This window comes from Silene latifolia, chromosome X, assembly GCF_048544455.1.
Source record: "Silene latifolia isolate original U9 population chromosome X, ASM4854445v1, whole genome shotgun sequence".
NCBI classification, from domain to species: Eukaryota; Viridiplantae; Streptophyta; class Magnoliopsida; order Caryophyllales; family Caryophyllaceae; genus Silene; species Silene latifolia.
The window spans coordinates 285,106,439-285,178,527 of record NC_133537.1 but is presented as its reverse complement, the minus strand read 5'-3'; the positions used below and the strand labels follow the sequence as shown (position 1 = coordinate 285,178,527).

The following is a 72,089-nucleotide window of genomic DNA, read 5'->3' as shown; positions in this document are numbered from 1 at the left end:
AGATCAACCTGCAAAATACTTTTCTGGCAAGATAATACATCTGTGTAAAATCTTGCTAAAACCATTGGCGCCCACCGTGGGGGCATCTAGCATAAAAATAACCAAAATCCAATCTCAAACAAACCAAATACTTTTACAAAAATGACTGGAGACAATGTTGAACAACAGTTAGCTGCCGCCAAGCCACAACTACTGGAAATGGAACAGCTGAAACAGAAAATAACTTAGGCTGAAGCTGAAGTCTAGAAGTTGAAGGAGTCAGAGTCCAATCTGAAACCAAAGCTAGAGAATAAAGCCTCGGGCTCAAAATTAAAGATCCAGCCTGGAACTCCATTTTCCTCAATAATCAGGAATATCGATTTCTTTAACTTTGGTACTCCAACCCCATCAAAAACCAAGGCAGGAGATCTTGATTCTGACTCAAAAGAGATCCCAAATGAAGAAACTGGTCCAAATCAAACTTCACGAGAAATTCGAGAAGATCCATGGAGTACCTACCAGCATCAAGGAGGCCAACCCTGAAAGCTATGTTGACTCTCCCTTTGTGGACGAGATAGCCAAGGTAAACCTGCCAAACAAATTTGTAGTTCCATCAATGAGGACCTATGATGGAACTGCAGATCCATAAAACCATGTAGCCTACTACAAGCAGAGGATGTTGTTAGCCTCTATACCTAGTGAACTACGACCAGTATGCATGTGCAAAGACTTTGGAACAACCCTGACCGGGCCTGTTCTATAATGGTACATAAACCTGCTAAATGAAAGTATCATATCCTTTGCAAACCTGATAAATTCATTCAACCACCAGTTTGTCAGCAGCAGAGAGCTCGATGAAAGATCCAGTGATTTGTACCGAATTAAGCAAAAGCCCGACGAAACAATTAAAGCATTCTTGACCAGGTTCAATCAAGGGAAAGTTTCAATCCCTAGATGTGACATTGGAACAGCTGTAGAAGCATTCAGGCAAGGATTACTACTGGATAGTGATTTCTACGATGAGCAATGAACCCTTGCCACACTTTTGAAGACGTTCATGCAAAGGCACTTGGCTATATCCGGTTAGAAGAGGATAAAAGCATCAAAGCAGAAACAACAAACAGTGTTGCAGGCTACGGAAGGTCTAACAAAAAAAAGCTCCAACCATAGAGGAAGCACCTCCAAGCCATCTCCCTATACAATACCTGAGAGATCAGAAGTCAACTATGCTCATGAGCAATGAGGTAACTCCTATACTTATCCACCTGTTCAGGAATATAACTTCTCCGTTGATACTGTAGGCCTCATCAAGAGGCTTGACAACATGGGAGATGTCGTCAAATAGCCCAAAAATAACGGACAACCCCAACTCCAGGAAAGATACAACCAGATGGTGTGAATTCCACATGGACATAGGGCACACCACAGAGGAATGCCTGGGCCTACGCAGACAAGTGGCTTACCTCCTAATGAAAGGATACTTGAAAGATTTAATGCCATAAAAGAACAGGGATGACAATGGATCAAGAAAGGATCAGGAAAGACTAAAATGTGATCTGCCTCCAGCACCACCAATCTATGAAGTCAAATTCATCAATGGAGGTTCAGAAATTTGTGGCCTGACTAGCTCAGCTGCAAAGAAAATAGCCAGGGAGTCCAAAATGAAATCTCCTTTTAAACATAGAGATTTACCTCAAATTACTTTTGACGACACTTATATGCAGGGAATTTCAGACTTACATTATGATGGCCTGGTCATCACCATGCAAATTAGTACTGCTCGTGTCCTGAGGATTCTAGAAGATGGTGGCAGCTCAGCCAACCTAATCATGCTTGATGTCTTGAAAGCTATGAAGATTGACGAGGATCATATTATAAAAAAGTCAAATGTCCTAGTAGGATTCAGTGGTGAAACCAAGAACACTCCAGGGGAAATCTACCTGCCAATCTACGTTGAAGGAGTCTCATCAAATGAAAGATTTGGAGTCCTAGACTGCCTCTCATCCTACAACGTTGTTGGAATATGTGTCCTCCGACAATAATGCGATCACAACTGTTGATCATGATGATCACATGTTTAAATCTCATTTTAAGAATACATGTGGGATGTAATTTTTTACAGTCAACTGGTCCACACATATCAGTAATGATTGGCTGACTAGAGTTTGACATTAATGTCGTGCGACGGTGGTGATCAATTGATCCCCTTAGGTCATACCTATAGGGAAATACTCTTAATTGATTATTTTTAGCGAGAGGTCATGTCAATTTATTATCTATCACGTTTTAAGTGAACTAAAGCGGTGAACTACGATAATTCTAATTGACACGGTCGATAAACTCGATTAAAAGATAATGCATGTTTTAGTTATGGCGATTTAGCGATGCATGCGACATACAAATAAAATGCAAAGCATAAATTAAATCCTAGTATGGCATTCCTAAAAAAGAAAATCTAATTAACTATTACATATTCGGAAACAACTCCATTGGTCCCTTGAACTTCGGTTCTTGGCATGCATCTCGAGGTAACACCGTCTTTATGTATCGCCTTCTTGAGTGACACCGTCTTCAAGGAACACCGGAATAAATAAATTACATAACAAATTACATAATTTCCTATTATACATTTGTAATTAAAATAAAATAAATCTATTAAATTACAAAACAGTGATACGAGATCACAATAAATTACAACCGAATCGATATTCCCTTACATTTCGGGTAATACCAATTAAAAAAAAAAACTAAGGCCATACTAAGTAAATTACATAATTCAAAAAATTACATAAAATAAAATTATGACAATCATAAATGAAATGCAGCATTATAATATGCATGAATATGCCCAATTTTATGCTAAATCGCCTTTAAGGAGCCAATATCGTATATTAATCGGTTATTACGCATTTGCGTGATTCAACCTTTTAAAATCACAATAATTACATAAAATCATATTTATGCCCAAGTTAATTACCCTAACCATCTTAGGACTCAAAATTAGTCTCCACTAACAATTTGACTATAATTAACTTATATTTCTTAAAATTGTTCATTAGAGGACTCAAAATTACAATAAAAATGCTATAAACTTCAAATAAATCACAAAAATTTCAAATAAATTTGAAATTTGAAATTTAAACTCATGAACATTCTGGAAAAATACCATGACACTCATAATGTTCAAAAACTTAGGTTAAAAATTTCAAAAATTTATCGGGAAAAACAATGTTGCGGTTTATCGGATTTATCAATTAAAATCATAAAAACATGAGAAAAATTATACTCATCAACTTTTCAGTTTTAGATCTGAAAAAGGTAATAAAATACAACATGTGACGTTTTTCCTAAGTCATGAAGTATGTTTAGCAATTTTTCACTAATTAAGTCACTATTTATGCGTTTTTTCATCAAAAAACCATAAATCATGCATAAAGATTTCAATATAGCCTATTATTTTATACACATCTTGTAAAATTGCATGTGACAACATACTAAATTTCTATGACTAGATTCGAAATATTTCTCATATTAACCTATTTTTCATTTAAACATATCCAAAAATCACTGAAAAATTCGAAGTTTAGCTAATTTTCGTCCAAAAATGACATTTTTATCATAAAAATCACATTTTAATGCCATTATTAAATAAAATGAACAATAAAAATCCATAAATTAACCAAAAAATCCTAAATACATTTTAGGACCAGAAACTTTAACATGCATAAATTATTTCGTGATATATCATAATAACACAAATTTACAAGTTTTATATGTTAATCGTATAACTCGGAAAAACTATAACTGATTTGCATGCAAACAACCTTGTGCTCATGATACCGCTTGTTGGAAATCTATATCTCAAAACTTAACATATTCAAATATGTTTTTATTTTTAATTTAGTCATAAAATTAAAAGGTCATCTTATGCATGCAAACAATAATATAATTAAAAAAGAAATCATCATCTCACATTGATATTTTGGTTTATGGGCACACGTGAGTTCTCCTACTCACTTGTTCTTGAGCTCTCCAAATGGAAGAACAAGGATTCAAGTGTAGAATCCCTCCCAAAAGCATATACCCAAGGAAAACTCATAATAACCAATATTATTTAGATCTAGTAATAATATTAGTTTTACTATAAAATTGACACAAAATAAATTGTATTTTACTCTTGAATATTTCGGTCAAGAGGGAGTATTTTGTGGTTTATTTATCTAGAAATCTCATAAGATGTAGAGAGTATATATTTTCTTACTCTAGAAAATTATTATCTTGAATGAAAAATAAATGAGTAGTGAAGAAGAAACTCTTCTGTTTTCTTTTCTTTTGGCCGAAAAATTGGCTTGGGTAGGTTGCCCAATATTTTTCATTTTTGCTCTTCACAAGAGACTAGGCATGCAAGCCTACAACCTAGGGTTATGATTGTGTCTCCATTTAAAAATAAACAACACAATATAAACTACATACACACACCCTTATTTTCGGTTTTATGCATAAAATGGAGAAACCATTTTATTTTGTCATTTGTCAAATTTGTCACATGTAACATGTTACATGACATGTTACAATGCAATGTATTTTTATCATATTAAAAATCAACATACTCATAAAATATGTCATTTACAAAATCGACTAGTAATTCGTAATTACTTGTACCAAAAGTGTTCCCGAATTATAAACTACAACATTCTGTATTTATAATAATTTATTCATTCCGTTTCAATTGTTTCTGTAAACAATAATTTCATCTAAGTAATAAAACAATTCGATTACTTAGACCGTGTCTCATTTAATCATATTACAATAAGATACGTAAATTATACTTACAAAATTATCCGTCAATTTTAAGCAATTTAATTAACTCGTATCGGTATACGATTAATTAAATAATCAATTAAGAGTTTTCCTTGGGTATATGCTTTTGGGAGGGATTCTACACTTGAATCCTTGTTCTTCCATTTGGAGAGCTCAAGAACAAGTGAGTAGGAGAACTCACTTGTGCCCATAAACCGAAATATCAATGTGAGATGATGATTTCTTCTTTAATTATATTATTGTTTACATGCATAAAATCACCTTTTAATTTTATGACTAAATTAAAAATAAAAACATATTTGAATATGTTAAGTTTTGAGATATAGATTTCCAACAAACGCAATCCTGGGCAGGCCTTGGATCCATAATTTCAGAGCCATTCCCTTGACCTACCACCAGTGTGTCAAAATTTCAATAGAATGGGGAATAGCAACAATCAAAGGTGAACAAAAATCTGCCCAGGAATACTACACAGAATCATTAAAACCTTCCAAGGCAGGTAAGTCACTCGCCTAGCAATTACAGTATCATGTCAGGAGCACTTATGTGGCACAGACTCAAATGGAAACAGATCAGGTAATCCTGGACCCCGAGTATCCTGATAGGTATGTACTAGTAGGGTCTAATGTCCTTGATAATGTCAGGCCAGAACTGGTAAGCTTTCTTAAAAGTACATCTACATGTTTTGCCTGGTCACATTTTGATATGACTGGCATAGATGCTAATGTGATTACCCATAAAATTAATATTGACACTTCTTTCAAGCCTGTACATCAGAAGACGAGGAAATTAGCCCCTAAACGCAATGCAATCATTAATGAAGAGGTGCACAAACTCCTGGACATGGGAATGATCAGGGAAGTAATGTACCCTGAATGGCTCGCCAATGTGGTTGTGGTATAGAAGAAAAATGGCAAATGGAGAGTCTGTGTAGACTCCAAGACCTAAACAAAGCCTGCCCAAAAGACCCATTTCCACTCCCTCACCTTGATGCCATGGTAGATGCTACAGCTTGACATGAACTGCTGACATTCATGGATGCCTCAAGTGTGGGAAATAAATCTGTATACTTCCCTTAAACTTGAAGGATTATAACGATTTAATAAAGATGATCAATGGTCATAAAATAAAATACATAAACAAAAGTAAAGGATTCAGAAATAACCTTTGGTCCTAGCAAATATGGCCTAAGAACAAAATCAAAATTGATATTCGCCTATTAGTTGTACCCAAGACGATCTGAGATATGCCCTTTGATTATGCTAGAAATCAATCTAAAATTTTCTGTAAAATTTAATTGTCTTTGTGTTCTTGTGATGAGAAAGAGGAGGCAAGGTCAAGAAAAAGCATTAGGGTAGAAATAATTCTCTACCTTTCTTTTTATACAGACCGAAACTTAGAGTCAATTAGGAAAAGAAAATCTTTCCCTAATTTCGGCCAAGTGAACCGAAATAAGGAGTATTTTTCTCCTTATTTTGGTCTTTCCAAAAATATATAAAGTGTGTTAAATTGTCATCTAGTGAGGATCGAACCCATGACCTCTTGGCTTGTGTACCCTCACTATTACCACTATGACACATTCAACTTGTTGATATTAAATACAACTGATTATATTTAACTACGAATTAACAGATTAATTCGTCCAAACTAACCTTATATATATTTAATTTAAATATAACTTATTATATTTAATTTACGAATTGACAGTTAATTCGTCTCAACATAATATTATTTAATTTTATTAAATAATTATCTCATCAACAGATTGACTAACTTTTTAGTCATTTTGGGCATCAATGTGATTATATTTCTATAACCACATTTCTCAAACACATCCTATAGGTGTGACCTTTAGGGACCAGTTGATCACCGCCATCTGTATGATAATAACGTCAAACTTTCTAGCAAGCCAACCGTTATTAGGTAAACGTTAATCAACTGATTAAATATACGAAGTATACCCTTGTGAACCTATAAGAGATTTACAAATGTTATCAAACTAATTTGTGGAGGACACAAGCTCCAACATCAAGTGGATTCAACCAAATCACAATGTATCCAGCTGGTCAAGAGAACACTGCATTCATCACGGAAAGAGGCATATATTGCTGCACTACAATGCCCTTTAGCCTCAAGAATGCAGGGGCAACCTATCAACGCCTGGTGAATATGATGTTCAAATATCAAATTGGTGACATAATAGAAGTCTACATAGATAATATGGTGGTCAAATAAAAAAAAAGGCTGAAGATCATGTGAAGGACCTGGAAGTAGCATTCAAAATCCTGGAGGAATTCAACATGAAACTCAACCCCTCCAAATGCCACTTTGGAGTGTCGTCAGGCAAATTCCTAGGATACATGGTGACAAAAAAGAGGAATCGAGGCTAGCTCAGAACAAATAAAAGCCATCCTGGAACTAGAGTCACCTAAGTCAGTCAAAGATATCCAGAGATTGACAGGAAGAGTTGCAGCCCTGAACAGATTTATATCCAGGTCATCCAAAACATTCAAGTCATTCTACAACCTGCTCAAGAAGAACAAAACATTCCAATGGATGTCTGAACACGAAACAACCTTTCATGAATTAAAAACTTATCTGGCCACTCCACTATTACTGGCCAAACCAAACAAAGGAGAACCCCTGACAGTTTATCTGTCAGTCACTGAAACAGCAGTAAGTGGAGTCATGGTCAAGGAGATCGAATGCCAAGAATATCTCATCTATTATGTAAGTAAAAGCCTCTTGGATGCAGAAATAAGGTATGGATTACTTGAAAAATATGTACTTGTATTAATTGTATCCTGCACAAAACTAAGACCTTACTTTCAGAGTCACCCAATAATAGTCCGGACCAATTTACCTATCAAATCCGTCCTGAGAAAACCCGAACTATCAGGCAGAATGGCGAAATGGTCAGTTAAACTTAGTACTTATGATGTCACCTTTGAACCTAGGACGACAATAAAATCCCAGGCCTTAGTAGACTTTGTGACTGATTTCAGTTCCAACCTGGAACTAGACCTGATAAAAGAGTTCAATCTACTAGACACCCAAAAATCAGACCAGGACTGGATCCTGCACGTTGATGGAGCAACCAATATGAGAGGAACTAGCCTAGGGTTAGTACTAAAATCACCACATGGGGATATAATAGCCCAGACTGTTAGTTGTGAATTTAAAGCAACAAATTAATGAAGCTGAATATGAAGACCTGATAGCTGGACTCAAGTTATGTAAAGATCTTGGCGTGCAAAATCTCAAGATAAAAACTGACTCACTTTTAATTTCAAATCAAGTCAAAGGAACCTATGCTGCAAAGGATTTAAAAATGATTTTATATTTGGAATATGTTAAAAACCTTTGCACAAAGTTCAGTTCATTTGACATTGATCAAATACCAAGGGACTTAAATACCCAGGCTAATGCCCTAGCCAGCCTAGGATCGAATTTCAGCCCTGCCGTATTTGACAAGATACCCATTGTTCACCTGCTTGAACCGGCCATTATCAATCCTGATTAAACTTGTCCCATCATTGAGAACACAAACTCCTTGACCAAACCTTACTACGATTGGTTCTTGCAGGGGATATTACCCCAAGACATGCATGAAGTAAGAGCCCTTAGAATTAAAGCTTTCACTTAAACCATCATCAATAACACATTTTTTAAAAAGTCTCAGGCTGGACTTTACCTGCGATGCCTGGAACCACACGAGACCAAACAAGTCATTGAGGACATACATAACGGATACTGTGGAAATCACAAAGAAGGCAGGAGCCTGGCAAGCAAAGTTCTAAGGATATGCTATTTCTGGCCAACCGTAAGGGCCGATTGCCTAGCTTACAGCTCGAAATATAAAGTATGTCAGCTTCACTCCCCTTTCATTCATCAACCGTCTGAACTACAACATTCCATCTCAGCCCCTTGGTCATTCATGAAGTGAGGGATGGACATTGTAGGTGATAAGTCATAATTATATCATATTTATGCCTTCCCTTTGTTACATTTGATACGGTTTTCGTGCTGGTTTATATTAATTACATGCCTTTTATGCTAGAATATCAATACTTCCGCTATTTGATGTTTAATGCAGGAATGATGCATTTATGGAGAAAATGAATGAAATGAGCACCGCGGAGTGGGCATGAAGGAATACATGGAGCATGGCACGGGAATCTAGAAGAACAAAGGAAGCGAAGAAAAGAAGACAACAGGAAGAAAAGAGCTGAAACGGGAAGAATACTCGATCAAACATAAGCACACTCGATCAACTGGGAATGTACTCGATCGAGTGCACCTAGGCTCGATTAAGTACACATCAAGCTCAGGGTTTTCGCGCAATTTTCTTAAGTCGGTTACACTTTATTATAAATACCCAATTCGTACCCTATGTTATTTTTACTCTTAATTTACTTCTGAAACCCTAGAAAAACTCTTAGTTTAGTTTAATGTTATTGCTTTCGGATCTACAACTTGTTCTACCTTAATTTTCTACGGTATTTTGATCTTTCTTCATTAATTATTGAAATTCGTTATTCAATTGTTATTGTTCTTATTACATACTTTTAATTATGTCTTCTATTATTATTGTTGTTGTTATTCCTTCTATCTTGCGTAGCTAATTTCATAATCTAGAGTGAATGGGGATGTAGGTTGTTAGAAGGGGATTATGTTAATGAATCGATAGTTAAAATTGCTTCTTTGTTGTTGTTCATTATCACTACTACAAATACAGGCAACCACAACGGCCCTTTAACAACGCTTATTCACGAAAATCATCAAAACACATTGTAGAATTTATTCCGCGAATTTTACCAAACTTAATTACAACGGTTATGTGTTGTTAGCCGTTGTTATTTGTTTTAACAACGGGTCATACTTAAACAACCGTTGTTAATGAAAAAACTAATAACAACGGTTAAATTTTAACCGTTGTTAATGGTTTGGCGCCAAATTAGTGAAAAGTAATCACAACGGTTATATTAGAACCCGTTTTTAATACTTTTTAACAACGGTTGTAATCTCAATAACCGTTGTTATTAATATTATGAAAATCTTAAGAACAACATATTGCTTTATTCTGCTATACGCTACAAACACAAACACAAGCTAATACTGCTACTATATCATCCTCCATTCCTCCCTGATCGTCTCTCTGTCTTCATCTCCGTCACTGTTGTCACGTCTTCTCTCCCTCATCGCGCGTGTTTATCAATCAGGTATATATATGTTTCTTAGCAACGCTTATTATAACTAGATATAGGATTTTTTGGGTTATTATCTAATTTGTTGATAATTTAGCTTAATTGCTTTCCGAATTTCGTTTATTTGTTTGCCTATTATTGTATTTTCTGAATTAGTTGCCTATTATTACGAATGTAGAATAATGACTCGAACTTGGATGATTGATGCAAATATGAGTGACCGCACCTACAAGGATGGTTTAGCTGAATTTTATGAATTCGTTTCGAACAATTTGAATGGTTCTTCTAGTATTGCATGTCCTTGTGAAAGATGTGGTAATATTAGCTATATGGCTTTTCCGGACGTTAAAATACACCTAGAAAAGTGGAGATTTAGTCGATCCTATACACTTTGGATTTTTCATGGGGAATCATTAGAGGAAGAGAATAACTCTGAAGAAGATGATGTTGAGGTACACGAAAGGCTAACTGATGATCCTGAGTTTGCCGAGTTTTTTGAGTTGGAAGAGTTGGAAGTAGAGAAGTTGAATGTTGGGTCTATAGATAATGAAGAGAATGATGATGAGTCCATTGCTTTTGAAGATGTAGGTGATGACACTAGTAATTGGGATGACCTTAACAACATGTATGAGAAGTTGTGTGAGTCCAAGCACCTCTTTATCCTGGTTGTAAGTTCACAAAAATGTCGGCTGTGGTGAAGTTGTATAATATCAAGGGGGCAAATGGGGTGAGTGACACGTGTTTCACTAGTTTTTTAGCCTTAATAAAGGAGTTGCTTCCTGATGGTAATGTTCTACCTGTTAAGACATATGAGGCGAAAAAAACTAATAAGAGGAGTGGGTATGAAATATGAGAAAATACATGCATGTCCAAATGATTGCATATTGTATCGGAAATTATATCAAAACTTAACCAATTGCCCTAAATGTTTGGAGTGGCGTTATAAGGATAAGGAAGGGATCCCGGCTAAGGTGTTGTGGTATTTTCCATTGATACCAAGAGTCATAAGGATTTATGCGAATCCCGATGATGCAAAAATGTTAACTTGGCATGAAACAGGAAGAATAAATGATGGAAAGCTAAGACACCCGGCAGATGGTAAGCAATGGAAATCGTTCGACGCTAAGTATCCCGAGTTCGGCAATGAACCTAGAAACTTACGTCTAGCGCCGTCCACTGATGGAATGAACCCACACGGAAACATGAGTAGCCAACATAGTACTTGGCCGTAGTGTTGGCTATTTATAACTTACCTCCATATGTGTGCATGAAAAGAAAGTATTTGATGTTGTCGTTGTTAATTTCCGGCCCTAAACAACCTGGAAATGATATAGATGTATATTTGGAACCTCTTCTAGATGATTTGCGATTGTTGTGGGATAGTGGGATAGAAGTATTTGATGCATATAAGAACGAAACTTTCAATTTGAGAGCGATGTTATTGTGTACAATAACCGACTATCCGGCTTATGGCGACCTTTCCGGGCACACAGTTCATGGGAAAGAGGCTTGTCCATTGTGTGGGGAGGATATCGAGTCCGAATACTTGAAGTCTTCTCGTAAGTATGTGTATATGGGAAATAGGAGGTTCTTGTCTCATGACCATTGTTATCGCAAGATGGAGAAAGCATTCAATGGAAGACAAGAACTTCGTCAACCTCCTAGAATTTTGAGTGGGCATGAAGTTTATCATAAAGTAAAGCATATTGAGATAGATTATGGGAAGAAGAGCGGCTCTAAATTGTCTACTCGTGGGTATAAGAAAAGATCCATATTTTTTGATAAACTTCCATATTGGCCTGACCGGAGGTCGTGCATTGCCTCGATTTCATGCACATTGAGAAAATGTCTGTGATAATATTATCAATACCCTTCTGAATGTTCCTGGTAAAACAAAGGATAACGCCGCAACTAGGGAAGATATGAAAATGATGGGTATTAGGCTAGAGTTGGCACCACAGAAGAGAGGTAATCGTACATTTTTACCGCCACCAGCTTTTACCCTTTCACGGAATGAGAGAAAAGAGTTCTGTGCATGCTTGAATGGAATTAAAGTGCCACATGGTTATTCGTCGAACATCAAAAGCCTAGTGTCGATGCAAGACCTAAAACTCACCGGGTTAAAGTCACATGATTGTCACACTTTGATGCAACAATTACTACCTATGGCTATTCGTTCCATTTTACCCGAAAAGGTAAGATATGCTATAACTAGATTCTCTCTCTTCTTCCATCCATATGCGAGAAAGTCATCGATCCCGATGACGCGGATTCATTGCAGGACCTCGTTGTAACCTCTCTTTGTCGGTTGGAAATGTATTTTCCACCCTCTTTCTTCACTATCATGATTCATCCGACCATTCACTTGGTTAGGGAGATTTTGTACCTTGGGCCCGTGTACTTGAGATACCAGTATCCTTTCGAAAGATTGATGAAAGTCTACAAGGACTATACATCTAATCGGTATCGTCCGGAAGGTTGTATTGCTGAACGCGCTATTTTAGACGAAGCTCTTTCATATTGTTACGCTCATCTCTCCCCTGAGGAGTTGATTGGCGTTCCTAAGAATCGTCATAGTGACTGGATGACCGGAAAAGGTATTAGGGGCCGGGTTGAAAAAATTGTGACACGTGAAATGTTGCATTTAGCACACATGTATGTGCTAAACAACGAAGATGAGGTGCAACCTTATATTCAACAACACAAAGATGAGCTCAAATACGATCACCAAAACAAGACCGAGAAGTGGATTGCGAACGAGCATACGAAGACGTTTCCCGAGTGGTTTAGGAATATTGTCTTACAAAGATGTCTTGATCAAACTGGTGATGACATCTCTCCTAGGTTACTACGTCTTGGTTTAGGTCCAAATGCCAGGGTCACCTTTTACAACAGTTTTGCCATTAATGGATATACTTTTTACACCCGCGAGCAAGATGAGGTGAGCACAATGCAAAATAGTGGTGTGAGTTCCGAATTTGAGGCAATGCACTTTGCTACTTCAAAAGATAAAAAGCCTATTTGGGGAAAATGCCTTTATTATGGTGTTATTCAAGAAATATTGGTACTAGATTACATTGATTTCACACTGCCTTTGTTTCGATGTAACCGGGTTGATAACAACATCCATTGTGTCCGAAAGGATAAGATGGGATTTACGTTGGTCAATCTGGGTAAGGTTGGCAATAATAAGGATGATCCTTTCATAATGGCATCCCAAGCTAAACAAGTGTTCTATGTCACCGATCCTATGGATAAGAAGTGGTCCGTTGTACTGTCTATAAGGAAAAGAAGGAGTAGTCCATCCGATAATGATGATGATGATCAAGATGTCGTTTTTGAGGGAATGGATCGATCTACCACCGTATCTTATTTCGACGATGTTGACACTGATCATGAGGACACCGAAAGCATCTATATGCGTGATGACCATGGTGAAGGTATTTGGGTTAACGAAGAAACTATGACATCCAAGAAACGTCCCCGATCCTGAGATAGTTCATCGGACACATACGATATATGCATGCATCTTTGGTGTAAGTTGTCTTATTTTCTTGATCTTATTATTAGATGTGGATCTTGGTGTTGAAATTGCTTGAATAATGTATTGTTACAGTTTGGACCGTAATGGAATTACAATAATTTTTTAAAAAAAAGAGGTTCAACAATAACAACGGTTATATTTAAATTACCCGTTGTTAATACTTTCAACAACGGGTGTAGTACCTCTACCCGTTGTCAATTATTTTTTTGACGTATTTCATTTTGGCGCAAATTTGGTGAAAATATATTACAACGGGTATATGTTACCCGTTGTAATAAACTTTTGACAACGGTTGACTTTTATTGACCCGTTGTTATTAACATATAACAACGGTTCTTCTTTGAGCACCCGTTGTTAATAGTTTGTCTTAATAAAAAACTAATATAGAAACCCATCCAAAGATGCCATACACAAACTAACACACACAACATTATTACTCCAACCGTTGGTATCCTGTGTTAATCCTTCTCTCTTCCTCGCTTTTTACATTCTCGTCGTCCGCTTTCCGAAACCCGATTCCGTTGCCTTCCCTTATCATCCTGCTCGTTCTCTTTATCATCATCATCAACAGGTATGTTCACTTTAATTTTGTGTTTCGTCATTAGGGTTTTAAGACGATCATCTTGTTTCTTTTTTCATGCATTTGTTTGTTTTTCGTCTTCTTTGTTATCTTTATCATCCCGCATCATCTACTTTACTCCTCTTATCGGGGTTTAGGATTTTAGAAGCTCAATCTATTGTTTTAAGTTTTCATTCCTATTAGGGTTTAGGGTTTTAGATAATACTCTGCATGTACGTTGTTAAGTTGTTCATATCCAACTATATCATTCATATTTGGGTTTTAGGATTATCATGGGTGAAAAACGTTAAAGAAGTCAAAAGAATAATGAGCCTGGTGATAATAAGCCTGGTGAGAGGGGTGCTACGAAGTGCAAGAAAGTCCTTGCGGCTATAGCCGCTAAAACAACTGTTCGAAATAACATGGAGTGAGAAGGGTTTCCCTCTTTGGTCCAAATGCGGGTCTTTTCTCCAGTTGGATTGGTGCTTGCACAAGACAGTTTGTGCCTATCCATTTAGAGGATGTTAAAAGTTTGAATCCAAAATTGGCGGAGTTATACTTGGCTCGTATAAAGGAAGGCTTTATTATACCCGATGAAAGTCATGATGAGTATTTAATGCATAAGGCAGCTGATGTCCACAGGCAGTGGAAGTGTGGCGTTGCTAGGGATTGGTTGTATGTGGACAAGGCAACGGGGGAGATGCGTAAGAGCCCACCGGAAAACAAGTGTCCCACCATCAAGCGGAAGAATGGGATCTTTTCAAAAAGATGAGAACTACGAGAAGTTTCGAGTTAAATATCCTCGCCTTTTAACGATTTACCTATCATTTTTTTAATTAATGAGTCCTTTATATAATCTTTTTATTATCTCATCTACTTGCGCTTTTATATAATTATTTGAAGGCCGTTAGCAAAAGAAATCGTGCTAACATTTCATGCAAGAAGGGGAAATTCTATGGTTCTCGAGGCGGTTACAGAAAGATAGAAGAGGACCTCGTAAGTAGCATGCATTATTCCTCAGCCTGTGAGACTTTATTTTTTTAATCACACTTGGACTTGCATTGATACACATTTACGTGTATAAATGTTACCATGTTAATGTGTAGGTGGCAAAGGGAGTGAAAGAGGTGGATCGGCATGTAACTTATAAACATGGGCACACGCCTAAAGGATCCCTTGATCGTCGCATGACAAATACGATGTGGAAGTTTTGGCCAACATAGTAAGCATTATTTTATTAAGACGAGTTCATTACTAACTTTATTATTTTAGTCACAAATATAATTTGAAGTTTATTTAATATATTATAGGATAACGTATTGAAAGAGGTAGAAGAAGGGAAATTCACTCCCAGTGGTCGTAATGACGTTCTTGCTAGAGCGATCGGCCGACCCGAACATCCGAGTCGTTTGAGGGGCGTCCGTTACAGTTGGAGTAACGAAATATTATGGGAAAACTGCCCGAGATAAAGAAGAAAAGGAAGACTAAGTCTCGAGAACGCACATGGTAACATTTATTCTATTATTTTCATTTAAGTTCAATTCACATGTTATTGTTGGGATAAAAATTGCCGACACATTACATTCTTGGCAAGCGGCTTGATTAATGGCATCCGTACTACTAAAGCTGAATCTTTGGAGGTAAGCTTTCCGAAGAAGAAGTGAAGATGATGGAGGATGTCATTTCTAAAGGGGGTAATAATAAGGTACAACAGATTGGTGAAGAGGCCGCTACTACCTTGGCAATACATGAGAAGGAAGTATCGGTCAACGAGATTCGAAAGATCGGTACCTAATAATGCTTCCGAAGTTGTAACAACTAAAGCCGATCAGGTACCTAATATACTTCCTTATTTTTCTTTTGTTTTTTTTTTTGGTAAGATCGGGGGTGTGTTCACCGCCAACTTCGACATGGTGCCATTGAATTGGTTAATTTTATTAGGTAAATAATGGGTCCGAAAAGGAGATGCAACTTGATGAGAAGACGGCGATGGAAAACAAAGATACATCCCCTTCAAGTCGGTTCCTGTTTTGATAAGGTATGCATGAAGTGTTTAATTAGTTAAATTTATATGAATGCTTTGAAGTTTGTGCAAAAATCGGCTTCCGAGACAGAAAGCGTTTTTGCAAAATCTTTTGAATCTTTGAAGCGTTTTTGCAAAGATATATATAATAATGTATATGTATGTGTATATTCTTCAGGCCGTAAACAAGAGGCCAATTATTCTTGCTGACCCTAATAGAATCGAAAAGCCACATGTGCGTGTTGGCGGGGTCTCGTAGAAAACAAATCTGCGGCGAAACTGTAGTTATTCATGGCGAAAAACTTTTGCCGAATCATACAATAGTAGAGATAACTACAGTCTTTCCAGGCCATGAAAACTTTCCACTGTCCCGTTCGTGACGACATTACCATTCCGGGAGATGCGCTTGGAAGTTTCATCCAATGGCCTAATACTCACATCTACTTGGCGAAGATGTCTCCGCCGCCTCCGCCCTTTGAGCAATGGAAAGCGATTGGGGTTAGAAGAAATACCTTTATATATATATGTGTTACATTTTTAATTGTTGAATGTTTTTATATGTTAAATTTATATGTTATTTTTTTTTTGTAGGGAACAAAAAAGGCGGCTTTGGCGGATAAGCCTAAGTCCACAGACATGCCAACAACCTCGACTTCACAACAACTTGATGAGGTATGTATTTAATTAACTTCTCCATTTTTTTAAAAATTAACCTCGCCCCTTTATTTATATTTTGTCTGTATTTATAAAAAGCATGGTAATTTTGTGTAGGGGACAAAAAGACCGATAAGCCTAAGTCCCCAGTCTTACTGCTACTACTACCTCATCATTGAAAGAGCGGAGTTGACGAGGTATTTAATTAAGTACGCTTTTATTTTTATTACTCCAACTAGGATATGTTACCTTTGGATTTTTTATTATTTTAATTATCTATACTACATGTGTAGGCTGGTGGTAGTAGCACCACATCAAAGACTCATTCTTTCCGTAGTGAAAGTTAGGAGTATAAACTCCACAAAATATAAAGGGAAGGATTACATGCAAAAAGTAAGAACGGGGACGATGATGAGACTGTATGAGGAGGTTGGCCATCGCATAGCCTCCGAGCAACTGATAATTATTCCGCTCGAGGAGGATATTCTAGGGGCTGAGCGCCAAGCATGCATATCATGGGATCTGCTAGCCGTATGGGCTGGACTAGACCAGATTGATATAGCACACATATTTGTTTGGATGAAGTAAGTTTCTTAATAAATAATTTCATAGTCTAATATTCTGACTACTAGGTAGATAGTGTTTTAAATACCGGAATTAATACCGTAATAATGTAGGATATTGCAAACCAGAGTGATCCCCGAGAAGAATATTCCATCTGATCAATACGGATTCTTGTGCCCCTATGTTTTATCTTTATTTATTGCGGATTTCTCGTTCGAACAACGGGTAGATTATATTGCTCAGCAATTGGCGACAACCAAGAAGCTGATTTTTGGCGTTTATAATGAAAAAGGGTAATAAACAAATTAATATTACGTTTCCCCTACAATTGCATTTTCATAACTAATATATGTACTTGTTAATAATGATGATGTCTCTTGATGTAGGACTCATTGGGTGCTAGCAGCCATCATGCCGACAAAGAAAAACGTTTTCTGGTTGGACTCTTTACATCATCAACCAAGCGAGACTTTTAAGCACTTGATTAAAATGTAAGTTTATAATACTGATTTATTTATAATAACATTTTCAATTTTTATTTATAGAAAAAAGCTCGTTCATATTTTTGCCCCTAAAAAAATTAGTTTCTGCCTCCTTTTTTATTTTTTAAAAAAAGGGCCTTTAAGAAGAAAAGAGCAAACGAGGAGGATCAACCCACGAACGATTCTCGATGTTGGCCCCGATTTTTTTACGATAACGAGTACGTGCTCAAATACAATAACATTAAGTGCAAAATCTGTGTTTAATACTAATACAATACCTAAAGTTCAAGATTCTGATGTGAGCCTTCTCTCGTCTGTTTTTTTATGTAATAATAGGCCCCTCGCCAGCCAGATAGCATACAATGTGGATACTACGCTTGTCGGTTCATGTTGGAGATTATTAGGCGAAGATATCTCGTTATTCCAGAAAGGGTTAGTAATAATTTAAACATGTGTTTATTACTTTTTTTTAAATTAGAGCTAATGTTGTCTTGCAATTGCTGCTATATATACCATGATGTTGCTAATGTTGTCTTGCTTGCTGCTATATATACCATAATGTATTCTCTTTGTTTTTTCCGCAGTATGTAATCAACCAGTCACAACAGATTGAGCAATACTCAAGTATAGATATAGACGAGGTAAGAGACATGTGGGGCAACTACGTCTTAGAATATATATAGATAGAAATTTTTTTGTTGAAGTTAGGGAATGATTAATTAGTTCATGTAAATTCAACTCCTTGTAATTATATATATATATATATATATGATGCTGCTGTTGTATGTGGTTGAATTGAATCTATTGAGTTCTGATGAACCCACTATGATTTATCTTTGGTCTTTGGTATATGGTCTTTTGTGATATATGCGAGGTTTTTGAATGGCATGAAACAAATTTAATTTTTCAGAACATTAGGTGTACGTAATAAAAACGGTTACTAAAAAAAACCGTTGTGAATACCTTTCACAACGGTTAATAAAACTAACACCGTTGTGAATGACATTTACAAATACCCGCGCATAATATTCAACAACAGGTTTTAATCAAAGAACCGTTGTTAAAAGTATTCACAATTTTGGAGGTAAAATTACAACAACGGGTATTAAACAAAGAACCGTTGTTACTAACAATTTCAACAACGGGTATGTAACATAAACCCGTTGTCAAAAGACTTCATAATTTTGGAGGGAAAGTTACAACAACGGTTATACATACGACAACCGTTGTTATATTATTCCCTCCAAAATTTTGAAACACTTTCCACAACGGAGAACACCCAACAACAACGGCTTTTAACCGTGGTGAATACTTTAGACAACGGTTTCACTAAATAAGCAAACCGTTGTAAATACCTTCTACAACGGCCGCTTTAACAACGTCCGCTTTTTTATTTTACAACGGTTTTTACCCGTTGTTATAGGCTGTATCTGTAGTAGTGTATGTTTTGAATCTAGTTGATTAGTTTCTGCAGGATTAATTAACTAGTGTTTCAAACAAGGATTTTCACCGACCGGATTAAGACTAGTAAAGGCTACAATAACGGAATAGAATTAAATTAATGATAGCGACCGCATGTTAAGTTAGATCTAAAAGACATATTAGAATCGACCGATCATATGACCTTAAACAACATAAATTGCTTTATCAATGAACTAAGTTGCACCCCGTATAAATCTGTTTCCACATTATTTCTTGGTGTTATTTTTATTGTCTATTTATGATTTCTCTTAAATCTCTGGTTGAATTTTTTCGCTTCCGTACTCTGTACCCAACAAATTGGCATCAGAACCATAATATTTCAATTGAGATTTTTTATAATGTCGACAAAATTTGACAGAGATAAATTTGATGGTAAATTTAGTTTTGCCATTTGGAGAGTCCAAATGCGAGCCGTTCTAATCCAAAATGGTTTAAAGAAGGCTTTAGATGGTCAGTCGAAAAATCCATCCACTATGACAGATGAACAATAGGATGAAATGGATAAGAAGGCATTGTCCGATATCCAACGTTGTTTATCACGTGATGTTTTACGTGGGGTCATTAAAGAGACGCCTGCTGCCTACATATGGACTAAATTGGAATCTCTATATATGACCACGAGTTTAGCAAATAAGCTTCGACTCAAGGAATGTTTATTCACTCTTCACATGTCAGAAGGTACTCATGTAAAAACACGCTTAGATGAGTTTAATTATATCATAATAGATTTGGAGAACCTTGATGTTAAAATCAATGATGAATATAAAGCTGTCCTACTCTTTGTCTCACTACCACCCTCATTTAAACACTTTAAAGAATTATGTTATATGGTAATAATATTACACTGTCCTTTGAAGATGTCAAGTCTCACCTCTTATCAAAAGAAAAATTTGATACTGAAATTAATACTGAACAATCGGGTGAAGGATTGGTTATTAGAGGGAGAATAAAATTCGAAAAAGGTACTAGTAGCAAGAGTAAGGCCAGGTCAAAATCAAGAGGTAAAAACTCTAAATTTTGCCGATATTGCAAGAAGAAAGAACATGAAGTCTCTGAGTGTAGTAATCTGAAAAAGAAGCAATAAAGAGATGATAAAGGTAAAGGTAAACAACTCGAACACCATGCTGAAGCTAGTGTTGTTGAGTTTGAGTCTGATGGGGATGTTTTAGTTGCTGCTGATATAGAACAAAGGTCTACAAATGAGTCGATACTTGACTCCGGCTGTACTTTCCACATGAAACCTAATAAAAACTAGTTTACTTATCAGATAATGGTGGTCTTGTTTTGATGGGCAACGATGCACAGTGCAAAGGTTTTGGTGAAGGTACAGTAAAAATTAAAACACATGATAATGTTGCTAGAACTTTGACTAGTGTCAGACATGTCCCTGACTGGAAGCGGAATCTCATTTCCTTCGGCACCCTAGTATCACTTGGGTGTAAGTATTCAGCTGAAGGTGGAGTTTTAAAAGTATCCAAAGGCGTTCTTGTATTAATGAAGGCAAATCGATCTGGTAGCTTGTATGTGCTGCAGGATTCTACAGTTACAGGTTCTGCAGCAGTTGTCTCGTCTAGTGATGACACCAAATTGTGGCATATGATATTGGGCTACATGATTGAGAAGGGAATAAATGTCCTTAACACGAAAGGACTACTCAGAAAGCATTGTACCGTAAGGTTGATTTCTGCAAACATTGCATTTTTGGCAAGCAGAAAAAGTTTATCTTTTCAAAAGGTATTCATAGAACCAGAGGTAAATTAGATTATATTCATTCTGACCTTTGGGGTCCCTCACGATATCCTTCAAAAGGAGTTTGTCATTATATGATGACCATTATTGTTGACTTTTCCAGAAAGCTCTGGGTTTATTTTCTAAAATACAAGAATGAGGCGTTTCCCACATTCAAAGAGTGGAAAACCTTGATCAAAAACCAGACTGGAAAGAAAGTAAAGAGACTAAGAACTGATAATGGTCTTGAGTTCTATTTAAATGAATTCACCATTTTATGCAAGAAGGAAGGTGTTGTTAGGCATCGTACCTTTCCAAAAACTCCACAATAAAATGGAGTTTCAAAACTTATGAACATAACTATTATGGAGAGAGTTCGTTGTATGCTCTCTCATTCTGGCTTAGGAAATGACTTTTAGGCTAAAGCGGCTCTACAACATGTTACTTGATAAACCACTCCCCAAATAGATCTCTTGATTGCAACATTTCACAAGAAGTTTGGTCAGGCAACCCTGTTGATTATTATAATATTAGAATATTTGGTTGCCTTGCATATTCTTATGTGAACGAGGGAAAATTGGAGCCTCGTGCTAAAAAGTGCATTTTCTTTGGTTATGGCTTATGTGTTAAAGATAATTGTTTATATGATCCCAAGTCTTGAAAAACCCTTCATAGTAGAAATGTAACTTTTAATGAAAATGTTATGTTATCTTCTGAAAAATAAGTTGTTTCTTTTCATCCTGTTACAGATGATCAAGAGAATACTAGAGAGAAGGTGGAGTTTGATGTCAAAGTCTCAAAGTTTGAGGAAGATGTCTCTACTTCCTCTACTCAGCCAAATTCCAACGATCAAACCGAGATCGATGAATAAAGAAGTCCACAACAACCACGTCAACCACATAGACGAGGTTTACCCGATCCATGGTCCATGACTCAAAATCTGTAACCCCCACATACCAAGGTGCCTTACCAAAGACCACCCTAGCATGAGAAGCTGTTACCATTTCGGTTGGCCGAGGTTAGTATATCAAAAGTAACCATTCAGAAACATTTATTAAAGTATAACGTTTAACGATTATTACATCGTCCCAAAGAAATACCAAAACGAAAGTGTATAAATCGTAGTACATTAAAAATCCAAAACATCTAAACTCGTAACATCGGACGCTAGACTCGAAGTAATGACATCCCATCCTCGTCTCCGCAGCTAAAGACAACCATCACCTGTCACAATTTGCTCACTATCCCCAAATGGATCACCACAGTTTTACAAAACAACAACGGGGCCAGTTCACTGCATAATCAAGATAAGAAATATACAAGAAACAAACATGACAACAACTCTACAATCATCCTCCAATTCCAATCACGCCTCATATCTGACTACAAACTCAAGTGTGTAGTCCTTCCAGATTACCTGCCGCAATAGATAATCCACACTGCCAGTGGGGGACCGCAGCCTTGCCCACCTAAGCCCCGCTCATCGCAACGAGCAACAACCCATGTCCATTAAAGTAATCCCGCCCGCCTCGATAGCAGCCTCTACTAATGATTAGGGAAATTGTTCATATTTGATATATCGTCTATGTAATGCATGCAATGCAACAAACAATAGATAAATCCTAGCATGTGAATTAAACTAAGTCGGTTAACACGTAATTTAGGAAACAATTGGGGTCGAAGTTGATGTAAGATTAAATTACATGTGACTGCCATTCAATTAAATCATACATAATAATAATTACGATAAATGTTACAATAATTAAAATTACAAATATTACAATGATTACAAAGCTTATTTGATCTATGTCAAAAGCACGCACGAAAACGGGATTTGAATAAGAAAATAAAGAAAATAAAATTAGAAATAAAAGCGTGAAAATACGTCAGATTAGGAGCCGTAATACGATTAATAGTTGATTTAATACATAATTAAGAGCTACGTCAAAGCGAGAAAAAGTTCAGGGACAGAGACCAACCCAGAACAGGTGCAGCATCTACTGCGTCCTCTGGAAGAGGCGTAGCTCTTCCTGCGTCTGTTCTTGAGCTGGCCTCTATCTGTGAAGTCAGAACCGCGGATTGTTAATGTTCTTTGGTTAATTTAAGTTCGATTATTGATAATAAACTCAAGTAGAAGTGATTTAACAGATTACATGCGTCTGGAAACGTCATAAAACGAATTAAAGTGAGAATTTACAGCGGTTTACATGATTATACGAACTCGTGTCGGATTTAAATCGAAGAACAAACTTTGAACTTGAAAACGAAATTGATTTAATAAAGTGAAATCAAACAAACTATGTGCAAAAGACGAATTCCAGAGACTTGATTTGAACGAATCGAACCTCTAAAATCCGGGTTAGAATAAGATGACAAAAACACGCAAATATTGATGATAAGGGATTTAAGTCGAATTAAACGTTATAATTGAAAGGAATAATAAAGATATGATTTATGTACTGATACGAACAAAGGAAATAAAAGAAATAAGAGAAATAAGAAAGATTGCAGAAGGTCGAGGAAGAAGAAGAAGAGCAGGAGCAGCGGCAGCCTCAGGAAGAGGCACAGCATGTGCTGCGATTCTTCGAAGAGGAGCAGCTGCTGCTGTGTTTCTTCTCGACGTCGGACCTCTGCTGTTTTGTAAATATGGTTTTAAAAGATGGTTTTTAAGACGGTTTTGAACGTGCTTTTGATATAAACCTTACATTAATGATACAAAATAAAAGTACAATAAATAAAATAGGATTTACACCCTCAGACTTACATGTTTGACGAAACTAGATTGACTAAAGTTAATCATTTAGTGATTGCTCGACTTGAATATGCGAATATAAAAGTGCCCTTGTTAAAAGATTTAAAAGATTGATTAAGTGGGTTGGTTAAATTGGTCGGTCTATGCAACGTGACTGGGACTCAGAATGATCTGAGCTTACGTGGTCGATTGATCAAGCACGTAGGCGTGGAAAGTAAAAGCGTGGTCTAGAATGCAAAGAGAGAAGGGAAGGGCGGACACTCGCGTGCCAAATATGGAGACCGAAGGTCTCTATTTATACTAAACACATGAAGGAGTTTAGGAATGACACGGATACGGAAACAAATCACGGAAATATTCTGGAAAGCGTGAAAAGAGGGCTGGGGAAGAGATGCAGCTCCTGCTGTGTCCTTTCCCAGAGGTTTCCTCCTCAGCAAGAAAAATTTTCCCGTTTTTTATGAAATTTAGGTAGTTATACAATTCCTTATTCTGTGAAACACAATATACCAAAAGATATTTCCTTAAAAATATTAAATTTAATTAGGAATAAATATCCAGAGAATTCTAGAACACTTCGGAACATTCCGACTCGGCATTTAAACGGTTTCTTTGAAAATGAAGCGGTTTTTGACCCGAACTCCAAATGAACTCTTATTACTGTCCAAATGACCGTATCGGTGCGTAGATTACGACCATGAGGTTGACTCTAGTGTTTGAGCTATCACTTGTCGATGAACTTACGAACTGTCATAAAATCGTTCCGCGTATCAAACACGCGGCCCAATCATCACTGGGTGGTTGGCGGGAGGTCCAGAAATGAGGTATCTACAGAGCCCCCAATTTGACTGAGGCTTGGAAAAGGCGAAATTCAAAGTATAGCCATTAGGTCAACCGAAGATTACAACCTGGCGACGCGAGGCGGCTCAAGGGGTCTGAACCAAGGACTTGTCGTCGGGAACATTTTAGAGTCTGTCGACTATCGGGGAGGGTCATTTAAAGTCTATTAGACTATGTAAGGAAGCTCGCTAGCCATAAGAAGAAATCATACCTGGGGAATCTGCTTGTGTCTGTCCTCAAACAAACTGTGTCTTCGAGAAATACGCGAGCTATGAGCGGCAACGAACTCTCGCTGGGGAATATGTCGATGACTCTATCGGGGTTAAATCATATGCTGGATCAACGACGGCACGCCATTAGCGCCGCTGAGGAGAAAGATAAAGGTATCTACAATGACGCGCCATTAGGGTCGTTGAAGGAAATGTCGTCAACGACACGCCATCAGCAGCGTTGAAGGAAATGTCGACAACGGCGCACCATCAACGGCGTTGAAGGAGATAAAATGCATCGACAACGATGCTCCATCAGCAACGTTGAAGGAAATAAAATATGTCGACAACGATGCACCATCAGCAGCGTTGAAGGAAATGTCAACAACGACGCACCATCAGCGACGTTGAAGGAAATAAAATGTATCGACAACAATGCACCATCAGCGGCGTTGAAGGAAATATAGACAACGACGCACCATCAGCGGCGTTGAAGGAAATAAAATGTTGTGATTGTCTGTAGTCTGTTGAAGAAAATGCTGATCTGGACGAAGTGAACTCCAAAACGGAGCCATATGTTGAGGAAGAGGTGCAGCAAAGCCGGGGCCCATAAATAACGAATTTATAACGAATTTTGAGAAAACCCGTTGAGGAAAAGGCGCAGCAAGAGCTGCGACCTTTGGAAGAGGCGCAGCTAGTACTGCGTCCTTTCCCAAGCTCGTCCCTGTCTGGGTAAAAACCCGACTTTAAGTCATGTTTTATTTTCATTTCAAAAATACAAATATTTCATTTTCTCATCAAAACCCAACTAAATTCCGTCAAGAACTTGATCAATTCTCGCCATAAATCATGAATAATCAAGGTATGTGTCTTGCACTTGCTTTAATTCGCATTTGAGCTCGATTTTATGTCAAAACAAGGGTTTTTATTCCCTTATATTTCGAAAATTTGGGGCTTTTACCTCAAATGGATTTGCCTCATGAAATTGATATTAGAAATGAGTAATTGGCAATGTTAGGAACACAACTATATATCCATTTCGAATTTTCGTCGAGTATTAAGGATTTGAGGGCGAAATGTGACGGTTTCTCTGCTAAACCGTAAAACTGCTCGAAAATGGCCCTATACTAGCCCATTTTTGATGAAACTTGATATTTTGGAACCCTTGAGTAATGGGTAAACTTGTTATCATCCCGGATTTTTGATTTGTGACAGCTCTTCCGGGACACTTTTATGTGGCATAGTTGACATTGTAGCGAAATGCTGCCGATATTTCGTCTCAAACCCGCAACCAGGCTAGAATTTAGACTATTCTTGACCCGTCCTACCACACGAGTGGTTGGACTTTGGAAAGCGTGGCCTATGATGGCCAAAAACGCCGCTTTTTATGCTTGAAAATGAATGAAAATGCTTAAAAAAACTTCTAATATTACTTTATTTTGCTTTGATTGCAGAGGATATTCCTTCTACGTCGGGAAGAGACTTCATGGAGACTGGCGTTAAGCTTGAGCCTTCTACCATTCAGGTGATGGAGGAGGACCTAGAGGAGGAGGAGGAGGCCCCACGGGGGCCAATTTGGGACGAGGCGGCCACCAGCTCGCAGGAGCGCCTGAGTGGGCCGAGAAATGGGATGGTAAACATCTCATTTGGGCAGCGGAGAGCCACTTGTAGTTTAGGACGGCAAGTATTATGGTGAGCCTTCCACTTGTCATTTCTTTATTCGTTTCCTTATTTGTTCACTTCTTATCGTTTCTTAGTTCATTCATTCCTTGTCATTTGTTATGCTTTAGAAAACTTTCTTGTGGATTGACGCAGAAGGCCGGGAACATGAGGTCCTTTTCCGGCTACACGATGATGATGGATCATTTGGGAAGCTGACGGAGGAGAAGCAGGCCATCATCGAGCAAGGAGCTTTTGGTAACTTGTTGCGGGCTTGGAGAGAGATCAAGGAAAGGAAGACTCGGGCTAACCTTTGCCTGATTCGAGCCTTTCTTAATCGGTTCTGGGACATGACCTCGACTTTCCATATGCCTTTTGGAGAGATCAAGGACTGCGGCATGATCTCGGGTCTGCCGTGTGGGGAGGAGCCGGTGGTGTGGCTGTCAACGGCTATGAGAGTAGACTCGGCCGAGGCGAGGAGTTTGATCAGCTGGAACCTGGCTACGAGTCCGGCCCAGGTTCCTGGTTTAGTGCCGAGTTCCTATGTGAGAGACTACTTCGGCGGTAGGGTTCCGGCGAGGGTGAGGATGGATGGGCGCATGGTGCTTCCACCTTCTTTTACTGTTGAGCAGTGGGCTCGCTTGTGGCTGTGGTGGTTCTTGTCTTCGATTTACCTTAGAGACAAGGGGGAGAGGCTGTCGACAAAGCTGCTTCCGTTTCTTGCTGACTTGAGTAGCCTAGGTCGTTGGGACTGGGTTACTCGTAGCTTTACGGTCCTCACTCGCTACATGAGGGCCATGGTTCGTCCGGAGTTCATGGAGAAGGGGACTTCTCCTGCCATTGTCGGTCCTGGACTTCTGTTAGAGGTATGAACCTTTCTTGCAACCATGAAAGATCATTTTGCCATTATTCTTCTATATTATTACCTTTTTGAAAATAAGATCATTTTGGTAGAGAATCAGCTGTAATCACTATCATTTGTCTGCAGGTGTGGGTGTACACCTACTTTCCCAGTTTTGCGCCCAAGAGGGTGGCAGATGCACCGAGGGAGTACCCTGTCGTCAGGGACTGGATCATGTGCCGTCGGAAGAGTCAGCGGTCTTCTTATGACGTTTGCCATTGGGGCGTGAACGCCCTGAGCTTAGACAGCGTAAGTATCTTGATTCTTATTTATATCTTTTCCTTTGCTTATAGGTGATCAAAGGAATGACCCCGTTCTCTTGCTTTAGTGGGTGCCCCGGCCCTGGGAGAGCTACATTAGAGCTCCAACTTTTGTGGCTGAGGTTCTCTGTCTTCGGAGTTCGAGTCGGTTGCTATTGACGACGCCCATGGGGCCTGTGTGGTACTTGGGCAAGCGTTTGGCTCGGCAGTGCTCCCGCGACGCTTTCACGGTTCCCATCGATCCTCCACGGACGATGTTTAGGGAGCCTTCGGAGGCTGAGAGGGCGACGGACCTGGCCGGTGCGAGTGATGACGCTCTCTTTCTTCCTGGCGCGGAGTACGCGGAGTTTCTTCGCCAGACGTTGGCGTACTGGCCGATCGTGGTAAGCATATTTACTTCTTATTTGCCAAATTTGTGTTTCCTAATTTGGTAATTCCGGACTAGTTAGCTGACTGCTTGTTGTACATTCTCTTTTGATGTTTCTTTGGGCAGGAGCCCATCCATTGATGTACATTTGCTTTTTTTTTATTGTATATGATGGCCTGTGTGCCTTTGCTTCTGGGTGTTTGCTGTATCTGCAGGTTAGCTTAGAAAACAGGTTTGGCATGTGACGGTTTACGCCGTCATGCTGCCAAAATGCACGTAGAAAAATCACATAGCATAGCATATAATAAAAATAATTAACTTAAATAAATGGCCTAAACAAGCGCGAAAATGAAAAAAGTGCCCGAAAATGGACAAAAATGAAAAAAAAGTGACGCGACGCGTCGCCACCGAACGGTAGGGAGGGCTACCCCCTAAAAAGAGAAATTAAAATAAATGTCTAAGTGTATTAGAAATATTTTGAAAAGAGGGAGTGAAATGATTCCCCTAAAAGAAAAAGAAAATAAAAAATGGGTAAGTGTGCGTATATGGCGAAAATGTTGATTTTGCCTTGAAAAGCGAACCCGTAGCGATTAGGAAACACAAATTTGGCAATTACACGGAATTACGAAATTAAATCCTTATAGGAAAAGGAAATTTTAACTAAAACGGAATTAGGAAAGATCCACGGCCGTCAAAATGAGGAAAAGGACCTGGGGAAGAGGCGCAGCAGGAGCTGCGATCCTTCGAAGAGGCGCAGCAACTGCTGCGTCATTTCCCCATCTTGTCTATCTTCTGCTGAAATTAGGAAACAGTGAATAGTAAAAATAGAGACCTCGGTCGAGCTTTTATTCTCACAATTCTTTCTTTCTCGGCTCGTCTATCACATAAAATCTCTTATAAACTTCTCCAAATTTTCCAACATAATATGGATGCCTTTGAAAATCGCATTAAGGAGTGGACGAATGAATTCACATAATATGGAGAAACACGACATTGGTGCTTTTAATTTGGGATCAATCTTAAGTTTGAAGCTAGTGAAGGTTGTGAGGTCTTTTTTGGATGCATGTCTTAAATATTAGGACCCAAATTTCCATGTATTTGCTTTACCGGGAGGCGAAATTTGTCCTTTTTTTTTAAGAAATTGCCGCGGTTGGAGGATGGGACGCAGAAGGTGTTCTGGTTATCCTCCTAGCTCTCAAGGATATAAAAACAAATTTAGGGACTTGCTTGGGTTGACCAAGGCTGAGGTAGACCATCTTTTTGACCTCAAAAGGTGTTCGTATGTTTGACTATGTTGATCGATTTATAAATAGGGAGGACCCTACTATCTCCTATGTGGCGAGGCGCCGAGCTTATGGATTCTGCCTTCTTCATTGCTATATTCTTCGAGGGCATGTGGACCAAAAGATGAGGGGTGACCCTCGATTGATGGGCATAGTGGAGCAAATGGAACTGCGCAGGAGCCCAGCATGCTTGATTCTAGGGGAGACCATCCTAGGATTGGACAATAGGAAGGCGAACCGCTAGCTGCCCTATCTTGGAAGTCCTATCATTTTACAGGTAAGAACCCATTTTTTGTCCTATTTGGCCGTTTTTATTATTTCAGTTTTTTTTTTGCCGATTATGGGACTGACTCCCGTCTCCTATTCTTTGCAGATTTGATTGATGGAGAGACTGTGGCTGATCGAGCCCCCAGTTGACGTGGTGGGATACCGCTCCCGATCGATTGCAATGAGGACGAGGCTGTACATGGTGGATGATGCGTGTCTTTTATATGATGATTTACACCCCATTTTACACGCATTTCAGAGCTCAATTGTGTAGTTTTATGCTACTATTTGCCCCATTTCGTCTACTTTCGTATTTTTATGTAATATCGTAGATTTATGCGGAAATGAGTAGATATTGAGCCAAATCCGTCCCCGAGTACGTTGCACTGCATTTGACGTAAAGTATTCACTCGAGGAATGAGCTTGGTGCGCATTTCGAGGCCTGAAAGACAAGTCCACGAGAATTAGAAGTCAAGTATCAGCTAAAGCAGTCGATCGACTGGCTCCCTTAGTCGATCGACCAAGGCACGTAGATCAGAAGCTACTGTTCAGCATAAGTTGGTCGATCGACTGAGCATCATGGTCGATCGACTGAGGCCGTGATTCAGCGTGAATTTAAAAGATCGAGAAATTTAAAGCCCATAGTACATTAGGTTTTGGAATAAGAACTACGTTGTATTCTATATAACGTAAGCTAGGTTTACAGAATATTCATTCAGAAAATTATCTAGTTTTCCTTCAGTTCTTTATCAGTTTGTGAAAGAAATGTAGATTCATATACATATAAACATACTCATATATGTCTAAACTAATTTGTCATAAAATTAAAACGGATTTTATGCATGCAAACAATATAACAAAAGAGAAGAAATCATATCCTTACATAGATGTTTCGGTTTTATGGGGCACAAAAGAAATCTCCTTTTCTTTTGTTCTTGAGCTTTCCTTATGGATGAACAAGATCTAAGTATAAGATCTCTCCCCAAGCTTTATATCCAAGGCTAACTCTTAATCTAATTAATATTATTTGATCTAGTATAATATTAATCTTATGAAAAATTGAACCAAAATATTTGGTATTTTAGCTCTCAAAACCGGTTGAGAGAAGAGGAGAGGAAGAGAAATTATTTTTATCTCTCTAAAAAAAATTATGTTGAGTGAATGAATAATTATCTTACACACACTATGCATATAGTGAAAGATAAAATAAAAATGAAAAAGAACCCTTGTTCTTTCCAAGGGAGAACCGGGTAGGGTGAGGGAATTGGCCTATGCATGGCCTTTGTGCTCTTACACAAAAGGCACTAGGTATGCATGCCTACATTAGATAAATGATGATTAATCCCACTAATCTAAATTAACATAATATGTTAATAATTCCCAATATTTCGGTCCACATTGTATTATGGATTCCATATTATTTTTGTCAAATGTCAATATGTCACATGTCATATGTAACATAAATTGTTTATGTATTTTTAACATATTAAAAATCAACGTATTAATAAAAATACGTCATATACAAAATTGACTTAGTAATTCATAATTACTCGTACCAAAATATTTTACCGTTTATAAATCGCATTTATAATAATTCATTCAAATCCAATTGTTTTTTTTTAAACAATAATTTCATCCGAGTAATAATTTGATTACTCAGACCGTGTCTCATTTAATCATATTTCAATTTGATACGTAAATTTTACTTCCAAAATCGTCCGTCAATTTTTCAAGTAATTTAATTAACTCGTAACATTATACGATTAATTAAATGATCAATTAAGAGTATCGCCCTATAGGTATGACCTAGGGGGTCAATCGATCACCACCGTCACACGACAAAGAATGTCAAACTCTAGTCACCAATCATTACCGATATATGTTGACCGATTGACAAAAACAATATTACTTCCCAATTGTATTCTTTAAAATGAGATTTAATAATGATATTTAAATCATGTGATCGCACTATTGTTGAGGACACATTTCCCAACAATCTCCCACTTGTCCTCGACAAGTGTGCGTCACCAATTCTCTTGTCCTATTACTATCTCCCACTCAATGCAAGGTGTCTTTCAGGTCGTACTTGCAAGTGATCATATCGAGAGTGGTTTCCTCGATCTGGAGAATAACTGATTGACCGGACTTATCTATCATAGATACTTTCCGAGCGTGGCCACGCATTTCCAGTTCATTACTCCTCGAGTGGCCTTCAGATATTGTTATAACCCTGACAAGGGGTGGACAATTCCTATCGCACTCATTCCCTTCGACTAGCCACAGCCATCATAACCCAAAATATGCCCATTTGACCCCATTTACGAAGGTCGTAGTAACACAAATCAAAGTTAATCTGAAACTATGCCGTCTTAGGCGAATAGTCTTTAGTCAAAAGAATCGACTCATTAGAATACTATAGTAGCTCTCGCCACGACCAGGCTATATAAATTTGCCAGAACTCTATAAGCGGTCATAAGGCCCGACAAAATGTTCCTAACAGTCTGCCTATGTGATCGACTAGTCATCTCACATGACTCTATGGCACTTGAACTTGCCATCAATCGCATCACACTCTAGTTACTTCGAGACGTCACCTCATACAAGTAACTATGGGCAAATACAATGTTAATCCGTGTTCACTTTAACGGGGTTCAATTGTCTCCACAACCCGTTTGGATGTAACAAAGTATAATAAAAGAGTTTTAAAATAAAACTCGAACGACAAATGCGATTATCACACATGAATAGTCAATGCCTGATTACTATTTCATGTTCTATAATCTAATTTGATCTTGTACGTAGTTGTTCATTTCAATTCAATTGAAATGACATGATTCATCATGTTTAGCCTTTGAGAAGGCTTTGGTTAGTAGGTTTTATCAATTTCTTGTACCTTACTCAACCTCACTACATACTCGTTTTCCTTTTGTAATGTATACATTTGCATTACAAAACTTCCTGAGTACGTGTCGAGATCCAATCAAGACATAGGCCCTCTAGCCTAAGAATAGCTCCCACTGTTTTCACAGTGTGCGGGACTCATCCTTCTTGCACATCTCATGATCACAAGTGTACTCAATTTCCGTTATAAATATCTCTCATTGTTCTTTATTTCCTAGAACGATTCTAGAAAATCTACTTCTTAATTAATATAGCCACAATGGTATCTTAACCATCTTAATGTGTTTTGATTATGGTTTTGTCGGAAACCATGCGCAATCTCAATTGTCAATTGTCACTTGTGTAACACCCTTACACAATATTGCATCATAAACACTTTTCTTTACTTCCTTAATGCTTCTGCAAGCATTTAAGGGTAATCTTTATAGCTTACTTGGTAAAGATTACTTAAATTCGATTTTGAAAACAATTCATCATACTCAAAGCATATGAAGTGTTATACATCATTTCTTTTTAATTGATTCGGCAGCGGAAGCAAATGAAATCAATCAAATATGTTCAATTTAATTGAACTAGTCATGAATCTTATCAACATAAGACTTCTTACTGACGCTAATATCATGTGGATTTATCTTCATAAATCCGGATATTCAAGATGTATTATAATACTCCAAGAGTCTTAAATCATTCTCAATGATCAATATGTCATCCACATATCGAACTAATTAAAACTTGCGTAACTCCCACTAAACTCCATGTATAAACACAACTTCTCAACTTATCGAGAAAAGTTTTATCACATGATCAAAACGTTGACTCCAAGTCATTGATGTCCTACTTAAGATCCTCTCTTAAGTCTCACATTATCTTAGGATTGCAAGAATCTATAAAACTCATGACATGTATTGAATACATTCCTTCTATTGAGGAAGTGGGTTTTAGATTCACTCGCTATGTATTTCATAACCTCATAATGAAACACAATCCTTAAGAAGATCCAAATAGACTTAAGCGATTCAATTAGTGCAAAACCCTTTGCAACCAATATTGCTTTGAAATATCTCTTTATTAGTGCAAAACCCTTTGTCACTAATCAAGCCTTTTAGTTTCGGATTTTCATGGCTCTAAGCCTTGTATTGAGTTGTGACTTAAACACTCTTATGTAAGTCATATGTTCATTACTTTCTAGAAGTAATCAACTTGAATCAAACAATTTCTTTTGTAAGTTATAAGCTCTTTACTTTCTTTAAAGTAAAATGAATTCATCATTTTTAACAAGTGACGAATTTAACCTCCTAGGTTTTGAAGAAACAATGTCTTGCACAAAACGTCTCATGTAGCCAAGAAAGACCAGTTTCTTGCGACATAACATTCTTTGTGGCATTCTTTGTGGCTCTTGAAAAATTTCTCCCACTCTGTCTTCTAGAAATAAACTTGTATTTATAGAAAGACAGCTTCACGAGCCGCAAACCCGTCGTACTCGTGATAATTGAAGAGAAAAATGAGCATTTGTTTCTTGTGAAAACTTACAAACATGGTACCCTTACCATTTCATATCTCATATGATTCGATTTAGTGGAAAAATAATTTAGACAAAATGATAAAATCCCCAAAAGGATCAAGTAACTCAAAATAACTTGATCGAAGTCCAAACCATATCGAATAGCGTTTGATTTCTAATCCATCCACACATTATTTCATAATGCGTGCTAAGAGAGATTAACTTGTGATACTATATCACATTTCCTTTAGCTTATATCAAAGTCTTCACTTTGATAATCCCATCACGACTAAATCGTGATTCCTGAACTCTGAACTTCTTCAAAGATTTCTCTATTTACCTTATTAAGTGAACACATTAATGTCAACTTAAATCGTTGGTAAAAGATGATGATTAACCTATTTTGGATCGATGATTTATAACCTCGATCTCCTTTTCAACCAAAAGGCACGAGACATCTTGCTTTGAATATAAGATACGCATATACCATTAACAATCTAATGGTTTCAAGAGTACTCGATAACTCTTTGCGTTCATTATTCCAAAATTTAAGGTTTAATCTTGGGTTACCAATTTGAGTCTTGCATCATCTTCATGATATATCATTCTAGTTTGGTTTAGAATATAATCACATTTGATAATGGGCTAGCCATACATCAAATCGTGGTGTATAGGGTCACAAAAGTGAAAACCTCTTTTGTATCTTAACAAGTTTATATTCTTATTTAGAGTTTATGCACTTAATAATCATAATTAAGTACAACTTTAAATCCAAAAACTAGATTGAGTACACAATTACTCTATCTCTCGACATTATTGTTGCTAGTCGTCATATTCTAACCATCCTATGTATCAAACATAATGATGAAAACCACCACCGGTTTCTAATATTGACGAAGTAATACTAGCAAAATTTATGTTTAATCAAATAAACATTTAACGAATAAGGTCCCATTAGATGTCCCACAACTAACTTGTTGATTCTTCAATAATTTGGGGTAGTTTCCTTTCTCGTGCCTAACATTTAAGTCAATGGAAACTTTATCGGTCGGGATTGATAGGTTTAGTATCGTCATTCTCAACAACTTTACCTTTAACATTACCTTGTATCAATTCCATTACTTCTTGAACCTCGTCCTCATCTTAACGGTTTAAGAGAATGCTCCCACTCATTTCAATGAGTCTTTGCTTTGAGAAGCAAAATTGAATTCATGAAGATTACTCTTCATTTGTTCGTTTAGTCTTAAAACTTTCATTGAAGTGGTTGCATTATTTTGGTCAATTACGAATTCTGACAAAACTAATTACCAAAACAATTTATCGCTTCAAGGTACTTAATTCATTTAAGTACATGAAAAATAATCCATTGTAAGTAGATGTGTTAGTCAAGAATCAAAAACCTGTTTGATAATGAATAACTTTAATCTATACTCTTAACAAGAGATCCTTAGCAATGGTTCATGTGAGGTTTTTAGAAGCAAATTCATATTTGTCTTTAGTTACGATGTTTTAATGGAGATTTGAATCAAAAACGAAATGATATCGTATATGAATTGTGGTAAAGAAATAGAACAATATAATAACGGAATAGTGAAAACAAAACATTCATCGTTATAATAATACTTGTAGATAACAAGTAAAGCATTTACATAGTGACCTCTACCCAACTATGATAAATGATTCCAAGACCCAAATTCATATTAACTTGGGCACGGTATGGCCGATGAAACCCTTATCAATATAACTCGGTGGATTAACGTTTTAATCGATTCTACTTTTAGAACTCTTGGTCGATAAAATTACTCTAATATTTATCTATAGCCCGGAACACATGCAACTACGGTCGCGAATACTTCCGTTGAGCTCAATCCAAATTTCGAATAAATGTGTCCATGATCCAAATCCACATCAACTTGGGCACGGTATGGCCGATGAAACCCTCATCAACATGAATTCGGTGGATTAACACTCATCACCCACTTCCCCTACGTAACAAGGTTTGTACCCCGGTAGGGCCGAGTGCACTCCCTCGCGAAATAGGTTTTCATGGTTTCTACTATTTGGTAAGGCTATGTCTCAATTGTTTATTTTAGCGAGAGGTCATGTCAATTTATTATCTATCACGTTTTAAGTGAACTAAAGCGGTGAACTACGATAATTCTAATTGACACGGTCGATAAACTCGATAAAAGAAGATGCATGTTTTAGTTATGGCGATTTAGCGATGCATGCGACATAAAATAAAATGCAAGCATAAAGATAAAAATCCTAGTATGGCCTTCCTAAAATAGAAAAACTATTAATCTATTACATATTCGGAAACCAACTCCATTGGTCCCTTGAACTTCGGTTGTGGCACGTATCTCGAGGTAACACCGTCTTTATGTATCGCCATTCTTGAAGAAATCCGTCTTTTGGAACTCCGGAATGAATAAAATTACATAATAAATTACATAATTTCCTATTATACATTTGTAACTAAAATAAAATAAATCTATTAAATTACAAAACGGTGATACGAGATCACAATAAAAATTACAACCGAATCGATATTCCCATACATTTCGGGAAATACCAATTAAAATCTAAGGCCATACTAAGTAAAATTACATAATTCAAAATTACATAAATTAAAATTATGACAATCATAAAGAAAATGCAGCATTATAATATGTATGAACATGCTCAATTTTATGCTAAATCGCCTTTAATTAGCCAATATCGGTATATTACTCGGTTTTTACGGATTTGCGTGATTTCAACATTTTATAATCACAAAAATGCATAAACTCATATTTATGCATAAGTTAATTACCCTAACCTCTTAGGACTCAAAATATAGTCTTCACTAATAATTTGACCATAATTAACTTTTATTTACAAAATTGTTCATAAATGGACCAAAAATTACAAAAATAAGCTATTTAACTTCAAATAAATCCAAAAATTTCAAATAAATTCAAAATTTGAAATTTAAACTCATGAACATTCTGGAAAATTTCCATGACACTCATAATGTTCAAAGTCTTAGGTTAAAAATTTCGAAAATTTACCGGAAAAACAATGTTGCGGTTTATCGATTTTTAATAAAATAATCATAAAAACATGGAAAAAAAATATTTTCACTAACTTTTCAATTTTAGATCTGAAAAAGATAATAAAATGCAACATTAGACGTTTTTCCTAAGTCATAGATTATGTTTTATTAATTTTTCACTAATAATGTCACTATTTATGCTATTTTTCTTCAAAAATTCATAAATCATGCAAAAAGACTTCTTTATAGCCATTTATTTTACACACATCTTGTAAAATTGCATGTGACAACATATTAATTTTCTATGACCAGATTCGAAATTTAACTCATATTAACCTATTTTTCACCTAAATCCGAATTTAATAATGAAAAAATCATTTTTCGAGCATAACAAGTCCAAAAATTATGAAAATTTACAGGTTATCTCAAAATAATATATGGGACAACATACCCAAAAATCAATGGAAAATTCGAATTATAGCTAATTTTAGACCAAAAATGACATTTTTACTCATAAAATCATATTTAAATGTCATTATAGTGAAATATGAACAATAAAAATCCGTAAAAATAACCAAAAAATCCTAAAACATTTTAGGACCAGAAATATTAACATGCATGGATTAAATTCGTGATATATCATAATAACACAAATTTTACAAGTTTTATATGTTAATCTTATAACTCGGAAAAACTTTTAACCAATTTGCATGCAAACAACCGTGGCTCTTGATACCGATTGAAAGAAATGTAGATTCATATACATATAAACATACTCATATATGTCTAAACTAATTTGTCATAAAATTAAAACGGATTTTATGCATCCAAACAATATAACAAAAGAGAAGAAATCATATCCTTACATAGATGTTTCGGTTTTATGGGGCACAAAAGAAATCTCCTTTTCTTTTGTTCTTGAGCTTTCCTTATGGATGAACAAGATCTAAGTATAAGATCTCTCCCCAAGCTTTATACCCAAGGCTAACTCTTAATCTAATTAATATTATTTGATCTAGTATAATATTAATCTTATGAAAAATTGAACCAAAATATTTGGTATTTTAGCTCTCAAAACCGGTTGAGAGAAGAGGAGAGGAAGAGAAATTATTTTTATCTCTCTAAAAAAAATTATGTTGAGTGAATGAATAATTATCTTACACACACTATGCATATAGTGAAAGATAAAATAAAAATGAAAAAGAACCTTTGTTCTTTCCAAGGGAGAACCGGGTAGGGTGAGGGAATTGGCCTATGCATGGCCTTTGTGCTCTTACACAAAAGGCACTAGGTATGCATGCCTACATTAGATAAATGATGATTAATCCCACTAATCTAAATTAACATAATATGTTAATAATTCCCAATATTTCGGTCCACATTGTATTATGGATTCCATATTATTTTTGTCAAATGTCAATATGTCACATGTCATATGTAACATAAATTGTTTATGTATTTTTAACATATTAAAAATCAACGTATTAATAAAAATACGTCATATACAAAATTGACTTAGTAATTCATAATTACTCGTACCAAAATATTTTACCGTTTATAAATCGCATTTATAATAATTCATTCAAATCCAATTGTTTTTTTTTAAACAATAATTTCATCCGAGTAATAATTTGATTACTCAGACCGTATCTCATTTAATCATATTTCAATTTGATACGTAAATTTTACTTCCAAAATCGTCCGTCAATTTTTCAAGTAATTTAATTAACTCGTAACATTATACGATTAATTAAATGATCAATTAAGAGTATCGCCCTATAGGTATGACCTAGGGGGTCAACTGATCACCACCGTCACACGACAGTAATGTCAAACTCTAGTCAGCCAATCATTACCGATATATGTTGACCAGTTGACAGTAACAATATTACTTCCCAATTGTATTCTTTAAAATGAGATTTAATAATGATATTTAAATCATGTGATCGCACTATTGTTGAGGACACATTTCCCAACAGTTTGAGCATACCAAATAATTAGGGTTCGGGATATTGCTTTCGTTCGTTCTTTTAATCTTTCCGTTACCATTCATCTTCACGGTATTTTCCTCTGCTTATTTTCAGTTTCCTTACTTTATCGTTCATAGTATAGAATTGTTAGTTAGTTTCCCGAAGCCATAATTATCGTTTTGTGCTAGCCTTTTATTCCATCAATTTAAGCATGAATTTAGTAATTAATTTCGTTAAATTCATTGTTGTTATCATTCCTAGTATGAGTAGCTGATGTGACCATAATTAGCGCATATTTAGTCCCCGAATTAGCCTTGTTCCCATGCTTTTTAGTGCATATTTGAGTCATTTATCGTCTTTAGTTCTTTGTTTTGCATATTCTTTGAGGTTTTGTGTCCTTGGTAGGAAAGGAGTGCAAACCTTGCATTTTCATGGCAAAATGAGACTAAATTGATTAAATTCAATGACCAAGCATCAAGGAGAGACAAGATTAGAAGGCCTTTGTACATATTATAGTAGATGAGCAATGTTGAGGAAAGATCCTTGCATCCCCAAGGAAATCCCCAAGGATTTTACGAAGAAAAGGGAAGAAAAGAAGAAGAAACAAGACTGAGGAGCAATCCGTGCGGATTGTCCTGAATCCGTCCGTCCCCAGCACGACAATCCATGCGTCTTCCTTCAAAGACGCCCGGGCAGCAGCTCCAGAAGACGTGCGTCTTCTCCCAAAGATGCCTGGGCAGAGGCTCACGAATCCGGCCGTCCCGTGCCAAAGACGCACGGATTCCAATCTAGCACAAATCTGTTTCTTCAAGCTTCAAAGAAAGAAGCCCTTCCTTCGAAAAATACCGGCGTCTCCCTGCTCAAATCTCAAAAGTGTAATTACTAGTTTAGCCCTTAGTTAACCCTAATGCATCCACCTAATTTCCACTATAAATACCCTATTAGTCTAATTAGAAGTGCATGTTCTTCTTATCAATTATTAGAGTAGTTAATATCAATCAAATCTCTCTTTAGTTTTGTAATCAACAATTAATTAAGTTTTAATACAAGTTTTATTTCCTTAATCTCTCTTTTGTTCATCCTTTATTTTGGGTAATTGAAGATTATTTGGGTTATTATTGGGAGATCGACAACCTCTCAATCAAGCATCAAGTACTTCTTTTATTCTTTGCTTTATTATTGGAATCATTAGTAGGTATAATTTCCTTAATCCATTTTTAATTATTGTAAATTACTTTCATTTATTCATCATGTTTCATTTTGTTGGTATGATTGACAACCTTGCTAGCATGATCAACATGATAATGAGTGAGTAGTGACCTAGCTAGGGTTAATGGGTAATTAGGGGAAACCAACATGGGGAATGATTCATGCTTAAATTAATATGCTTTCATGGTTTATTTGCATGCTTGTTTTGATCTCAACTCATGCACATGTTATGTTTGATGAAATGTGAGCCTATGAATCCTTGCATTTTTTACCCATCACCTATCTTTTCAATGAGACTTGTAAGACATAAACCAACTCGAGTCTCATTAGACCATGCATGTTGTTGAGTAGGGAAGATTAAGTTGACTTGTAGGTGTTGTACAATCTAATCGATTCGGCTCCGGGACCTAAACTTTCCTAGGATTGTAAGATATAACCCAACTCAATCCATCACAACAATAATTGCTTGCTTATAATTTGAGAACATGTTTGTATGATCAATTCCCATGATTCCCCTATGACCCCATGATACCCTAGTGCTTTTTATCAATTGTTTACAACCCTTTCAATTCATCTTGCTTATTTACTTTCATTGCTATTTAGTTTAGTGACCTTCTACATCAACCCAAATTGTGACACCCCTAAAACACCACTAGTTTCAATAGAAATCTCATCTCAATTCCCGTCCCTTGGAATCCGACCTTTACTTGCCTCTCTACTAATTGTAGAGTTGTTTGTGAAGTTATAAATTGTGTTTTGGTTTAGGTGCTTCCAACGACAATTGTTCCGAAAAATAGAATATAGCTCCGACGATTCGACCAAAAAAATGGCGTCGTTGCCGGGGACGGTGTTATCTTGATTTAGATTTTCTTATATTGTTATTAGTTGTGTCTTTCTTTGTCTTGGGGAAGTAAAACTCCTCAAGGTTTGTTCTAATTGTTTTCGAGTTGTTTGATATTTTGTATGTCTAGAAGGTCACAAGGTGATTTGTTACCTTTTGATCGTGAAATTGAAAGAACTTTGACAACCAATAGAAGACTTGCTAGGAGGAATTTGAGAGGTATTAGTGAGGTTGTAGATATTCAACCAACTATTGAGTTCATCAACCCTTTTGCAAGAGAAGGTGAGGAGAACCCAGCACAAAATACCACACAAAATCAACCCACAATGCCTAAGGTTTCATCAGATTCCATACCCACCGAGGAGAACCTACCCAATGGTACTCCCACACCACAACATTTGACCGGAAATTTTATTTCCAAATCCGCCTTTATCCAATTAGTCGAAAGGAGCCAATTTGGGGGAATGCCTAGTGAAGACCCTCATTCTCATATGGAAACCTTTTGTGACTATTGTGATGCGATTTCTCAAACCGGTGTAACTCAAGACCAAATTCGATGGGTCTTATTTCCTTTTTCTCTAATTGGCACCGCGAAACAATGGTTGAAGGGCCTTGATATGGCCACTCTCGGAATTGATTCTTGGAAGAAGTTGGCTCTAGCTTTCTACAAAAAATTCTACCCACCGGAAAAGACTAACATGCTAAGAGCTCAAATTACGGGTTTTAAGCAAAGGGATGAAGAATCTTTGTATGAAGCTTGGGAGCGGTTCAAGAGAATTTGTCGCTCATGTCCTCACCATGGACTTAGCGAGTGGTTCTCGGTACAACAATTTTGGAACGGTCTATATGAAGATTCAAGGAACATTCTCAACATAGGATCAAATGGAATGTTCACCGAAGTTGATGGCAATCAAACTTGGAACAAAATTGAGGAAATGGCGGTCCATAACTCACAATATAGTAGACCTCGCAAGGCTACTAGAGGAGGAAAGCATGAAGTGGACTCCGTTACTCAATTGGGTGCTCAACTTAGTGCTCACATTGACACAATCAATTTGAAGTTTGAAAAAGCTATGGCTAGACTTGAAGAAGTCTCAAAATCACCAAAGCATCATGTTAATGCCATGACGGCATCTTCATCAATCTCAAGTGGGATATGTGAGAATTGTGGAACTTTGGGACATGACCAACGTGAATGTAGGGGAACAAATGAACAAGTGAATGCTTTCTAAGCATACAAGAGTAGACCTCGTAAGGCTACTAGAGGAGGAAAGCATGAAGTGGACTCTATTACTCAATTGGGTGCTCAACTTAGTGCTCATATTGATTCCATTAATTTGAAGTTTGAGAAGGCAATGGCTAAGCTTGAAGAAGCCTCCAATTCACCTAAGCAACATGTTAATGCCAGGGTGGCATCTTCATCAATTCCAAGTGGAGTATGTGAGAGTTGTGGAACTTTGGGACATGACCAAAGTGAATGTAGAGGAACAAGTGAACAAGTGAATGCTTTCCAAGCATACAAGAGTGGTACCCCTTATTCCAACTATTACAATGAAAACACCAAATTCCATCCCAACTTCTCATACAAAAGTCAAAATGTTCAAAATCCTCAAACAACATACACCCCACCTCCAATGAGAAACAAAGCTCAAAGACCCTTTTACAACCAAAACCAAGGTTACAAAAATCAAAATCCATACAATCAACAAAATGACCAAGGTTTTGATGTTCAAAAAGCGGTCCTCCAAATGCAAAAGAATCAACAAGAATTTTTCACTCAAATGAAAAAAGATAGTCAAGCAAAGGAAACCACCATCAACAACATTCTAGCTCACACCAAGATGTTGGAAACCCAATTGACTCAACTAGCATCTTCAAGCTCACAAAGGCAAAAAGGGGCAATTACCACCTCAAAGTAATCCCCCTAGACATGAAACGGTTAGTGCCATTCACTTGAGAAGTGGTACAAGGTATGAAGCACCGAAGAAGCAAGTTGAGGATGAAGTTGTGGAAGCTAGTGATAAGGAGGAAATTGTGCAAAACTCCAAAGATGGAGAATCATCAAAAGAAGAAATTTCAAAGAAAAATGAAGACAAGGTCAAGGAGAAGGAGCCTATTGTGATTAGACTTCCTTTTCCAAGTCGTCAAGCCAAGCCCAAATTTGATGACCAACGTGGAAATTTTATGGAAATTGTGAAGAATTTGGAAGTATCAATTCCTTTCACGGAATTAATCAATCACGTGCCGGCCTATGCGAAATACATGAAAGACATCCTCACAAAGAAGAAGTCGATCCGGAAGCTTGAGACTATCGCCTTCACTAAGGTGAGTAGTGCAATACTTCAAGGGAGTTCACCTCCAAAACTCAATGATCTGGGAAGCTTCTCGATACCGTGTACCATTGGCGACACCACGATCAACAAAGCCTTGTGTGATCTAGGGGCTAGTGTGAGTGTTATGCCGTACTCGGTGAGTAAAAGGTTGGGGATGGGAGAGCTTAAATGCACCAATATCACACTCCAAATGGCCGATAGATCGACGAAGACACCATTAGGGATATGGGAAGATGTTCCCGTAGGAATTGGGAAGTTTTTCATCCCGGTGGACTTTGTCATTGTTGATATGGAGGAAGATTCCAACATCCCAATCATTCTAGGAAGACCTTTCTTATACACCGCGGGTGCGGTGATTGATGTGAAACTTGGTGAGCTCACTCTAGAAGTGGGAGATGAGAGTATAACTTTCAACCTTGACAAGACTATGAGAGCTCCCCGCTTACATGAACCGTGTTTTATGATCGATCATTATAGTCGGAAGGATGAAAGGAAGAAGTCGGAACTCCAATGGAAGAAGAAAATTGAAGATGCTCCGTTCAAAGAGCAAGTGAATTGTGACAAAGAGAGCTTGCAAAGCTCACCAAAGTCAAGCAATGAAGAAGATGGCCTTATTGGCCAAGAAAAGGAAATGGGAAAGTTGTCTCCATCAAATCAAGAGATTTTCAATGATCAACTCAATGAAGTTTGTGGTCTTTGGGACGACGAATTTGAAGGGATTTTTAATCCCTACATTGGTAATGCCATCGATCAAGACCGACAACAAGGGCCAAGGTCTATCGAAGACCTTTATCATGACAATGAACAAGCGTTTGATTACTTTTTCAAGGTGTTGAGCAACATCAACAACACCTTGAATATGCCCCCTTGACATCTCATCAAGAATGAGAGTTTGGTGGAGTCCTCCCTAAACCACCATTTGTAAATATTCCTAACTCCCTAACTTGCATTTCAATTCTTATATTGCATTTTTGTCATTTTTGGATTTTTATACTTTGATTAAGATAATTATCATGTTTGAGAGAAGTGAGGGAGGGACTAATAATTTCAATTGTTGTGTAGTGCTTTAGCTTAGTGTGGGGATGGGAATTGCCTAGGCTATCCATGTCTTAGTAGTGCCCCCACAATGAAGAACACGAGATATGAAGAAGAATGAAAAAATTACAAGGGATATGCAAAGTACACGGATGGAACTGAATCCGGGTAAAAAGGGGCAGAACCCGAGCGGATTCAGGAGAATCCGCTCGTCTTCAGGCAAGCCGGGCATATTGGGTAGAAGACGCCCGTCCATTATGAGCTGAATTTTTGAAATTTCTGCCTGTCAACGAATCCGGGCGTCCTGCAGTAGAATCCGCCCGTCTTCAAAAATCCGCCCGTCCTAAAGGAAAGACACCCGTCTTTTTGGCTGAGGAAAACAAGAAAAATCCCTGTAAAGGAATCCGCCCGTCTTCCCTAGAAGACGCCCGTCCCGCATTTTCAAATCCGCCCGTCTTTGTTCAAAGACGCCCGTCTTTAGGCGAGTTTTTCCCAATCCAGAACAGGCCGAATCCGGCCGTCCCGAGCAAAAACCGCCCGTCTTGCCCCTGCATTTCAAATTTTTTCGGATTTTATAAACCCCCTCCCACATTCATTTCTTCATTCCTTCATTCATAACACTACTCATAAACCCCATATATAACTCCAAAACCCTCATCCTCTCCATCACAAAAACAAGATTCCTCAACAACATTCACCAAAATCAAATCAAAACATCCTTTTAACAACAAATCAATCACTCCTCTTTCAACAAAAATCAAAACCAAGCACAAAATCTTCAACCTTTGAGTCTATTTTTGAATTCATAAAGGCAAAGCCTTTCATCTTTAAATCGATTTGGGCACAATAGAAATTGAAGATTTTCACTCTTTTCTTGGTTTATTCATCAATGGCAAGGACTAAGAGAGCAACAAAAGCAACAAAGGCAACAAAAGCAACAAAGGCAAAGGCACCAAAGGCAAAGGCACTCTCATCAAGACAAAAGAGTCTTCAAGCAAAGAAAGCATTGGCTATGGTGGTAGCTAGCCCAAACATGGAAATGCAACAACAACAACCTCCCATGGAAGCAACAACATCTTCTACTCCGGAAATTGCTCAACTTTCAATTATCCCGGAGGTAATTTTCATTTCCAAATCCCATAGGGACACTTTTGCCAAGTTTGCTAGAAAATCATTTCTATCCACCAAGTTTATTTGTGAAGATACCTTAGATAAGTTGGGTGTCCTTGAGCAAACTAGAGCCTTTTTTAAAGCCGTGGGGTTGAAGAAATTGTTTGAATCAAAAGAATTGACATACCCCTCCCTTACCTTAGAATTTTTGAGTTCTTTGAAAGTTAACAAGGTTGAGACTATGGAAACCATCGAGTTTCGTCTAGCTAATGTTAGTAGGCGCATCTCCTTTGAGGAAATGGGTAAAGCTTTGGGTCTTAGTGATTCACCGAGTTATTTTAAGAATGTTGGCAAGTATGACCCCGACCCTCTTTGGGAGGCAATTTCCGGAAGGAAATTTGAGGACTTTCATGCTAGTCGCGCTCTATTAGTCCACCATCCGGGCATTAGAGTGTGGCACAAAGTCATAGGGAACACCATCATTGCAAGAAAAGACACCAACCATTTCACCAAACTCGATTTTGTTCTTCTTGAGTCGGCTTTGAACATTGGAAGGGAATTCACCAAGCCTTTCAACTCTCTAAGGCTTTTGGTGGATAGATGGCTAAATATTGATTGTGGGAAGAAAGGCACCACCGTTATTGTGAATGGAGGCCTAGTCACTATCCAAGCTAAATACTTTGATCCAAACATCAACAAGGATAGCAAGTATGAGGCGAAAGAGGGTGGTCATCTCATTGATATTAATACTATGATATACAAGTACAAGTGGGTTACCCATAACCCTCTTGACACCAAGTAAGGATGGCTCACTAGTGAGGCTAGATCTTTCACTTTGCCTTCAAAGATTTGTCGATTAAGTGTCCACCGGACCAACTATCTACTTCCCCTTTCAAAAGAGGCCGAGTACATTATCTGACAACAAAAGGGTGAAATTGAAATGCCCTCCTCTTCCATTGTCACACCAACCTATCCTTTCGAGTACCAAGAGTTCAAGCCCGAAGGTGTTGAAGCAAGAAATGATTATTTGACTCTTCTCATGCAAGAGATGCACAAGCAAGCCTTCGAGGATCGGAAAAATGCTTACTTAGCCCAATATCCACCCCTCCTTCACTTAGCTAGGCAAGGACTACTTAACCCTTCATGTCCTTTGCCTAGTTGGGCGGATAGGTAAGTCTTCTTTCCGAGTACATCTAGGGTTGTTCCGGGTGATAATGAGGTTGTCGGTAATGAAGAGGTTGATGATAACATTGATGAAGAAGCTAGTGAAGAAGGAGAAGAGGATGATGAGCAAGGTGAACAAGAAAGTGAAGAAGAAAGTGGTGATGAATCCACTTCTAGTGAGGAAGATGATGATACTGATGATATGATGGAAGATTAGCAAGCTTTAGAGGCTCCTACCCTCTTGAGGTTTGTCTATTTCTCTCTTTGTTTTATTTATTAATCTTGATCATTGTTGGAGTAGTCCTAGCACCATTGAGGACTAACACCTCGGCCCCATTAAGGTGTTCTCATTTTATTGTTCCCACCTTTCAAAATCCAAAATGACAAAATTAGTTTCATGCATTGCATAGTGTGTGCATGAACTACACCCAACCTTAGGACATTAGCAATAATGTCTAGATCGGTTTGTGGAAGTTAATGCATACACAACGGGAGGTAATCTAAATTATCCTCTCCGTCATAAACAAAAACCACGCATCATATAGTGTAGACTAGTGTAGCTTGCATTTAGTGTAGAAATCATGCATCATGTTTGCATAATTTCCCATCATTTTGGCCATTGAGGACAATGCCCATATTAGTGTGAGCATGGGGAATTCTAACTTAACTTTTATTCAAAAATCCAAAAAAATTGAAAAATTTCGAAAAACCATAAAAATTTGAAAATTGAAAAACCCCAAAACAAGTTCATTTCTTTTTTAGTGTAGTCATGTATATATTGTTGTATATATTGTGTTTGTTCTATCCTTGTTCACATTGATTGACTACGCCACATCCGAGACATGAGGATCATGAAGACCGCATGGTATGATCTTTCCAATCTCCTTTTTCCTCTCTATGTTAATGACTATGTGGCTTTATTTTGATTGATGCTGTATAACAATGTGAACTTAGGACTTTCATTTAGTTTATATGTCATATTAGTTGGTAGAATCACTTGCATTAGGATGTATATATTAGTTGCATCATGGCATGTAGTTGCATTTAGATGAAATATTTTGAAAAGTGCCTAATTGAGAACTTTGACAAGAGCAACTAAGCCATTACAAATACTTTTTCAACTTAAGACTTTGCCTACTAGAATGGTTGTAAAACACCCTAGATTGTGTCATACTAGTGTCTTTTGACCCATGACCCAAAGCCTAGTCAAGGGTTTGCATGTGAGTCACCTATTCCAACCCCGTGATGCGATGTGGACTTGGTTAACTTGTCTAGGTGACCTTGATTGACCTTGTGGTAAGACAACCCAAAAATACTTTCTATCAATAAGTTTGAAGTGCTCATTGTGAAAATTTTGTTATGTGGAAGTAATTTATTGCTAAGGAAACCTCAAATGTTATGAAATGTTGAAATGTTGAGAATTTTAGTTGTTTTGATGGAGGCTTACCACTTCGATGTGCTTTGGAGAGGGATCCATTGAATTGGGCCCCCACACGGTTGTGAATTCAACTGCCCAGAGACAGAGTGACTATCACCCCGAAAAGCTATTGTCTAGAGGTTAATCGGTTGCCTAATAAGCGATTGGCGAAAACAAAGGACACTAACCCGGAAGGGACAAACCTCGTCTCTAATTTTTGAAATGTGAAAGTTGAATGAGTTCAATTTTGAATACTAGTCATATCCACCGTTGTTTATAACGATTTGAGCATTTCATTCCCAAAAAGTCTTTTATTCAAGCCACTTTGTCGAGCTTGGGACGATCCATGACCTTTACTTTTGTATAGAATTTGAGACTTGTCATGTCATATGCTACTAGCATCATAGGGATCATCATTCCATACCATCCGATCGCTCTTGACGAAAGCATTTGGAAATTGAGGACGAAAGTAGTCTAGTTTAACACCATTTTGAGGTGATTTAGTGCCATCCTCTTAGCCTTAGTAATTTGTTGAACTAGTATTTGTGAAGGATTATATGCTCTTAAATTTGTTCTCTTTTAGTTGCCTCCGCCACTTGATGAGGAAGTGGCTATTCCTTTTGTAGATGCATCCATTATTTGATTTTGTGTGCTTAATGTTTGGACGTGTCGCCATTTTGGCAAGACCCACCTTGCCTTGCAAGAAGGCATCCTACCTCATGGTTGTCTTGTTGTGAGTTGAAGGGGCGGATTGAGACCCGCTAATTTTCTCATATAGGCTATGTAATTAGGTTAGTTTAAATAATGGTCCTAGTCTTTGTCACCTCTTTACTCAGGACGAGCAAAGGTTCGGTTTGGGGATATTTGATGTGACCATAATTAGCGCATATTTAGTCCCCGAATTAGCCTTGTTCCCATGCTTTTTAGTGCATATTTGGGTCATTTATTGTCTTTAGTTCTTTGTTTTGCATATTCTTTGAGGTTTTGTGTCCTTGGTAGGAAAGGAGTGCAAACCTTGCATTTTCATGTCAAAATGAGACTAAATTGATTAAATTCAATGACCAAGCATCAAGGAGAGACAAGATTAGAAGGCCTTTGTACATATTATAGTAGATGAGCAATGTTAAGGAAAGATCCTTGCATCCCCAAGGAAATCCCCAAGGGTTTTACGAAGAAAAGGGAAGAAAAGAAGAAGAAACAAGACTGAGGAGCAATCCGTGCGGATTGTCCTGAATCCGGCCATCCCCAGCACGAGAATCCGTGCGTCTTCCTTCAAAGACGCCTGGGCAGCAGCTCCAGAAGACGTGCGTCTTCTCCCAAAGACGCCCGAGCAGAGGCTCACGAATCCGGCCGTCCCGTGCCTAAGACGCACGGATTCCAGTCCAGCACAAATCCGTTTCTTCAAGCTTCAAAGAAAGAAGCCCTTCCTTCGAAAAATACCGGCGTCTCCCTACCCAAATCTCAAAAGTGTAATTACTAGTTTAGCCCTTAGTTAACCCGAATGCATCCACCTAATTTCCACTATAAATACCCCATTAGTCTAATTAGAAGAGCATGTTCTTCTTATCAATTATTAGAGTAGCTAATATCAATCAAATCTCTCTTTAGTTTTGTAATCAACAATTAATTAAGTTTTAATACAAGTTTTATTTCCTTAATCTCTCTTTTGTTCATCCTTTATTTTGGGTAATTGAAGATTATTTGGGTTATTATTGGGAGATTGACAACCTCTCAATCAAGCATCAAGTACTTCTTTTATTCTTTGTTTTATTATTGGAATCATTAGTAGGTATAATTTCCTTAATCCCTTTTTAATTATTGTTAATTACTTTCATTTATTCATCATGTTTCATTTTGTTGGTATGATTGACAGCATTGCTAGCATGATCAACATGATAATGAGTGAGTAGTGACGTAGCTAGGGTTAATGGGTAATTAGGGGAAACCAACATGGGGAATGATTCATGCTTAAATTAATATGATTTAATGGTTTATTTGCTTGTTTGTTTTGATCTCAACTCATGCACATGTTATGTTTGATGAAATGTGAGCCTATGAATCCTTGTATTTTTTACCCATCGCCTATCTTTTCAATGAGACTTGTAAGATATAAACCAACTCGAGTCTCATTAAACCATGCATGTTGTTGAGTAGGGAAGATTAAGTTGACTTGTAGGTGTTGTACAATCTAATCGATTCGGCTCTGGGACCCAAACTTTCCTAGGATTGTAAGATATAACCCAACTCAATCCATCACAACAATAATTGCTTGCTTATAATTTGAGAACATGTTTGTATGATCAATTCCCATGATTTCCCTATGACCCCATGATACCCTAGTGCTTTTTATCAATTGTTTACAACCCTTTCAATTCATCTTGCTTATTTACTTTCATTGCTATTTAGTTTAGTGACCTTCTACATCAACCCAAATTGTGACACCCCTAAGACACCACTAGTTTCAATAGAAATCTCATCTCAAATCCCGTCCCTTGGGATCCGACCTTTACTTGCCTCTTTACTAATTGTAGAGTTGTTTGTGAAGTTATAAATTGTGTTTTGGTCTAGGTGCTTCCAACGACAATTGTTCCGAAAAATAGAATATAGCTCCGACGATTCGACCAGTAGCAAAATTAATTGTGCTAGGATGTAGGGGAACTGTAGGTTAGGCGGCATTAGAATTAACATGGCCTGAAATCGCATGCCGGTCGATCGACTGGCCACGCTGAGATTGCTTCGTTTTAATTATTTTAATTGTTGAGTTTGACGAATCGAGTGCACGCGACCAGTTGAATACCTAGGATTTGACCGACCCAATAAAGATCGAAAGATAGGGAAGGGAGATAGCCTGCTTAATTAAGACGACTAGATTAATTAGATCGAAAGATTGATTAATTTAGACCTTTCAGTCACTTTTCAGGACGAAAGTCAGTATTAGTGGTATTAGGGACCCGTAGCGAGATCGAAAGATGCTACCTGTGAGAGTGGACCGAAAGGACCTCTTATTTTCCCGTCTCACGTGATTGTTTTCGACCTACCTAGTTTGCTGCCGCCGAAACTATAGTGAACCGACCATCCTTGCACCCTTTTAATTCTTGATTTTATCCGTTTATTTAGTTTACTGTCTTTTATTTGCCTTTAGCTATAGACCAAATCAACTCAACCCCCACACACTGTTACCTTAGACTGAAATTAGACATCTAATAATTACATCATCCGCCTCTCGTGGTTCGACCACCATTACCACTAGCTTTTGTTAGTTTTAATAGGTTTTATAAATTTTATTTTTGGTACTCACAACGACGGGTATCAAATTTTGGCGCCGTTGCCGGGGAGGCAATTGTTCTAATTTTTAGTTGTTTTATTTTAGTCTGTTTCTTAGTTTAAGGGACATTCGTTCCGTAAACTATTCTCATATTCCTTTTGTAGTTTCTTCTTATGCGCAGGTCACAAGGTGGTGAATTAGTACCTTTCAATCCTGAGATTGAGAAGACCTTGCGTGAGTTGAGACGATCATCTAGGATATTGCCGACAGAGGAAGAGCTGAGTACTCTGTCTAGTTACTACGAGAACGAGCTATACGAGGAGGATCCACCATCATCACCCATTTCCACTTCTTCATCCAAGACAGTAACATCTCCAGAATTTCCAGTCATGGCTGAAGAAGCAACTATAGCAAGTCACTCTGAGCCGACAGCTGCAAATCTATACAAGGGGTTCGAATTACCGGGAGCTGATAGGAAATTCGAACCGAAGCCTTCTTATATCAACTTGGTTGAGAGAAACCAATTCGGGGGAGCTGCAAATGAAGATGCAGCCAAGCATATGGAGATATTTATTGATTATTGCTGCTTTATACCCCCGCCGACCGGTGTGACCCAGGACCAGATAAAGGAGACTATGTTTATATTCTCACTCCGCGATGCTGCAAGGGAGTGGTACAGAGATCTGGATCGAGCTGCTAATGGGATCACCGACTGGAATTCTTTGGCCTTGGCATTCTACAAGAAGTAATTTTCTGCCTCGAAGACGAATGCTATTAGAGCTCAAATCACGAGATTTAAACAGGGGTCGGATGAGAACTTTCATGAGGCATGGGTCCGTTTCAAGAAGCTAATGCGAACAATTCCGCATCATGGGTTTAAGAAGTGGAGCCTATGCAATCAGTTCTATAATGGGCTCTATGACGATCAAAGGGCTATCCTGGATGCGACAGCTAATGGCAGATTCCAGGAGAATACGGAGGAGACTAAGGGGTGGAAGATCATAGATGACTTGGCCACCCACAAAGCTGCGTATGGGAATTCCCGGGGAAATCAAAGGAGAGCTGCTGAATCTCCTTCTGTAGCTGCATTAGAAGCTCTCACGGCGAGATTCGACAAATACGAGTTGGGAGGAGCTTCCAAAGGAGGGATTTACCATGTAAATGTTGTTCCAGACGGTCTTTTCGTATGTAAAAGATGTGGAGCTGAGGGACATGTTTCAGACAATTGTCCTAGTCCCTTCGAGTCTTGCGCTGCCTTTCAACATTATAGGCAGACAAATACTTACTATGAGCCGAATGTCCACCCCAACTAGAGGTGGAGTAGCCAAAATGTCTTGAATCCGACTCAACCTCCACAGCAGCAGCAGCAGCAGAACTATGTGCCCCCTCATAAGCAACAACAGTTCCAAAAGCCTCTGTATGTCCCACAGCAGCAACAACAAACCCAAGGTTCTGATTTCAATGAGTAAAAGAATTTGTTGCTGAAGGAATCCCAGGCTAGAGAGGCCGGGATGAATATGTTGGAGAGCCAAATTGCCCAATTGGCTAGCAAGAATACAACTCGAGCTCTGGGACATATACCGACTCAAACTGATCAAAAGGAGACCCTTAATGCCATTACCTTGCGGAGTGGGTCTACCCTTGATGGGCCCATTATGGTTGAGGACGTCACTGAAAAAGATGAGGCGGAAACAAACGAGAAGAAGGCAGTGGCGAATAAAAACAAGAAAAAGACGATCAGCAGGTATGTCAGTCGATCGACTGACATACCCGGTCGATCGACTGAGGTGCGACAAACAGTAGCTTCTGGTCCTGTTGAAGTCAGTCGATCGACTGACCAACCTGGTCGATCGACTGACAGTGCTGCTGAAGGTGATTCTTTTCGTCCTCCAATGCCCGATAACTTGAGGGACCACTTGTTTCGGGGTACTACTGGCTCGAAAATATTGAGGACAGACCCGAATGCTGATGGGTCCGTTCCGGTTCCAAAGTACGACCCTTTGTCAATTAATGGTTCACATTTGAGACGGTCTGAAGAGGGGTCGAGCTACAACAAGGAGAAGGTTGTGGACTTCCAGCCTAAGTCCACCGATGCCGGTATGAGAGATCTAGAGGAGAGGGCTAAGTTGCTACTTTCAGCCCCTTATCCAGAGAGATTGGTGTTGACAAAGGAACAGGTATCATTTAATAAGTTTGAAAATGTTGTTCGCAGTTTAAATGTGCAAGTACCTTTCCTTGAATTAATCAATCAAGTGCCTGCTTATATGAAATTTATGAAGCAATTACTGTCTAAAAAGAAGTCACTTGAAACTGTGCATACTGTCGCACTAACTGAGGAGACATGCTCTTATTTGACCCATACTGCACCCCTTAAGCTAGAAGACCCGGGTAGTTTTTCTGTCCCATGTAATATTGGCACCTTTCCTATAGAGAAAGCCTTATGTGACTTAGGAGCCAGTATTAGTGTAATGCCCTTGAGTCTTGCTAGGAAGCTCAAATTGACTAGGTTTGCAGTAACCAACATGACAGTACAGATGGCTGATCGCTCTGCGGTCCAGCCAATAGAAGTCTTAGAGGACATCCCCGTGCAAATAGGGATGTTTTTCTTCCCTGTTGACTTCGTTGTGCTCGATATGCCCGAAGATGCCCACATCCCTATCATTTTGGGTAGACCATTCCTGCACACTGCTGGTGCAGTTATTGATGTTGGTTCGGGAACTTTGACCTTTAAGGTGGGCAAGCACTCCATTGTCTTTGCCCATACAACTAGGAAGCAATACCCCCTGTGGCCTGTCACTTGCAATACGGTTTCTGAAAAGAAATCTTATTTTATACTTCCTGAAATGCCTGTCTCTATTCCTACTCCTGTTGTGACACCTCCGCCCCAGATTGGAAGCAAAGTGGAGGAAGATTCTACTGTTTTAGATATTGTAGGAGCTGGTTTGGGGAAGGAAGAGCCACATGTTGCACCAGCTGTGAAGGAGCCAATTGTTCAAAGAGGTGGTCTAGGATGCCTTAGCTATGGCACTGATGAGGAGCCCGAAGATGAGCCAGTCAAAGCAACGGAGTCTGATCTGGATTCCGACGAGTCAGAGGAGGTCATTGAGTGGGAAGATGTCCGACATGTTGATCCGTTGAGCTTGTCGGATGATGAAGTTGAGAAGAGTGCCGCTGAGAAGATGAGCACTGTTGAGGCTACCTCTTGTAGCCAGAAGCTAGTCAAGTGGGCCATTCCATGGCCGTTCTTGATCAACTATTAGTTGATTGAGACTTTTTCACAAACTATACATTTTATTTGCTTTCGTTGAACCTTTTATTTATTGCTTTTGTGTGCGCGAGACTTCGTATTTTAACTTTGCTTAGGATTTTAAACACTTTACATGGTTACTTTGGGTTTTGCGCAATTTTGGGCGTGTATTATTGTGCATTTGCAGGTTTTTAGACCTTATTAGCTTAAGTTATTGAACTAATTCGTAGAAATCGGAAAGTTACAGTAGTTATTCTAGTCGATCGACTGACCCTTATGGTCGATCGACTGAGCTGCACAGTTCCAGGAGCTTCTGTTCCTGACACATTGGTCGATCGACTGAGTAATGTGGTCGATCGACCGGGGACACTTCTGTACCTGTTTACGATCACTCCCCTGCTGTGTTTGGTCGATTTGCGGAATGAAGGGAGTTTTCTACTACACTTTATTTTCCGTCATATATTTGATTTCTTCCATCTTCTTAATTTTGTACATAATTACCGCTTCAACGTTGTTTTCTCGGTTTTATGCGTGGTATTGTTGTCTTTTCAGGTACTTATTGGTAGCATCTGTTGCTCATCAAACCTCTAGCTCGCTATTGGTTTGGGGAGGTTTCCTTTTGCTGCGCTTAAAGTCTTGTGAGTTTCTAAGCCTTACTTCATGTCCTTTACTTAATTTTCTCGCAAATTCCCGTTTTTCTTTTCTTCATTACATGATTTTGCACAATGGAGACATTGTGCGATTTGGTTTGGGGAAGGGTTTTGCGATGCATTTCATATGTTGTTGCATTCACGTTTACATTTCAGTTTGCATTGTTGTTTAATTCTTTTTTATATACAAAAATTCAAAAAAATTTCAAAATTTTCAAAAATTTTAAAAAATGCACGTTTATTTTAGCATATAGGTCGAGTCGGAACGGTAGTATTTCAATGATGACATTGCATTTGCATCTGTTTTTTCCTAAGCCTTGCTAAATCGACATGTTTTTAGTAGAATCACATATGCATAGTCTACGAGTTTTCATTACATTTCTTTCTGAACTTTAGACTTGACTTTGATTATTGGCAAACTACATCATATTTCTGAGATTTAGAGCCTATAACTGGTGACATCCATGACCAGTTTATCTAGGATGTGAGTAGTTACTCCTTATGCGACATGTTACATAAATGTGCATAAATATGAACTTAATCTGCTTAATACCTGTATGCATTCGGTTTGTGGTTAGTTGACACATGTGGTAGAGGTCTTCCTTTATTCATTCTACCCATAAGCCCCACACTGCCAAAAACAGCCTTTTTGTCTCGTTACTACATCCTACACTTAGCCTGCCTTTGTCAAGCTAGTAGTTTACGTTTTCGGATTGTTACTTCGTTTTTGGGAGCATATGCTCATTCTGAGATGAAAAGTTGGAAAGATGAAAAAGGAAGGAAAGGAAGAAAGAAAGAAAAAGAAAAGAGATAAAATGATTCGACAAAAAAAAAAAGAGAAAAAAGAGTGTTGTACTGTAGATGAGGTCGATCGACTGGCCATCTTGGTCGATCGACTAATGCCGAGAAGAAAAGAGGAAAAAATCAATTCGCATGATTCAAGTCTTTATTCAAATGGCGATTTTTGCTCCCATGCTTCAATTGTATTTTATGGGGAGTTGATTATTTCGGAGATTGTGAGTTTTGTGCTTGCTATAGCACCGTGTCGATTGAAGTCTGAGCAAGAAGTGGATATTGTGATATGGTTTTATTACGGTACTAGCTTGATCACATGTACCCCACATTCCCATAAATGTTTTGCCTTTCCTGCCCATTATCTCACATATCCTATATATACCTCGGCATGTGTCATGGTCATTTGTTCGGTTGGAATGCATATGTACGGTTGTAGAGATTACTTTCATATTATATTGCAGGCATGTTCTTATAGGTCGTAGTTAGGTGAGAGTCACTACAATATTACTCCTTTCCATCTTATACATTATTCACCTTGTACTTATTTGAGTGATTTGAGCGACCCGTGAGAGTCCGATTTGATAAGTCTCTACAGTTGACTGTTCAGCAGTTTTTAACAACTCCATAACTTGTTTGCATGATTCACGTTATTGATTAATTGTTAATTTTGCATTAAATTGGTTTAGGCTATTCAATTGCATTTCGCTCTGAGATTGAACTCGTTCCTATAGATCGAGTCTAGTTCTTGCTTGGGGACAAGCAAGGGTTTGGTTTGGGGAAGTTTGATGCGTGTCTTTTATATGATGTTTTACACCCCATTTTACACGCATTTCAGAGCTCAATTGTGTAGTTTTATGCTACTATTTGCCCCATTTCGTCTACTTTCGTATTTTTATGTAATATTGCAGATTTATGCGGAAATGAGTAGATATTGAGCCAAATCCGTCCCCGAGTACCTTGCACTGCATTTGACGTAAAGTATTCACTCAAGGAACGAGCTTGGTGCGCATTTCGAGGCCTGAAAGACAAGTCCACGAGAATTAGAAGTCAAGTATCAGCTAAAGCAGTCGATCGACTAGCTCCCTTAGTCGATCGACCAAGGCACGTAGATCAGAAGCTACTGTTCAGCATAAGTTGGTCGATCGACTGAGCATCATGGTCGATCGACTGAGGCCGTGATTCAGCGTGAATTTAAAAGATCGAGAAATTTAAAGCCCATAGTACATTAGGTTTTGGAATAAGAACTACGTTGTATTCTATATAACGTAAGCTAGATTTACAGAATATTCATTCAGAAAATTATCTAGTTTTCCTTCAGTTCTTTATCAGTTTGAGCATATCAAATAATTAGGGTTTGGGATATTGCTTTCGTTCGTTCTTTTAATCTTTCCATTACCATTCATCTTCACGGTATTTTCCTCTGCTTATTTTCAGTTTCATTACTTTATCGTTCATAGTATAGAATTGTTAGTTAGTTTCCCAAAGCCATAATTATCGTTTTGTGCTAGCCTTTTATTCCATCAATTTAAGCATGAATTCAGGAATTAATTTCGTTAAATTCATTGTTGTTATCATTCCTAGTATGAGTAGCTAAATTAATTGTGCTAGGATGTAGGGGAACTGTAGGTTAGGCGGCATTAGAATTAACATGGCCTGAAATCGCATGCCGGTCGATCGACTGGCCACGCTGAGATTGCTTCGTTTTAATTGTTTTAATTGTTGAGTTTGACGAATCGAGTGCACGCGACCAGTTGAATACCTAGGATTTGGCCGACCCGATAAAGATCGAAAGATAGAGAAGGAAGATAGCCTGCTTAATTAAGACGACTAGATTAATTAGATCGAAAGATAGATTAATTTAGACCTTTCAGTCACTTTTCAGGACGAAAGTCAGTATTAGTGGTATTAGGGACCCGTAGCGAGATCGAAAGATGCTACCTGTGAGAGTGGACCGAAAGGACCTCTTATTTTCCCGTCTCACGTGATTGTTTTCGACCTACCTAGTTTGCTGCCGCCGAAACTATAGTGAACCGACCATCCTTGCACCCTTTTAATTCTTGATTTTATCCGTTTATTTAGTTTACTGTCTTTTATTTGCCTTTAGCTATAGACCAAATCAACTCAACCCCCACACACTGTTACCTTAGACTGAAATTAGACATCTAATAATTACATCTGCCTCTCTGTGGTTCGACCCTGTTACCACTAGCTTTTGTTAGTTTTAATAGGTTTTATAAATGTTATTTTTGGTACTCACAATGACGGGTATCAGTGGACTTCAGTCGAGTATGCGATTACTGGGAAAAGAAACTGAAGAGTGAAGGTGGGCCCCTGATCAGGTGGATAGTGCCATGGTGGCATCTCAGGTCAGTGATTGGAGTATCATTTTTGGATCCGACGCGGTCCATTCGCGTTCCCGGCTTGGAATTCAAGGTTCATACCTTTCCAGAGAGATTGATGAGGCAAGTGGGCTTAAGACAGAAAATCCTAAAGCTAGGCACTTTCCCTCAAATTACCTTGGCACATACTGCAGAGTCTTGTCGGGAGTGGGCTATTCGTTGGGCCCAAAGGAATATGTGGTTCATACCTGTCTCAGTTGGCTCATTATGGGTATCTGACTCATATCTACAATGGAGGAAAGTTGGCACCCCTGAGGAGCGTGAGAAGCTAAGGAAACACGAGCCTATAGACTGCAAAATCCGCGAGGTCGAGAAGGAGAACCAAAGGTACTTGACTGAGGAACAAGAAGAAGAGGCCGGATATCGGGTTGTTCGTCCGTCGAAGAAACCAAAGAATGCTCCTACTGAGAAGATGGTAGTGGATCTAAATGGAGATGCTAGACCGTGAGAATAACCGTTGGTAATTAGGTCGGAGATAACGCAAGAGCGTCCCGCTCGTGGTCAAGACAAGAAATATGACAAGAGTGACAAAGGCAAGGGGAAAATGGAAGAATAGTATTAATCATTTTATAATATTATTATTTATTATTATTTGAGTTGTAATAAATGACGGGGTTTTTAGAATCCTAGCCTAGCATTTTAATTTCAGCATTTAAATTTATATGTATTTGGCGTATTACTATTATTTATGGAACAATGAATAAAAGATTTATTAGTTAAGAAACTTTCATAAAATTCCTTTATTTATTCTTGTCGAATTTCAAATGCAAATGCAAATGTCCTTCTATTTACATTTTAAAAATGACGGGTTGTATCCTGTGAAGGATTGCCTACGTATTCATTAGAAAAAATGAAATCAAACTCTGTGTGTAGTTCAGGAAAATGTAAAAGAATAAATGTTCGAAGCAAGAGCTTGTAATGAACTTAGAAAATAAGCATGTGCTTTACTTACTCCTAAAGAAGTGAAATTTAATTTATTTGATGATATGAGGATGCCAAAATGTCAAAATGCAAGAGCGAAATGTCATAAGCTTTTAGCGGGCCAGGGGCCGGTTTTATTTCGTGTTGCACGAGCGGCACGTGGGTCACGCGAGGCCCGTTTTATCCTATTTCTAAGGGTAGTACCATTTCAATTGGTCTAGGTTGGTAGGATTAGAAAAATCATTCTTGTCTAGGTCTATGATCTTAACCGCACCCCCTGAAAGTATGGACTTGACCAAAAATGGTCCCGCCCAATTAGGCTTAAATTTTCCTCGTGGATCGATAGGTAGGAGAGCTCTGACTGACTTGAGTACTAAATCTCCTTCTTTGCTATTTCTGTTTGACCCGTTTGTTAAAGGCGTGTTTGATACGTGCCTGATGATATGTCTGCACATTATGTAATGCGCGTAGCCTTCGTATGTCCAAGAGGACGAGTTCGTCATACCTATCCCTTTTCCAATCAGCTTCTAGAATTTGACTTTCGAGTAGAATGCGCAGAGATGGGATCTCTAGCTCCACTGGTTGTACAACTTCCATGCCATAAATCAAATAGAAAGGAGTATCTCCAGTGGGCGTCCTAACTGACGTGCGATATCCTCATAATGCAAATGGAATTTTGCTTGGCCAATCGCGATAACTGTCGATCATTTTCTTGAGAATTGTGACGACATTCTTGTTAGCTGCCTCTACCGCGCCATCAGTTAGAGGTCTGTAGGGTGAGGAATGATGATGCTTAATCTTATATTTGGCTAGCAATTGTGCAGCTTCGGTCTGAAAATGTGATCCATTGTCACTGATGATTTCATGTGGGCAACCATATCAACAGATGAGATTGGTTTGTATGAACTTCGCCACATGTTTGGCTGTAAGGCTGGTGTAAGATGCTGCTTCGACCCATTTAGTAAAATAGTCGATGGCTACTAAAATGAAACAGTAACCTCCTGTCTCAGCTAGAGTGATCTTCCCAAGGAACATGTTATACATTCCCGAAGATCTGGCAGTTGTGACAGTGCCTAACATATTTGATGCAATCTGACTCCATTGTCGTCTAGTAATACCCTAGACGCGTAATCTTCTTAGCCATTATAGGTCCACTCATGTGAGGACCGCATTCTTCATCATGAACTTCTTCCATTATTTTCTGTGCCTGTGAAAGATCAAGGCAACGCAGGACGGCACCAAGAGGTGTTCTTTTGTACAACTCTCCCTGCATGAGGAGGTATTGAGAGGCAAGTAGGCGTATGGCGCGTTGTCCCCTCTTTTCCATATCTGGTGGGTATGTACCATAGAGCTTGAAATTAAGAATAGCTTTGAACCAAGGTTCCTCTGGGTTTTCTTCTTCATCCGTGAGGAAGTGTACATAGGCTGGCTCTGATCACCGTTCAATGCACAAGGGCATTTCAACCATGTCGTTTAGCATATTAATCAAGGATGCGAGTTTTGCAAGAGTGTCCGCAAACTGATTATTGTCTTCGCGAGGTAGGTGTAGATAAGTAACCTGATCGAAGAATTGAGCGACTTGATCTATCCTAGCCTAATAGGGTGCTAGACTTTCACTTCGGATTTTCCAGGATCCAGTAATTTGGTTGATGATTAAAGATGAGTCACCGTGAACTCGAAAATGCTTGATGCCTAAACTCACTGCTGCTTGTAAACCAATGAGGCAAGCCTCATCCTCTGTTGTGTTATTTGTCACCTCGAAGTCGAGCTTGACAGAAAGTGATGTATGCTCGCCTTCAAGAGAAATGAGCAACACGCCTATTCCAAATCCTCTAAAATTGGATGCCCCATCAAAATAAAGATCCCAAGAATCCATACTGGTTTGTAGAATATCCTCATCTGGAAACGACCATGTGTCTATTGCTTGTGTATCGTTTATTGGATTGTCTGCGAGGAATTCGGCCACTACACGACCCTTTATGACTTTCAAGGGTACGTATTTGAGGTCAAACTCTGAGAGCATTAAGGTCCATCTTGCTAAGCGTCCATTGAGAACGGGTTTCTCGAAGAGGTATTTGACGGGATCCATTTTAGAATACACCTTGACAGAGTAGCTAAGCATGTAGTGGCGTAGCTTCTTTTTTGCCCATACAAGAGCGAGGCATGTCTTCTCAAGAGGTGTGTACTTACACTCGTACTCTAAGAACTTCTTACTAAGGTAGTAGATAGCTCTCTCTTCCTTTCCAACAGTTTGCGCGAACATAGCCCCCATGGCTATTTCGGTGACTGTGAGATATAAACCAAGAGGTTGATCTCGTTGGGGAGGCATTAGCACAGGTGGCTTAGCCAGTATCTCTTTTATCTTGTCAAATGCCTTTTGACAGTCTTCGTCCCATATGGTTTGGTATGTTTTCTTGAGCTTTTTGAAGATAGATCATGGTGAGTTTCGATATGAATCGGCTTATGTATTGGACCTTGCCCAAGAATCCTTTAACCTCATTTTCTGTCTGGGGTTGTGGCATTTCGATTAAGGCCTTGATCTTGGATAGATCAATTTCTATTCCCTTCTGGCTGACGACGTATCCCAGAAGCTTGCCTGACGTTACTCCGAATGCACATTTCTGAGGATTAAGTCTTATATTGTACTTGCGCAATCTGAGGAAGAACTTGCGAAGGTTATCGATGTGCCCATTCCTATCCTTATATTTGACAATCATATCATCTACGTACACCTCCACTTCTTTGTGCATCATGTCATGTAGCAAGGTAGTCGCAGTGCGTTGATATGTAGCCCCTACATTGATTAGACCCAATGGCATAACAGTATAACAGTACGTGCCCCACTGAGTGATGAAGGCTGTCTTGTGGATATCTTCTACGGCCATTTTGATTTGGTTTTACCCTGCATACTCATCCATGAAGGATAAGAATGCGTGATCTGCTGTATTATCTACCAATATGTCGATGAGTGGTAGAGGGAAGTCGTCTTTAGGACTCGCCTTGTTCAAGTCTCTGAAGTCAACTCAAAACCGGATTTGCCCATCCTTTTTAGGTACGGGGACTATGTTAGCCACCTAGTCTGAATACTCGGAAACTTTGATGAATCCAGCTTTGAATTTTTTTATCGACATCTTCTTTAATCTTAAGAGCCCACTCTGTCCTCATCCGACGAAGCTTCTGTTTTACAGGCTTGAAACCTGGCTTGATTGGAATGCGATGTTCAGCAATATCCCTGTCGATCCTTGGCATGTCCTTGTAAGACCAAGCGAAGATGTCTCTGAACTCGTGTAGGAGGTCGATGAAATTGGCCCTTTCAGTTGGGCCTAGGGTCGTCTCTATCTTAAGTTCTTGGGGTTCTAATTCCGTTCCTACGTTGATAGGTTCGGTGTTTTCTATAACTGGTACCCCTTCCCCCTCTTCTAGTATTTCTTTGATTATATAGGGAGGTAATTCGATTGAGTCTGGGTCAGGATCATCCTTATTATCATCGTAAATAGAATTGCATTCAGAATAACATAAGAAGTAAGCGGAATCAGATTTATTCATATTAAAATTTGAAAACAGGTGAAACAAAGAAGCCATCTGCACAGTAGTCAGTGGCGGTAAAGGGACAGTTGCTGAGACATTCCCCAAGCTACTGTTACTAGATGATGTTATGCTAGGAGAAACGGAAGGGTGGGGAGTGACGACAGGAGGAGACTCTCTAGCGACTTCTCTAGACTTAGGTTCCGATTCTGACTCTGACTCCGACTCTGATTCGAATTCATCATCTTCGGGTTCTCTTTTGAACATCTCTCCTTCTGCGGTAGTGACCTTGAAGAATTTTTCTCTATTTTTGGTCCATTTGATCGACTTTCTCCATCCCTTCTGCTGATTTGAGTTGGTGTCGGTGATCAATGTTGTAAGGTTGAAATGGTCGTCTTGAAGTATCATGGTAATGATCTCATCCTGTGCTGCCCTGACGAATCGATCCTCTCCAAACAGGAGGCTAACAGCTTGTTCGTCGAGACAAGGTGTCTGACGAGCTTTGACGGTAGGAACCGTTTCTGGAGGAATAAAGTAGCAATTGTGGAAGACCTCGATTCCAGCAAGTTGAACGCCTTTGTATCTCCAAGGTTCGGGAAATGCATACAAAATTTCACAGTCCCCTTCTCTGACGAAGTAACCATTTAATGTAGGGAGATAAGGTTGCATTTGGATTCCCTTTTTCTTGCGATTCCGAACCTGAGTAAGCATTTCAATAGTTTCGGCTTTCGTGGGTTTGTACCCCATTCCTAGTAGTATCTTTTGGGAGTCACACTCTCTAATAGGTGCGAAGGTACTCTCTCTGATAGGGTTTAACGACATTCCTGGGAAGTATCTCTGGGACTTGAGCAAGTGGTTGACCACTAAGTTGGAGTATGGATCGAAGTGTAAGGGAGCCAGCTCACTCTCTATAAGGTTTATGATTTGAAACCCTCCAAGCTCATACACTGGATCTGCAATTACATGGTTGCTTGACATTTTCTTTATCACGGCCTTGATAGGTGACGAAGTGATCGTCACTACCTTGCCATCTAGAGGGATCTTGATTTTCTGGTGTAAGGTGGACGTTACTGCTTTGGAAGCATGAATCCAGGGCCTACCCAAAAGTATATTGGAAGATGCCTCTATGTCCACCATCTGAAAATTAACCTTTTGCTCGATTGGCCCAGTGGCCACAGTAAGGTTAACTAGCCCCACTAATTTACGTCGCGTTCCATCGTACGCCCGAACACCTTGGTTGGTAGGAGTCCAGTCTGATTCTTTCATGCCTAACTTGTATGCTGTTTTTAGTGGTATGACATTGACAGCGGAGCCATCATCCACCAAAGTCATGGGTACATTTTTCTTCAAGCATGTGACTGTAATGTATAGAGCAAGGTTATGAGTGACACTAAAGGGAGGCAAATCTTCATCCGAGAAAGTAACTGGGTTACTTAGCTTGACTGAGTCTTGGAAGACTAGGTTGATGACGTCGTCAGGTGTAGCGTTATGTGCTACGTTCAATTTGGCCAATCCTTGCAGTAAAGCCAGGCGATGATGAAATGAACTTGCAACTAGTTGCCAGACGGAAAGATCAGCCTTTGTCTTTTGAAGTTGCTTCAATAAATGGTCGGGAGAAGTATCTTCGCCATCGTTGGGTGTGATGACATTTGTGTTAGTAGTAACTGGACCATTCGTTTGAGTGACATTTTGATATGGATGTCCTGAACGAGTAAGGTGGTCTACATCTTGAGCTTCATTAGCCTGGACTAGAGGATGTATTGTGAGGTAAATGGTCGGTGTATTGATTTCGGTTACTTGTAGTTAAGAGTTACCTAGACCAAAACAATATTTATAACTTCACAAACTACTCTACTTTTAGTAAAGAGGTAAGTAAAGGTCGTATCCCAAGGGACGGGTATTGATGTAGGATTTTCGATTGCAAGTAGTTGTGTCTAAGGGTGTCACAATTTGGGTTGAGGTAGGACATCAACTAAACTAAATAACAATGCAAACAAAATAATGAAAGCAAGCAAGATGATTAAAATGAGATGTAAACAATTGATTATAAGCACTAGGGTGTCATGGGTTCATAGGGGATTCATGGGATTTGATCATACAAACATATTATCTATTAGATGCAAGCAATTATTGTTGTAATGGGATCGAGTTAGTGTATATCTTACAATCCCTTGGAAGGTTTGGATCCCAGAGCCGAATCGATTAGATTGTACAACACCTACAAGTTGACTTAATCCTCCCTATCCAACTATATGCATGGTCTAATGAGACTCGAGTTGGTTTATGTCTTACAAGTCTCATTGAAAAGGTAAGTGATGGGACGAGCGTCTTCTGAGGAAGACGATCGTCTTTTGAAGGAGGACAAGCGGATTGCTGTAAAGACGCTCGAATTCCTTGTCAGGGAGAAATCCGAAATTTTACCAGCAGTAGGACGAGCGGACTCTTAATGGGACGAGCGTCCTGACTGAGACGAGCGGATTCTTTGTGGGACGCTCAGATTCTCAGTCAGTCCAAAGATTTTTTTTCCAGCTCTCTCAGGACGAGCATCTTTTCACCAGGACGCTCGGATTGTCTTCAGGACGAGCGGGTTCAGGGTTGGGACGCTCAGATCTTCCCTTTACCACACGAATTAAGTTCCATCCGTGGGTATTTCATAACCCGTGTCATTTACTCTTCATTCCTTTGGTTATCATTGTGGGGGCACTACGAAGACTTGGATAGCCTAGGCAATTGCTATCTCCACACTATGTCAAAACAATAAACATCAATAATCACATAAGTCCCTCCCTCACTTTCTCTCAAAATGATGAAAATCTTGATCAAGGCATAAAAATACAAATCCAAAATTGACAAAAAATGCAATACAATAAGTAAAATGCAAGTTAAGGGGTTAGAATATTTACAAATGGTGGTTTAGGGAGGACTCCACGAAACTCTCATCCATACATAAGATGTCAAGGGGGCATAGCCAATGTGTTGTTGATGTTACTCAACACCTAGAAGAAGTAGTCGAAAGCTTGTTGATTGTCATGATAAAGATCTTCAATAGACCTTTGCACTTGTTGTTCTTCATTGTGGTCTATAGCATTACCGATATAGGGATTGAATATCCCTTTAAACTCATCATCCCAAAGACCGCATACTTCATCTACTTGTTCCCCAATAATATCACGAGTTGATGAGAACAACTCCTCTTTCTTCTTGTCATTATGGCAAATGAGGCCTCCTCTTCACTTGTCATGAGTGAGCTTTTCAAACTCTCTTTGTTGAGACTTTCTTGTTCCTTGGACGGAGCATCTTGGAGGTTACCCATTTTCTTCTCCCATATGGGTGGTGATTCTTTACCCATAGCCTGTTCTTTTCATTGAGACGTCAACTTATTTCTATCACTTTCTTGGCTATAATGATCAACCATGAAACACGGCTCATGTAATCGGGGAGCTCTCATTGTCTTGTCAAGATTAAAAGTGATTGTTTCATCTCCCACTTCAAGGGTGAGTTCTCCATGTTTCACGTCAATCACCGCTCCTGCGGTGTGTAAGAAAGGTCTTCCTAAAATGATAGGAATGTTGGAGTCTTCCTCCATATTAACAATAACAAAGTCCACCGGGATGAAGAACTTGTCAATTCTTACCGGCACATCTTTCCATACCCCTAAAGGTGTCTTCGTGATCGATCCGCCATTTGAAGCGTTATATTATTGCACTTAAGCTCTCCCATTCCTAACCTTTTGTACACCAAAAATGGCATGACACTCACACTTGCCCCAAGGTCACATAGAGCTTTGTTGATTGTGGTGTCGCCAATGGTACATGTAATAGAGAAGCTTCCTGGATCCTTTAGTTTTGGAGGTGAACTTCCTTGTAGGATGATACTACTCACCTTAGTGAAGGAAATAATCTCAAGTTTCCGGATGGATTTCTTCTTTGTAAGAATATCTTTCTTATATTTCGCATAGGTCGGAACGTGATTGATTAGTTCCGTAAATGGAATTGAGACTTCCAAGTTCTTGACAATCTCCATAAACTTCCCAAGTTGTTCATCAAACTAAGGCTTAGCTTGACGACTTGGAAATGAAAGCTGAATCACAATAGGCTCTTTCTCTTTAGCCTTCTCTTCATTCTCCTTTGAAACTTCTTGAATGGTGGGTTCTTCTTCTTTAGAGTTTTCAGCAACTCTTTCCTTGTCACTAGCATTCACAACATCTTCATCAACGGGCCTCTTCGGCCCTTCATACCTTGTACCACTCCTCAAATGGATGGCACTCACCGATTCTTATCTTGGGGGATTACTTTGAGGTGGTAATTGCCCCTTTTGTCTTTGTGAACTTAAAGATACCAATTGAGACATTTGGGTCTCCAACAACTTTGTGTGAGCTAGTATGTTGTTAATGGTGATGTCTTTTGCTTGGCTATCCTTTTCCATTTGAGTGAAAAACTCTTGTTGGTTCTTTTGCATTTGGAGGACCGCTTTTTGAACATCAAAACCTTGGTCATTTGTTTGATTGTATGGAGTTTGGTTTTGATAACCTTGGTTTTGGTTATAAAAGGGTCTTTGAGCTTTGTTTCTCATTGGAGGTGGAGTGTATGTTGTTTGAGGGTTTTGAACATTTTGGCTTTTGTATGAGAGGTTGGGATGGAATTTGGTGTTTTCATTGTAATAGTTGGAATAAGGGGTACCACTCTTGTATGCTTGGAAAGCATTCACTTGTTCCCCTCCATTCACTTTGGTCATGTCCCAAAGTTCCACAACTCTCACATACTCCACTTGGAATTGATGAAGATGCCACCAAGGCATTAACATGTTGCTTAGGTGAATTGGAGGCTTCTTCAAGCTTAGCCATAGCCTTCTCAAACTTCAAATTAATGGAATCAATATGAGCACTAAGTTGATCACCCAATTGAGTAATAGAGTTCACTTCATGCTTTCCTCCTCTAGTAGCCTTACGAGGTCTACTATATTGTGAGTTATGGACCGCCATTTCCTCAATCTTGTTCCATGTTTCATTATCATCAAATTTGGTAAACATTGTTGGGGCTGGTGTCCTCTACAGTTAGTGTAATAACATTTAAATCTCTAAAAGGATCAAAGGGCATACTTTTGTATTATTATCAGTTGGTCCACGTTTATCAATAACGGTTGGCTTGCTAGATAAGTTTGACGTTATTGTCATACAGATGGCGGTGATCAACTGGTCCCTAAAAGTCACACCTATAGGATACGTTTGAGAGATGTGACGGTATGAAAATACAGTCATGTTGATGCCTAAAATGACTAAGCAGTTAGTCGGAGTTATTGACTAGTAATTAGTCAAACGCGATGTTGAGATAATTATTTAATACGGATTAAATAATACGTGCTAAGGCGAATTAAGCGGTTAATTCGTAAATTGAATATAAACGATTTATATTTAATTAATGTATATTGAATTAATTTATTATACAATATCGTCTTTGTCGGACAAGTATTAATATATCGACTGAGTCATGTTATTAGTTGATATTTTAATAACCGATAACCGATGACGATTTATGATAAAATCCCGTCATATACATTTAGCGAAAATCGAGTCAAACCACGAGTTAAAATAAGGAGGAAGTGGAAAGCCCACTTCCTCCCTAACCCACGGTTTGGCCGAACAAGACAAAAGGAGAGAGCCTCTCTCCTTTTGACCTAAGCATAATCATTTGCACACAAACTAGGGTTTCGGGGCAATTCTCTCTGAAACCTAGATCTCACATCGAAAACCTCACATAAACTCTCTCAATATTGCAAGGCAATTAGAGAGTACTTTCTAGCACAAGGGGCATAGTCTCAGACGGTCTTGGGTGCAACGATTAGGAGGAAATCTACTTTGATTTCTGTTCTTAGGCCGTATTTGCAAGGACCCGAGGTTGATTCTTTGTTCTTTATCGTTTCTATTGTAATTTTGTTTTATGACAATAATCGCATGTTAAATTTGCGTTATAATCCTTAAAATTAAAGGGAATTTTACGGATATTTCCCTACAAACATACCATTTGATCCCATATTGAGAATGTTTCGGGAGTCATCATATAGACCATTCCAAAATTGTTGTACAAGGAACCACTCGCTAAGTCCATGATGTGGACAAGATCGGCAAGTATCCTTGAATCTCTCCCATGCTTCATACAAAGATTCCTCATCCCTTTGTTTGAAACCGGTAATTTGGGCTCTCAACATGTTAGTCTTCTCCAGAGGATAGAATTTCTTGTAGAAAGCAAGTCCCAATTTCTTCCAAGAGTCAATACCAAGAGTAGCCTTATCTAGGCACTTTAACCATTGCTTCGTGGAACCAAACAAAGAAAAAGGAAATAAGACCCATCGAATTTGGTCTTCAGTAACTCCGGTTTGAGAAATTGCACCACAATAGTCACAAAAAGTCTCCATATGAGAATGAGGGTCTTTACTAGGCATCCCCCCAAATTGACTTCTCTCAACTAATTGTATAAATGCGGATTTTGCAATGAAATTACCGGTCAAATGTTGTGCTGTGGGAGTACCATTGGGTAGGTTCTCCTCGGTTGGTATGGAATGTGATGAGAATTTAGGCATTGTGGGTTGATTTTGTGGTTGGTTATGTGTTGGGTTATCCTCTCCTTCTCTTGCAAAAGGGTTGATGAACTCAATGGTATTTGGTTGAATGTCCACAATCTCACCAATACCTCTTAAAGTATTCCTAGCAAGTCTTCTATTGTTGGTCAAAGTTCTTTCAATTTCAAGATCAATGGGTAACAAGTTACCTTGTGATCTCCTAGACATGCAAAGTATCAAACAACTTGAAAACAATTAGAATAAGCCTTGAGGAGTTTGACTTCTCCAAGGTAAAGAAAGACACAACTAAAAACAATTAAAGAAAATCAAATCAAGTTAACACCGTCCCCGGCAACGGTGCCATTTTTGGTCGGTGTATGGATATCGGTTACTTGTCGTTAAGAGTTACCTAGACCAAAACAATATTTATAACTTCACAAACTACTCTACTTTTAGTAAAGAGGTAAGTAAAGGTCGGATCCCAAGGGACGGGTATTGATGTAGGTTTTTCGATTGCAAGTAATTGTGTCTAAGGGTGTCACAATTTGGGTTGAGATAGGAGATCAACTAAACTAAATAACAATGCAAACAAAATAATGAAAACAAGCAAGAAGATTAAAATGAGATGTAAACAATTGATTAAAAGCACTAGGGTGTCATGGGTTCATAGGGGATTCATAGGATTTGATCATACAAACATATTATCTATTAGATGCAAACAATTATTGTTGTGATGGGATCGAGTTAGTGTATATCTTACAATCCCTAGGAAGGTTTGGATCCCAGAGCCGAATCGATTAGATTGTACAACACCTACAAGTTGACTTAATCCTCCCTATCCAACTATATGCATGGTCTAATGAGACTCGAGTTGGTTTATGTCTTACAAGTCTTATTGAAAAGGTAAGTGATGGGACGAGCGTCTTCTGAGGAAGACGAGCGTCTTTTGAAGGAGGACGAGCGGATTGCTTTGAAGCCGCTCGAATTCTTTATCATGGAGAAATCCCAAATTTTACCAGCAGTAGGACGAGCGGATTCTTTATGGGACGAGCGTCCTGACTGAGACGAGCGGATTCTTTGTGGGACGCTCGGATTATCAGTCAGTCCAAAGATTTTTTTTCCAGCTCTCTCAGGATGAGCGTCTTTTCACCAGGACGCTCGGATTATCTTCAGGACGAGCGGGTTTGGGGTTGGGATGCTCGGATCTTCCCTTTACCACACAAATTCAGTTCCATCCGTGGGTATTTCATAACCCGTGTCATTTACTCTTCATTCCTTTGGTCTTCATTGTGGGGGCACTACGAAGGCTTGGATAGCCTATGCAATTGCTATCCCCAGACTATGTCAAAACACTAAACATCAATAATCACATAAGTCCCTCCCTCACTTTCTCTCAAAATGATGAAAATCTTGATCAAGGCATAAAAATACAAATCCAAAATTGACAAAAAATGCAATACAATAAGTAAAATGCAGGTTAAGGGGTTAGAATATTTACAAATGGTGGTTTAGGGAGGACACCACCAAACTCTCATCCATACATGAGATGTCAAGGGGGCATAACCAAGGTGTTGTTGATGTTACTCAACACCTTGAAGAAGTAGTCGAAAGCTTGTTCATTGTCATGATAAATATCTTCAATAGACCTTTGCACTTGTTGTTCTTCATTGTGGTCTATAGCATTACCGATATAGGGATTGAATATCCCTTCAAACTCATCATCCCAAAGACCGCATACTTCATCTACTTGTTCCCCAATAATATCACTAGATGATGAGAACAACTCCTCTTTCTTCTAGTCATTATGGCCAATGAGGCCTCCTCTTCACTTGTCATGAGTGAGCTTTTCAAACTCTCTTTGTTGAGACTTTCTTGTTCCTTGGACGGAGCATCTTGGAGGTTACCCATTTTCTTCTCCCATATGGGTGGTGATTCTTTACCCATAGCCTGTTCTTTTTATTGAGACGCCAACTTATTCCTATCACTTTCTCGGCTATAATGATCAACCATGAAACATGGCTCAAGTAATTGGGGAGCTCTCATTATCTTGTCAAGATTAAAAGTGATTGTTTCATCTCCCACTTCAAGGGTGAGTTCTCCATGTCTCACGTCAATCACCGCTCCCGCGGTGTGTAAGAAAGGTCTTCCTAAAATGATAGGAATGTTGGAGTCTTCCTCCATATCAACAATAACAAAGTCCACCGGGATGAAGAACTTGCCAATTCTTACCGGCACATCTTCCCATACCCCAAAAGGTGTCTTCGTGATCGATCCGCCATTTGAAGCGTGATATTAGTGCACTTAAGCTCTCCCATTCCTAACCTTTTGCACACCAAAAATGGCATGACACTCACACTTGCCCCAAGGTCACATAGAGCTTTGTTGATTGTGGTGTCGCCAATGGTACATGGAATAGAGAACCTTCCCGGATCCTTTAGTTTTGGAGGTGAACTTCCTTGTAGGATGGCACTACTCACCTTAGTGAAGGAAATAATCTCAAGTTTCCGGATGGATTTCTTCTTTGTAAGAATATCTTTCATGTATTTCGCATAGGCCGGAACGTGATTGATTAATTTCGTAAATGGAATTGAGACTTCCAAGTTCTTGACAATCTCCATAAACTTCCCAAGTTGTTC

At 38.5% G+C, this 72,089-nt stretch overlaps 2 non-coding genes across 2 annotated transcripts; one reads left to right on the top strand and one right to left on the bottom strand.

Moving 5' to 3' along the window:
• Nucleotides 1-41,735: 41,735 nt before the first annotated feature.
• Nucleotides 41,736-41,842, bottom strand: LOC141624316 (small nucleolar RNA R71). The gene has a single exon (XR_012534123.1). It is a non-coding gene; the product is annotated as a small nucleolar RNA R71 (small nucleolar RNA).
• Nucleotides 41,843-68,995: 27,153 nt separating this feature from the next.
• LOC141624631 (small nucleolar RNA R71) lies at nucleotides 68,996-69,102 on the top strand. Its single transcript, XR_012534437.1, has one exon. It is a non-coding gene; the product is annotated as a small nucleolar RNA R71 (small nucleolar RNA).
• The last annotated feature ends 2,987 nt before the right edge of the window (nucleotides 69,103-72,089 follow it).